Below are 72,089 nucleotides of genomic sequence, written 5' to 3' on the forward strand. Positions count from 1 at the left end.
CACTTTAGCTAACGAACTTTGGTCAGTGACAAATAATTTTTTTTTCAAATGGCTTAAGTTACTATATTACTCAGACTCTGCCCAAATAATTAACACATGTCACCAAAGTCGTTACATGTATAACGACTTTGGTCCAATATATTACGTATCCTGTTTATAGTTGCTATATTATTCAACAATTTTAATGTTGTGACAATTTGAAAAAATATTTAAAATTCGTGACGCTCAAATATATTTTATAAATAAAAATAACAACACGATAGGAGAATTGTGGACCAGATCTTCTGTAGCGCTACTGCATCGTGTGCGCAACACATGATGCTCTCCTTCTCGTTTGATTACTGTGAAATAACGTTGGGATTTGTGCTGTCTAATTTGTAATCTGAGTTTTTTTTGTGTTTTTCGTAATAAAAAATGGAGTTTGATTTTCTCATATTACAAGATAATTAAATTATCATGTTGTGACTCAACTAGTAATAGCCTCACACTTATTAAAAAAAGAAAAAATTTACACCTAACATAAAAATTCAATTATTATATAACATGAAAAAATATTTTTGCGTAAAAAATACAACTCTAAAGTCTGCTCTTAACAGCTCAAAGTACATCTACTTTTGAAGAACATATTTGTACATTAGATTTATCAAATTCGATATTTTTTAAAAAAAATTTGGAAATTTTTTTATTACTTTTGGATTTTTATTACCCGTCATATTGTAAAAAAATTTAAATTTAAAAAATATATATATACCAAATTTGATATATTGATATACCAAAGATATTCTCCTCTTTTTGTTACTTTTCTTTGCGATCGAAATATAAAAGAAACTGCTTAATTATCTGCACGTATGATTTTGATGTCAGTGTATGACAATTATGATTAGTTTTGCTGGAAATTTTGTTTTTTCAATAAAATTTTCATCTCAACCTTCTTTTGACAAAAAATAAGTTAATTTAAGTGTACACTAATTTTTTTAAAATTTACTTCTTAAATTGTTTATCACTACTTTTTTTTAAAAAAGAATTTAAACTCTTGAGTTCATTGATTAATCAACTAATTTAGTTGAATTGAGCATAATTACAAAAACGATAAAATTTTCTCGATGAAATTTTTAACACAATTATATATAATGAACTCAAATTTAAAAACACTAATTGAGCTAGAATAATTCATATCAAATGATTCATGTGGTGACTATTTATTATAAATTCTTTTCATAGTTTTTTTAACATAGAGACAAATCATTTTCAATGATGATTACTCAGATTGTACGAGTCACAGCCATGTGCAAGTTTATGTACGCTGATGCTGTGTGCCAAAGTTTTGTTTACTTTTTCTTTTTCAGGTTAAGACATTTTTTAAGGCGTTGATCAATGAGGCATTCACGTGTGTTTCTACCAGAACTAGAACCACCGTGCTTGTCCTCCTCCTATTTTAATTCTGTGGGCGACATTTGCCTATTTTCTTTCATGTTAACAATAATTTCGGTAAAAATCTAATTAAACATGTAACATTATGAAAATTATAATTATTTAAAACAGCTTGGTGACCATGAAAACTCAATTAAAATAAAAACACTATTTTTATTATATACATTTCTGTTTCCACAGTTAGAGATTTTTTTAATTTTTTATTCGTAGCCTACATTTTTTTTATTAATGATAATTCATGGCTTCAGTTGAAAGTTTGGAATTATAATGAAGTCATGTGTAATTAGGGATGTGTATGGGTCGAACTGAACCGAATTTTTTGAAAAACCGAACCGAATTGGTTTAAATGGTTCGGTTTGGTTCAAAACTGGTTCGGTTCGAAAGTGGTTCGGTTCCGTTCGGAAGTGGTTCGGAACCGGTTCGGGTCGATCCTTTTTTGAAAAAAAAATTTAAAAATTTAAAAAATAAAGTTATAAAAATTAATTTGGTTCGATTTGAAAATGGTTCGGTTCGGTTCGGAAACGGTTCAGTTATTAAACCGGTTCGGTTCATGAACCGATTCTTTAAAAACCGGTTTGGTTCATGAACTGGTTTTTAAAAACCGGTTATTTTATGGGGCGATTCGGTTCGGTTCATGGTTCAACCCAATTTTTTGGTTATTTTGCACACCCCTATGTGTAATTAAAGGAAATAGTATCAGAAATTGACTAAAAACAAACAAATATAACTTTACATACTGAAATTGCTGAGTTTAGAAATAAACTCAACAATCAAATGATAGTAGTTCAGTTGACACTATTGGACTTTTCCTCCTTAATGTTGTACAAGGCCCAATGTTGAGGAGTAGGGCTCAAGAAAGTTTAGAAACTTGGGCTCAAAAAACTATAATCCTCACTTTTGATATTCTAGAACTTTCTCTCCTCTCATATATAAGTATTAGTTGAGGGTTGAAGGAGAGGTTAGCTTGAGAGATACTTTGAGACAATTTTAAGACCACTTCTAGGGAGAAGCTTGAGTGTTAGACCTTCTTAAAGAAGTTTTGAGAGAATACCACCATTGTAGGTGAGGTTTGAGTGTACCATCATTATTGGTGAAATTTGATTTCTTGTATCCATTATTTTCATTGTGGAAGTTTGATTGTGGACTAGTGTAACGTGGGTTTTTACTTCTTCACATTAGAGAAGGTTTTCCCACATTTAAATCTATTGTGTTCATTTCTTTGTCTCTCTCCTCTGTGTTTTCATTTTTCGCTGCGTATAGGCTGACCTCTCTTATTGTGCCGATCTCCGAGCTTAATGTTTGACTTCCGCAAAGGCTTCATAGCCGAGATTAAGGGTCAAGTTCATCCCAAGTCCCAACAGTGATATCAGAGCCCAAGTTCAAAGGGTTATGAAGAAGACGAGATGGAGAACAATGGAATTTCACATGACAGAGACATATTTAAGATGACCGCGGACAACTTTACTTATTGGAGATTGATGATGGAAGACCATTTGTATTGCAAGGGCATGTATGAGCCCATCATCTATGAAGAGATGCTTGAAGGCAAGACCAAGAAGGAGTGGGAAATCCTGAATCATAAGGCGATGGCCATGATTAGGAAATACATCGACAAAAGCCTGTTTGAGCACGTGTTCGAGTTCACGAACGCATACGAGTTATGGACGAAGCTAAAGTCCATGATTCAGAATAAGACTCTCAAGAACAAAGCACACCTGATATGCTGACTTGTGAAACTCAAATATCACTACAACAAAATGGGCAGTTCCCGTCGGATAATCTTCGGCAGTTTCATTTAGACAGCCTGAAAATTCCATTCACAGGCGGTTTATGAGGCGTCTCAAATGACAGCCGAAATTCATTTATATTCAACGTCGATTCAACCGGCGTAAATACCAAACCACCTCATTATTTGTCATGTTAAGGCGGTCTCTGTGGCGTTTAAGTTGAAATTTAATTATTAAATTAATTTAATAACTGCAAAAGATGATTCATTTTCGGATTGGTGCACCATTTTCCCTCCCATTTATTTTTGTTGGATATGTCATATAAAAAAATGCACTCTAATCTCTCAAAATCTTTTTGTATCTCCCTTTTCCACAAAACACTCACAAACCCTAATGTCTCAAAGCCTATCGTCTCTTTTTGTGCGCCGTCCCTCATCTCTTTTCAATCGATGGATTGCATAAACTGAGTTCTAAATCGTCCCTCGTCTCTCTCAATCGATGGGTTAGTTTTCTTCTTCTCTTATTTGGGTTTTTGAATAGAATGCTATTACTATCTTGAAGTTTTGCGATTTGATGATTTGCATGTTGCTAATTACCTCTTTTTTCTTTCTCTTCTCTTCCGTATTTGTTTGTTCTTTTTTCTCTCATCCTTTTTCCAACACATCCTGGGTTCTTGATAGAATCTGGTACTTCCTTTTACTTAAAGAGGCTATAAAGCCCAACAGATTTTCTCTTTTTCTAACACCTTAAAACCGTTAAAGTTTTACTCTTTTTTATTTAATAAGATCTCATTCTCGTGTACGCATGTTGGTCTTTTTTTCTGTATTTCATTTGCTATTACTTTCAAAACTGGTTGTTCTGATAGTTTGGTTCTTTGATGCTCTCTGCTTGTGCTATTAAATGCTTTTAATTCATTTTATTTTATTTTTTTAATTTTCTGGGTTGGTCCTTGATCTTCTAGTTGATTTTTAGTAGGCTATGTCTTTGGTTGATTATTTGTCGGTGATGTTGCTTTTTTTTAGGCTACCGCCGGTTGGAAGTATGTTATTTTCGGATCAATCCTGCGCATTCACAGAGGAGCAATCCCCATAACGATTATTTCTCTGTCATTTCTCAGGTGAATGAATTGTTCAAGTTCATTTGATATTATTATTTAAAATAGAAAATCATCTTTATTCTCTAACACATCTTTATTCTTTAAAATAAAGACTTTAGTTGAAAGATATAAGTTTAGGCTTGACGAATTGAAATATTGTTTCAATTATGATGATTATGAGGAATGGAAAATAACTTCATTCGGATATTTGTTTTACAAAATTGCTTGGATATATAGATGAATCAACTGGAGTGTTACAAAAGGCTGAAAGTGAATATAACTCATTGTTGATGAGAACTTGAAATCTGCTCTCCACTATGCAACATCAACATGTCATGGACAGGTATGGAAAGAAAAAAATAAATGTATTTTATTCTCTGCACTCTTTATTTGGTCTTCCTAAATCCTAGTTGTTAACTCAAATTATATTCGAACAGGGTGATAGTTGGTCTTGTCTTTTTGTTGTTCTCCTTCGCTGTTCTGTATTTTTTTTTAAGCGGATTGGACTACTTGTGTTGTAGAGAAGGGTTACTAAAGCCGTAAAGGCTGGTGTGGTGGGGCAGGCAGAGCCAAGACGCTAAGCTACTGCAGATGACATAAATCTTCATCAAGTCAGAGGTGATCGTGCTCACAATACAGGGGCTTCTTTAGAACAAAGAATACATGATGAACTTTGATGCATTTTAAAATTTTAGTTTAAGATAGAGGCCTTACAACATAAGAAAAAGAGGTTCTATACTTATTGGCAGAGTGAAAATGTTTAAGAGAAATCTTCAGAAAGATTGAGTTCTCTTTGCTTGCAATTTCAGTGTATTCCGTATAACTGTAATTTTCTTTTATGAATGTATGACCAATATTTTGCCCTGAATGAATGAGTGCTTGGCTTTACATACACTTGGTATCATTTATATGTATGTGAGTAATATGTCCATTAGATGAATGGTGTACAATTTTCTGTGTATAAAGATATTTTTTAAGGAAAATTAATTAAAAAAAAAACAAAAAAAATCTTATTATGCAACTTAAAATAAATCAAAATTCTAGGTTCAGGCCAACATCAAAATTGTCGTTATATCTCAATATTAAGAACCACTTTTGTAAAAACATAAATGGTATAATTTAAAACCACAGGCGGTTCAACTAATCGCCTTTGAATTATTTTTAATGATTCTCGAAATGAATGCCGTCTGCATCACCCGCTAAAAGAACCGTCGGCTAATTCTATAAGCGGTTACTCCAGCGGTTCTGTAAAATCATCGAAGAATGATGTCTCCGCGGTAGTAACAGAGGCAGTTGTCCAACCGCTTACGCAAGTAATTGCAGGCGGTTATAACCGCCTTTGATGGTAAAAATGAACTGCCTTTGAATGACAGATTTCTTGTAGTGTATGAGTATAATTGAGCACTTCAACACTTACAAAGGTATTGTGAATCAATTGTCTAAGGCCGAGATGAAGATTGATGACGAGATGCAGGCTTTGCTGCTGCTGAGCTCACTGCCAGAAAGCTAGGATACTCTAGTGGTGACTTTGAGCAACTCAACTCCTAATGGTAAGTTGACGATAGAAACTGTGACAAACAGCCTCCTAAATGAAGAATCTAAGAGTAGAGAACAAGGTGTAACAAACACGTTCGATGCCAACATTGCTAAGAACAGAGGAAGGTCTGACGCTTGGGGTCAAAGCAAGAGCTGGGATCATGATGCACGTGATAAGTCCAGAGGTCGGTCAAGGCCGAAACATAAGTTGGAGTGCTTCTATTGTGGGAAGCCCGATCACAAGAAGCTGAAAGATGAGAAGAACGACACTAGTAAGCCGGGTCAGATCATTTTGAAGAAGAAAGAAGACAAAAGCACCACTGTGGTGGTTGCCAAAGCTGATGCTGAGGTAATTTTACTCGGTGAAGATAATTTTTTGAATGTTGCATATGATGACTGCACTTGGATTGCTGACTTCGGTGCCTCCTTCCATGTTACTCCAACAAGGGTTTTTCCTCCTCTTATAAAGGTGATGATTTTGGAGTCGTGAAGATGGAAAATCAGGTGACAAGATGGATTGTAAAGTCTATGATGTGACCCTGACCACGGATGTCGGATTCCGACTTGTGTTGAAATATATAAAGCATGTGCCTGACATACGTTTGAACTTAATCTCAGTTGGCAAGCTTGACGATGTAGGGTTAGTTAACTACTTCGAAAGTGATATATGAAAATTGGTCAAGGGAAATTTGGTGGTTGTCCGAGATAAGAAAGAAGGCTCATTGTACATGATGCAATGAAAAATTAATGATGGAGAAGCCAACTCTATTCGAGATGGACCTAGCATGGAGTTGTGGCACAAATGCCTTGGCCACATGAGCGAGTCCAAATTCTAAACAAAAAAGGATTACTAACCTGGTTGAAAGGGAAAGCGCTGGAGAGTTGCACGCATTGCCTAGTTGGAAAGCAACACTAAGTTTCTTTTGTGAGCGGATCAACCCAGACGAAATAGGTATGTTCTTGACCTCATCCATACCGAGATATGTAATATTGGAAAGATCCTTTGGCGGATATAAGTATTTTGTTTCATTTATTGATGATCATTCCCGCAAAGTGTAGGTATAATTGTTGAAATCTAAAGATCAGGTACTCCAAGCCTTTAGAGAATTTCATGCTATGGTGGAAAATGAGACTGACAAGAAGCTGAAAGTGTTCTGATTTGACAATGGTGGTCAGTACTGAGACCCGTTTCATGCGTACTGTAGAGTGACCAAGATTCGACTTGAGAAGACGCCCCTAAGACTCCACAGCTGAATGGATTTGCTGAAAGGATGAACCGAACTATTGAAGAAAAGGTCTGAAGTATGCTATCCAATGTTGGATTGCCGAAATCTTTCTAGGGTGAAGCCTTCAAAACTATTGTTGACTTGATAAACCTCTCACCATCGCGACCACTTAAAGGAGAAATTTCTGAAGAAGTTTGGACAAGTCGAAAAGCGGCCTATGATATTGAGATCTGTTATTGAATTGGTGGTGAAATGGTAGACACGCGAGACTCAAAATCTCGTGATACAGAGCATGGAGGTTCAAGTCCTCTTCAAGGCATAATATTGAATTGGAATAAGTTCGACAATGGATCACGAAATCTTAGTGATATTCTCTATTATGCTTCAACATGAATCACATAGGGGTAGATTGATATAATAGAAACCTTTGGTAAAATGCCCACCTACACATAATCTAGCTAATAAAGAACATTACATAGTTCGTTTTAGGGACTGACAACTTACCCATTCAATGACTTTGGCACCGGACGTTCCCAAAATCAAATGGGTACTGTACTCTTGGGTTAAGGGAATTCAATAATAGACGTTTGTTAGCATTGCAACTTTCCTTCTCCTTTCAGGGCCTATTCGAAAAGAAAGAAAATTCAGTACTTCGTGGTTGTGAATATCTGAATAGGACAAACTACCCTATGGATCTCTTTGCTACGGAACAAAACAATTCGAATTAGGCTCGGTCAACTGGAATGAGTATTATCGTTATAGGGGATCTTTTAAATGAGAAGATCGATCAACCTGAGATGAAGAGAAAAGAAAGGTCTATCTATTTTATATAGTTATTTAGTTAAACCAATGATTCGTTATTGGAGCAGATAGCAATAACCATCTCATTTGGGAAAAGCCATCTTTTTCTCAATAATGTCTTTGTCATTTGATCCAATAACATTCTGTTAGATAGGAACAAATTTGATAAATATTGATAACCATTGGATATAGTATTAGAACGCAAAAATCCATTAGATAATGAATTATTGGTTCTAAGCCATCTCTGGCGATGAATCAACAATTCGAAATGCTTTTCTTGCGTATTCTTGATAAACCAACATTTATATATAGATGTAGAAAGCTCTGTTTGGGAAGTCAGAAGCCCCCTTGACATCTCTTTATCTGCAAAGAATTCTTGATGTGAAAACACAGAGACAAAATCCTGATCTTTGAATAGGAAAAAGAGTAGATCCGCAGGTTCCCAAATGAATCGACTTATTCCAAAAAAGCCTTGTTCTTTGGAATATCTATCTCGTGTCTGGTAATGCATTGTTCCACCCTGCAAGAACTCTGAATCATTCTCTTAAAGCCCATCTTCTTCATCATAAATGATTTGCTTGCCCCAAAATGACCCGGCCCAATAAAGAAATCATAATTCATTGGACCTTTCGATACAATCAAATAGAAAGCCCCAAGGGCGTTATATTCTAGGAGCCCAAACTATGTGAGTGAATAATTCCTCCTCTATATGTTGGGGGTTGAGGACTCCTTCCCCTTTTTCAAACTTCGATTCATATTTTTCGCTTTGATAAAGAACTATTTCAACCCAAAAGCTTAAGTTATTAAGTGAATACCACATTAATGATTGTATATTGTATTTCTCTAACATGCCCCCTCACACAATGACTTATTGGGCTTGAAAGGTGGACAATATACAGACCCTGCTTACTTATGCTAAGAAAATCCATAATATTTAATTATTTATTAATAGAATGAGGGCGGTGAGGATCGAACTTTTGACCACTTGGTCAAGCAGACTCTGATACCATATAAATAACCAATTCAACCTAAAGCAACCAACTCATTTAAAAAATTGATTAGCCTGTAATGATTTTATATTATATCTCTCTAACATACCCGTCACGCAAGAGTTATTTGAGCTTGAAGCGTGAATATTGCACATGCCCTTTTTTTATTCTATCTTGTGCTGACTTAATTCCATTAGAAAGTGGAGGTCATAAAGAATCAAGCTCGTAATCCTGTGGTCACGACTTGATCTGATACCATGATAAACAATCATATCATCATCTAAAAATTTAAGTTAATAAGTGATGAATCTTTCATAATTTTATATTAATTTCTCTAATAACCATATGGTGTCCGACCTAAAACGAAACATGTTGAAATGTTATCAATTATATCGACCTGATCAAACCCTCTACCGGATTTTGATCCATACATATGTAATTTGATGTGATTTGTGTCTATGAAATTGTCTTGCTAACCTAACGTTCAAGCACATGCTTAAACTTCGTGCATGCATGACACTTGGTAGCCGCTACTTACAAGTCAAAAAACCTAGCTAATGAAGAGTGTTCGGGTGTGTCTTATTTTTCGTTCTTTTATTGGAAATAGACATGCAACTCGTTAATTTATGTTTAATATAGTAAATTTTTTCAAAAACAATTTATGTTTTTGATTTATTTTTATTGGAATATGACATATTATTACTAATTCAGTTTCTTAACTTGAATTAAAATTAATTTTTTTAAATTAATTAATTATGTCAACTTTTTAATATTTTTTAAAATTCTATTTAAGTTATTTATTAATATTTTATTCAGAATTTTGAATACTGTATCTTAAGTTTTTATATGTACATTTTTAAAAATTAACCTAAATATAAAATATAACCATACAATAGGCTGAATAATTACTAGTTACATAGATTACCAAAAAAAAATTACTAGTTACATAAATTTGTATGCCAATCTAATGCGAGAGTGTTGATAGGATCATACTACAAAAAAACGCAGCGTTTACTTGATTGCTAATGTGGGAGTTGGTCAAGTTATGCCATATATGCATAGGTCCAGAAAACATTTGCAAAATTGCTAACTATCCAAGCCTACACCAATATACATATATGAATGTACATGTGCTCCCGCAAAATTTTCTTCCGCAATGGGCTTCTTAATCCAATAATGGCATGTTTCTTGACTTGGTGCAAGAGTTTTGATATTCTTATACTTGTATCAATTGAAATTATTTTTATATGAAACATGATCATTTAACACCGGTATTAAACAAAAAGTTTGATACCTCATTTGAAAGTCGTGGATCTTGACTTGATCTAACGACTATGATTTGTAATCATGTAAGACCGTTGATTTTCATTGTTCTAACGACTCTTGAATGAGGTTTCAAATGATTACTAAAAAGTTGACACTAGATTCTAACTATTGATTTTCGCCAATCTGACAGTTATAATTTATTGAGTTACATTTATTAATTAATTAATAATTCTCAATAAATTATAACCTTGGATTAAAGAAAATCAATGGTTAAGATTTAGTGTAAAAAAATCTTATCGCATGTATATGTATCAGGAAATAATGATAACTATTTTTTTTTTTTTTTCATGTTGCTTCTTCTTACACGCTCATTTGAGATGTGTTTTCAAATGCATGGTTTAAGTTCTTCACCTTTGAAGCTCAATCTTTATAACCATTTTCTGCCCCACCCGAAGAAAGAAAAATGAAATATTGTAGGGACCGTAATTGCTTGACCGAATGACGCAGCAGAAGCAGTATTGCTGTAAAAGTTTTTATGTGTTTTTCTGATCGAAGCTATTCCTTAACGATTAATCAACTGCGCGAACAGTTAGACAAATCACTCGAATAAATTAACTAAACCTTAATCTCTTGATCAGTTCTGGTATAGTTAGACAAATCACTCGAATACACCATAATATTATATGTTAAATAGCGTGCAAGTATAGTTTCTAATGAAAATAATTACAACAATTTCTTCAATGTATATTTTTAATTTTTTGTTCTATAATGGAGTGATTTCCTTCTGGGATATGGCTAAATAAACATTGCATAAAAATGGACAGACTCTCCCTCAGACCAAAAAGGAATGACCGTGACAGATAGCCACACCGCCATCACCACAGAGCTTTGGAGTAGTCAAGGTCAAAGTCGTAACATTTCTTTGATTTTTAAACACTACTCTAACCTTTACAGGTTTCAGTACTAAAAAAAGGAAAAAAAAAACAATAAAATAAGGAGAGAAATAAAATGCAAACAGAACGAACAAAAAGGGACTTTGAAGTGTTCAAAAACAAAAAGTCCATAACCAAAAGTGTTTTCTCTCTGAAATGTTTCTTGCTTCCGGAAACGGTGTTGGTCCAGTGATTCCTCTCTCTCTCCCTCTCTCCCTTACATCTAATCACCACTCTCTCATTCCGCCACGTGTCATGTGTCATATTCTTCCGATTCTCCCGCGTTCTTTCTCTCTCTCTTGTCCATTCCTTTTTCTTCCTCTGTCCATAACCAAAAGTTGCAGCGTTACGCGGGAGACGCTCCAACTTCTTTTGAGATCTTATCTTTCTTTTTCTTTTTTTTTTTCATTTTTGGTTTTGAATTCTCAGGTCTACACAAGAGGTAGGTTCATTGAAGCGAAAATTAAACATAACATGCATTTCAATTCACGATTGTATTTTATGTTATTAATTTTGAAGATGCAGCATTATTTATATGGTTGCATTTGCGTTGTAATAACAGGGGAGTGGTTGAGAGTTGAAGGCGTAGGGAGCGTCGAGGTGGTCGACAGCAATGTCGAATCTCGAGCCGGCACCTCAGACGCTAACTCGGCGGCCGTCGAGAAGCGCCGCCATGACCACCTTCTCGACGGAGGTTTTCGACAACGAAGTCGTCCCCTCCTCACTCGCTTCCATCTCTCCTATTCTCCGTGTGGCCAATGAGATCGAAAGCGAACGCCCTAGGGTTGCCTATCTTTGTATGTTATGTTACTTACATCAATTTCATTTCATTTTCATTTTCATTTTCATTTTCATTTTCATTTGATCAGTTTTTGCTGAAATTGCTTGATTTGTTTTGTTTGTTATTTGGAAGGTCGGTTCTATGCGTTCGAGAAGGCGCATAGGTTGGATCAGAGCTCCAGTGGGCGTGGTGTGAGACAGTTTAAGACGCTGTTGCTGCAGCGATTGGAGAGGGTACGTAGGCAGGCTATAACTCTGTCTGTCTTCTCTCTAATAAATCAGTATTTTTGTTTTTGTTTCTGGGAAGAGTGTTTATCTTTTTAAATGACACGACTTATGTTAGGGGTGAGACTTACACAGTTATATTTTTTTGTCAGCTCTCTCTCCTCTTTTATTTATCTTTTTCTCTCACTTAAAATGACACAACTTTACATCCTTTAAAATGATACCCAGTTTTCTTTTTTCTTTTTTGTCTTTTTCTTAGCTTTTCATTGTTCCTTAATCTGTACCATTACTCCTGTAGTCCTGTATAATATAATAGAATATGCTTTGAATATTTAATTAATTAATCAATTAATTGCTAATAGAATAAGAACACCTGCACCAATTTTTTCTTTTAATTTCTTTTTTCCATCTCAGCCACTTGACTTGGCACGAAGCATTATTATAAGGGAAATTTTTTATTTTCATTCTGATTTTGTGATTTATTACTTGAATCTTTATGATTTTAAATTTATCATTTAAATTAACTGCGCTGAAATAATTTATTATTTAATTTTGTATGATTTTAAATTTTCACTTAAATTTGTTGTAGTTATAAATTTTTTCACTTAGATCCCTCGTGATTTAAAAAATAAATATTTAAAATAATTTTTCTCTTTTATTTTTAAAATATATTTGAAATCAAAAAAATATTATTTAAGATAAATTAAATATGTGTTATCAAAATAATATATTTATTTTTTTAGATAACATTAGAGTAAAAATAGATAAAATAAAATAAAATTCAAGAATAAATTATTTTAAATAAAAAAGAGGAAAAATTTATTTTAAATATTTATTTTTAAAAATTTTATTTTTGTAATCACCAAAAATCTAAGTGAAATATTTTTTAATCACAAAATATCTAAGAGAAAATTGAAAATCACACGAGTCAAAAGATAAATTATTTAAACATATTAGATTTAAGTGATATGTTTAAAATCACGTAAATCAAATGATAAATTACAAAATCAAAAATAAAGTTTTCTTTTATTATTATTATTATTATTAATTTATGGGAAAAATATTTATGTTTTTAAATGACATAACTTATATTCTTTCACTCTCACAGAGAGAGGTGAAACTCGTACCTTTATTTTTTTTGTCAATTCTCTTTCCTCTTCTATCTATGTCTTTTTCTCTCTTACAATGACACAACTTTACATCTTTTAAAATAAAATGAAGTATAGCTTAATTTATTATCTATTATTATGTTTAAACGACTTTCCCTAGCAAAGCATACAGTGTCGCGGTTCAGAGTATCTCGTTCCATTTCAGCACTATACACCTAATTTCTCTTGTAATGGACTCTGAAGACGTTATAGTTCATTTCCCTGCGGGCATGGGATTCAAGAACACGATTAGGTTCATTTGGGAAATATTTTTGGAAATGGGAGCAGTGGAGAACTGGGATTGGTTTGGTAGAGTTTTAATTGGTTATTGTGTTGTGGTGGTCTTTTAACGAGACGAGGAAATCATTTGGTTCGTTCCCAATAACAGATTATGGGTTTCCTGAAAAAACTGAACTAAGTAATTTTTTCCCCCTCTTATTTAAAGGGTGTCAGTGAGGAGTGTAGCCTTTTGATTCACATTTCAATTTACATTATTTCTGGAACTTTAGGACAATGCGTCCAGTCTTGCAGCTCGTCTTAAGAAGACAGATGCAAGGGAAATCCAGGCTTATTATCAGCAATATTATGAGCATTATGTCAGAGCTCTTGACCAAGGAGAGCAGGCTGATAGGTACATACCCTTCACGCGGTGTGTGTTATGTTAAATGTAGATACCTCTTTCCTCTCTGTGCTTAAATGGTTCTCTTCTTTTCCTTCTGCCCTTGAAATTCTCTTGCAGAGCACAGCTTGGTAAAGCTTACCAGACTGCTGGGGTTCTTTTTGAAGTGCTTTGTGCCGTTAATAAGACTGAGAAGGTCGAAGAAGTAGCTCCTGAGGTTAGTCTTGATTTATCTATACATTTTTTTTTTTCATTTTGTTGTGAAAATGGTTTTCTTTCAGCATTCATGTCTTGGAGACGTGACAGCAATGAGTTTTGTGTATTCAGATTATTGCGGCTGCAAGAGATGTCCAGGAAAAGACGGAGATTTATGCTCCTTTTAACATTCTTCCATTGGATTCTGCTGGGGCTTCTCAGCCTATTATGCAGCTTGAAGAGGTACCCTTATGCCATGATTGATGATGAGTCTTTGTTTCGTTTCGCCATTGCACTGAATTCCTTGGCTTTCTTTCCTTGTTATAGATTAAGGCAGCCGTTTCTGCGCTCTGGAATACTCGTGGATTGAACTGGCCTAGTTCATTCGAGCAGCATAGGCAGAGAACTGGAGATTTGGATCTGCTTGATTGGCTTAGAGCCATGTTTGGGTTCCAGGCATGTCTTTTTTTCTCCCAAATAGAACGGGAAAGGAGAAAGATTATTATTACACAAGTATTATTCCAGCTTCAGCTCAGCTTTTTGCTGTGCACGTTTTACATGTGGATAATTCTAATTAGCTAGTTCAGTTAGTTAGTTGTGCTCTGATACCATCTTAGTGAACTTCAAAGAAATCATCTTATTCATAATGAATCAATACAGGTAGCTACACTGATATATATATATATATATATATATATATATATATATATATATATATATATATACACACTAGCATAAAACGTGCTAGTAAAACGTGCGTGCGTAAAACGTGCACATCAAAAAGCTGAGCTGGAGCTGGAATAATATTACAGTTAGTTATACTCTGTAATTATTATGACTGACTAAAAGTTTTTTGGATAGCCCCTACAAATTCTTAATGTATTTGGTTTATTTTGGCTCAGAGGGACAACGTCAGGAACCAGAGAGAGCACTTGATTCTGCTTCTTGCTAACTCTCACATAAGGCTACAGCCCAAACCTGAGCCTCTCAATAAGGCATGTATCTGTCTCTTGCTTCTTCATAGAGTTAAATCAGAAATCATGAGAAATCTTGTCAAAACTTCATTTATTTAGTTATTAGGGTAACCTGCTTTGCTTTTGACCTGTGGTTAAATGACTTTGTAAATTTCTTTTTTCTTTTTGGCAAATGCAGCTCGATGATCGCGCTGTTGATGCAGTTTTGAATGATCTTTTTAAGAATTACAAAAATTGGTGTAATTTTTTGGGACGAAAACATAGTTTACGGTAACAATATCTCCATGAGCAAACAATTGTCCTACATTTCCCCATCAATTATTTGAGAACAAATATGAAATTTTTTATTCTAAAAGTGCTTATCTTGTTCTTTCGTACAGACTCCCTCAAGGTCAGCAAGAGATACAACAGAGGAAGTTACTTTATATGGGCTTGTATCTTCTTATATGGGGTGAAGCATCCAATGTTCGCTTCATGCCAGAATGCCTATGCTACATATTTCACAATGTGAGTACATATTTTTCATATGTTTCACAAGTATCTTGTGCCAGAATGTCTGTGCCAATGAAATATTTTTTTTTTTTTAATTTTTAATTTGTATTTATTAGTGATATACTGCATGTATTAATACTAGCCAACTATAACTTCAGATGGCATATGAACTTCACGGGTTATTGGCTGGAAATGTCAGCATTGTTACCGGTGAAAACATCAAGCCTTCTTATGGTGGTGATGATGAGGCATTCCTGCGCAAGGTTATAACTCCCATATACCGAGTAATTGAAAAGGTATGGTTCTTTCTGATATGGACAATGTCAGCATACTTCAGGTACCTCTCTTCTGGGTAATGAGTTATGATCACACTAATTAATACAGGAAGCTGAGAAGAGCGGAGATGGAAAGGCTCCTCACTCAGATTGGTGCAACTATGATGATCTAAATGAGTATTTCTGGTTCGTTTGGCTTTTAGGATTTTTATTTCTTATTGAAATTGACTTCGTTGGCTTGTTTCATCTTTTGTTTATTGACAATTTATTGTTTTGAATTTTGTTGCATTCTGTTGCAGGTCACCTGATTGCTTTTCTCTTGGGTGGCCCATGCGTGATGATGGTGAATTTTTCAAGTCAACATATAATTTGGCACAGGTATTTATTGTCTTAGAAGTTACTTGCCTGAATGTAAAATACTTATTGGTAAATGTTTTAAATCAACATATAATTTGGCATAGGTATTTATTCTCTTAGATCTAACTTGCCTGAATGTAAAATACTCATTGGTTCAATGCTTATATAAATTCCATATCAGGGAAGAAAGGGTGCTCCGAAAAAACCTGGAAGAACTGGTAAATCAAATTTTGTTGAGACACGGTCATTCTGGCACATCTTCCGCAGTTTTGATCGTCTTTGGACCTTTTATTTACTGGGTTTGCAGGTACTTGTTTTCAAAAGAAGGAAATGCTTATGCCAATACTTCCCTTGACTATTGTTCTGAGAAGGTCTGAATATTCTTATCGCAGGTGATTATCATTATTGCATGGAAAGGGATTTCATTGATGGATATCTTTGAGAAAAATGTCTTATATAATCTCTCTAGCATATTCATCACAGCAGCCATCCTCCGCTTTCTTCAAAGTATGATATATTCACTTAAGTGGCTTTGTATATGTATATTTAATATGCTACTATCATAAGCACTAGTTACTAGAATTTTTTTTACTGATGTTGGTTTAACCTAGTACTTGAAGAATTGACATTTCATTTGCTCATCTTTATTTTGATGTAGGTATCTTGGACCTGGTTCTGAACTTTCCAGGCTATCATCGCTGGAGATTCACCGATGTGCTACGAAATATTCTTAAAGTCATTGTTAGTCTTTTTTGGGCTATTGCTCTTCCACTCTTATATGTGCATTCCTTCAAGGGTGCCCCTGCGATTATTCAGAAGTTGCTTTCCTTTATTCATCAAACAAAGGGGCTTCCACCATTGTATATCTTGGCAGTTGCGGTGTATCTGCTTCCAAATTTACTAGCAGCTGTTCTCTTTCTTTTCCCAATGCTCAGGCGTTGGATTGAAAACTCAGACTGGCACATAGTTAGATTCCTCTTATGGTGGTCACAGGTACTTGTGCTATCTTATTTCACTTGCACATTTAGCTATTTCTCTTCATAATTATAAACTGAAATTATTGTGTTGGTACGATGCTTATTTCAATGTATTTATTGTTCATTGTGCAAGTAATGCATGTATCTACCTGACTACTATAGGAATCAGTAGGAAGAAATTGCTTTGTCAATTTTATTTGAATGGAAAACACTGATATCTGTCATGTTAAGTTCACACATCTTATATAACTGGCAAGGACTTTTTGTGGTGGGCATGATCCTTAAGGATCTAAGTGCCTGTAGTTATTAGTTAATGCACAAGTACATGTACAGACAAATATGTGTTCACATTCACATTCCATAACTGGTAGGATAGTAAAGCGCTTAGTACTGAATTATTTTGACTCTACATGTCCTCAGTTTGTTTTTGTAATATATTATCTTGAAAATAAACAATAACTTTAAACAATTAATCCTGCAGTTTGATGTAATTTAACTTGTCTGATCAAAGGTTTTCTTCCACTCTCCTTGGCATCATTACAGGAATGCTAACTATTTGTGGCGACAAATTTGTTAATGAGTTTCTGTAAATTTCAAAACTCCTAAAGTTTTTCTCGTCATTCTCCTTAAATTTCCAGCAACTTTAGTTGCCCTAAATCTTTCCATTTCTGTATATTTTTCTGCAATATTTTTGTGGCAATGTTTAAGTGAGAACTTTTATATTCTTTAAGAAAAAATATGGCCATAAAATTGATATTCTATTAATGATCAGAATTTTGTACATAATGGCAGCATCTATCATCTACCAAAGCATCCAAGTTTGTAGCCGTAGATTTTTTTTTTTTTGGTGTAATTGCAATTCAAAGTCTGAACTGACAACTCAATCAAGAGGCCAGATGATGATACTTTTTGTTTTTAATATACTCTTTTCTCTATATTCCAAATGCATGAATAATGAGTTAGTGGTTTTTAATCTTTCAAAAGCCTTCCTGTGTTCCTGAAAAATGCCTCTCTTTTAAATAATCTGGGATCTTTGAGCATCATTTATTCATTTCTGAATTTTTATTTCTCCTTGTGCAGCCAAGAATCTATATTGGAAGAGGAATGCATGAAAGTCAATTTACTCTCATAAAGTGAGTTTCACAGAACACTGTTATTTATTCAAGGTTTGTGCTCCTGTTATTCGTTTAAAATTTGTTTCATCATCTAATTTCTTTTTTGAATTCCAGGTACACTCTTTTCTGGGTGATTCTTTTGGCTGCGAAATTTTCTTTCAGCTATTTTGTCCAGGTAATTTTTACACGTGCAGTCATTGTTATATTCCTATTTGTGTCTTGTGAAGTTGTTGGGTTTCTTTTAACTGTTTTCTCTATCTTCAGATCAAACCTCTAGTTCAACCAACTAAGGACATAATGAGCATTCGACATATTGATTTTGCTTGGAATGAGTTTTTCCCCCATGGTAATTTCTTCATCTTTAATGATTCCATTGTAACACTGTTAATTCTATTAATCTAATATTTTTGGTCTATGCAGCTCAACATAACTATGGTGCAGTTGTTGCGCTCTGGGCTCCCGTAATTATGGTGCGTATTCTATATTTCCTGGTTATGTTCACATATATTGCTCTTTTCATTTGTTCGGGATGAATTTTTTTCAGTGTAACATCTGAGTTTACATTTCAAATGCAGGTTTATTTCATGGACACTCAAATTTGGTATGCCATCTTCTCAACTGTGTCTGGTGGTGTTACTGGAGCCTTTGACCGTCTAGGAGAGGTCATTGTCAATTTTATCTTATTTCTATCTTTCTATATCTGGAGATAATTTGAGAACTGACTATTTTATTGGTTTTCTTCTTTTATGTAAAGCATACAAAAAATTTGAACCTATTTAATCAAGAAATTTATAAGACCCTTTTGGACACAAAGTACTGGATCATCATTTATGTATATTATATAAGAAATTTTTTAGTCTCCAATCTGTAACTAGACTCAAATTTCCCTTTTCATTTTACGGGAGAACTTCAGATTGGATTACTCTTATGGGACCAAATAGAGTAAAGTACTTCAAGCCACAATCTCTCAGCAGCCACTTAACGTTGTTATCTATTTGCTTAACAGATACGCACTCTGAGCATGCTAAGGTCACGGTTTCAGTCATTGCCTGGTGCATTCAACACATACTTGGTTCCTACTGACAAGAAACAGAAAAACAAATTCTCTTTCTCAAAGCGATTTGCTGAGGTTTGTATAACATTTTCATTTCATTGCTAACTACAGTAAGCTAAATATAATTATTTATCTTCACTTATGTTTTCATGTTTGTATAGATTTCTACAAGTCGAAGGAGTGAAGCTGCTAAGTTTGCCCAATTATGGAATGAAATTATTTGTAGTTTTCGTGAGGAAGATATCTTAAGTGATAGGAAAGGCCTCAAAGTCAAACTCTTTAGTTTCTTTTCTCTGTCCTCTCTCCTAGCTTCTACTCTTTCTCCTTCATCTTTTGATTTGTTGTCCATCACCTATTAAGGACTAAACTATGTTTGCATCACTCCAGGGAGATGGATCTTTTGTTGGTTCCTTACTCATCAGATCCTAGCCTTAAAATAATTCAGTGGCCACCGTTTCTGCTTGCAAGCAAGGTCTGTGTAATTCAAATTTTTATATTCTTGTGTTTGTTACCAGTTCATATAATTGACTCCTGCTCTACCTTTGCAGATTCCAATAGCTCTGGATATGGCAGCCCAATTTCGAGGAAGGGACTCTGATCTTTGGAAGCGCATATGTTCCGATGAATACATGAAGTGTGCTGTGATTGAATGCTATGAATCTTTTAAAAATGTCCTGCATACTTTGCTGGTTGGAGAAGCTGAAAAAAGGTAGTTTTTAGTATCTTTTCTTGTTGATGTTTGTCCATTTTAGTTTACACTTCATACTAGAAGCATTATCAGTGTAACGTTATAAATAATCCTACCCATATTTTTTTAGGTAGCACAATTGAGATCCAGTTCTATTAGCACTCTATCTTGCTTTCCTTTACCAAGTTCTTTTCTGTACAAAGACTACAAATTTGGCTCTTATTGTTTCTATTGAATTCCATGAAGAGGTATGCTAGCAAACAATCTGACTCACTTTTTTCAACACTATTATTGGGTGAAATACTATGCTGGCTCCACTAATAGAGAGTGGTGCCAGGTTATCTTGTAGGGCCAGTGTGGGATTTTACCCAATAATAAAGAGAGTTTTGGGAACAGTGTCAAAGAGTACATTGCTAGCATTTCTCTATGAATAGAAATTAGCCTTTTATGATGTGCTTTTGCATTTGATTTATTAATCTTTATATATTTAAATCATTTTTCTGGATCCCTTGACAACTCAAAATAAATATAGGAAGAAATGGTTAACTTGCTTAATAAATTTTTAGTTTCAACCACATTAATTCGAAATTTCTTGCATTAGAAAGGCCATTCGAAATTTCATTTCAGCTGTTTTTGTTTTTTTTACTTAACTAGGGCTTAAAATTGAAGCTATAAAAGTTTCATTAAAACCATATCATTATCAGTTCTGAATCCACTGTGATGGAACAGGACAATCTCTGTCATCATTAGGGAAGTCGAAAGCGCCATATCTAAGAATACACTTCTTACAAATTTCCGAATGGGATTTTTGCCTTCCCTATGTAAGAAATTCGTGGAGCTTGTGGAGATCTTGGTGAGTCATTCAAAGGAAAACTAATCATATCTGCCCTTTGTAGTCCTGAATGGTTGCTTGTCTCTAACTATCTTATCTGGAAGCTTACATATTCCTTTCTGGTTATAGAAAAATGCAGATTCATCAAAGCGAGATACAGTGGTGGTCTTGTTGCAAGACATGTTAGAAGTGTTTACTCGTGATATGATGGTGAATGAGATCAGGTTGGCTACTTAATCACATTGAATTGGTAATATAATATTACTTGTGGCTCTTATTAAAAATAATAATGTTTGCTTTTCATAATGTGATGTTCATCAGTGAATTGGCAGAAATTAATCATAGTAGTAAGGATAGTGGAAGGCAACTTTTTGCTGGTACTGATGCAAAACCTGCTGTCCTATTCCCTCCTGTGGTTACAGCACAATGGGAGGAACAAGTACGTAGTAATATTATTAAAATTACAATAGTTACTCTTTTATGGTTTATATTATTATTAACTTTTCAGATGCTTCTCTTCTTCCTTAATAAAATTTCTTTTTCTATATATAAAAAAAAGAAATATCCACATTCTTCTATAACTTCTGAATAATTATGATATTTCAGATTAGACGTCTTTATTTACTCTTAACGGTGAGGGAATCTGCTATTGAGGTTCCCACAAACCTTGAAGCGCGCAGAAGAATTGCATTCTTTTCCAATTCGTTGTTCATGGACATGCCACGTGCTCCACGCGTTCGTAAAATGCTCTCATTCAGGTCTGATGCATGTTTCAAAAATGGCAATGAAGATATATGCCAATGTCACGCTTTGTATATTAAACTGCATGAACTTCATCCTTTTCTTCTGGACATTAAACTTATTCATATTGAATATTGACATCTTCATAGAGCTAATAGATGCTATAACCATTAGGGTTATGTGGTGTTTTCCTTAAATTGTGATGAAGAATACTATCTTTCTTTGCACATCTAAAGTCTTATATATTAGACACATTATCTTTTTCTGGGTTATTTATTTAATATTTAATTTGTAAAGCAATTTGTGATGCATAAGTGTTGAAATCTGATCTATTCTGAAGTTGACCTGTGCTTATATAATAGCATTTTGCTTATTGTTTGCAGTGTCCTAACTCCATACTACAGTGAAGAGACTGTCTATTCAAAGAATGACCTTGAGGTTGAAAACGAAGATGGTGTGTCAATCATATATTACTTGCAGAAGATCTTCCCTGGTTTGTAATAACTACCACTGTATACCTTTACTGTATTTTGCTAGTAGAGAAAGGAGTGGCTAAAATCTAGTTAATTTTACCAGATGAGTGGAATAACTTCATGGAGCGACTTGATTGTAAGAAAGATAGTGAAATATGGGAGAAAGATGAGCATATATTGCAGCTACGGCACTGGGCCTCGTTACGAGGACAAACTCTTTCCAGGACAGGTAACCATGACTTCTCCCTCTCCATCCCCACAGGCAGGGTCTGGTTGATTAATATTTTGCCTCTTGTACTTATTAATTGATGCAGTTAGAGGAATGATGTACTACCGACGGGCTCTTAAGCTCCAAGCTTTTCTTGATATGGCTAATGAAAAGGGTAAGATTTATTCTGAGCTATTTAGATAAATCTAATTTCTACTGTGGCCGTGGCAGGCATGTGACTTGTATCTTTTTCAAATCCTGGGGCTTAGCCTTTTCTTATATGTAAATGACTGTCACTTACATGCAATTCACTATGTATAATAAAAAGACTTTTCATATTCTTCATGGTGGTTGACAAAAGAATAGTTGTCTGCCAAGAATAATGATTGTATGGTTTTGCTGCTATCTTGTGGGCAGAGATACTTGATGGCTATAAAGCTATTGCCGTCCCATCTGAGGAAGATAAAAAGAGTCAGAGATCCCTATATGCCAGTTTAGAGGCTGTCGCTGACATGAAATTTACATATGTTGCTACCTGCCAGAACTATGGGAATCAAAAGCGTAGCGGAGACCGCCATGCAACAGACATCCTGAATTTGATGGTTAAGTATGTTCTCCAATTGATTAATTAAACTCAGTTCAAATACAATATAAATATTTGGCTTTTAATTTTCTGAAATCCACTTGATTTAAGAATATAATTTCTGGCTCTTCATTTGTAGCAATCCCGCACTTCGTGTGGCATATATTGACGAAGTTGAAGAAAGAGAAGGAGGAAAAGTACAGAAAGTTTATTATTCTGTATTGGTCAAAGCTGTGGACAACCTTGACCAAGTAAATGCTTATTGATATCAGAAAATAAGTTAATTTACTCATGGTTACCTTAGAACTTATGGTTTTATCATTTTCTCTAAAAGGAAATATTTCGAATTAAACTGCCGGGTCCAGCAAAGTTAGGAGAAGGGAAGCCTGAAAATCAAAATCATGCCATCATTTTTACTAGAGGGGAAGCTCTTCAGACTATCGACATGAACCAGGTAAAGCATTATAAACTTTTTTCTTTTAAATGAAAAATATTATAAACTTTGAAACTATAACAAGTTGAAACTGGGAGTCAGTGCCTATTAAGATGGTGTATTGCATATTTCTTCTAGGATAATTACTTGGAAGAAGCTTTAAAAATGCGTAACCTTTTGGAAGAATTTAGCGAGGATCACGGGGTGCGCCGACCCACTATATTAGGTGTTCGTGAGCATATCTTTACTGGCAGGTCTGATGAATTTTATTCCACATACAGTGAACACTTTGTTGTGTTAAGTTCCTATTATATTACTTAAATCTATCACTTGCTATACAGTGTCTCTTCTTTGGGTTGGTTTATGTCAAATCAAGAAACAAGCTTTGTCACAATCGGTCAAAGAGTTCTTGCGAGACCCCTGAAGTAAGTTTTTCTCTAGTGATTTCATGACATGGTTGACTTATAATGTGTACTTGTTTATCTTCTATAATAAATCAGGAACCTCCTGCTTAACAATTGGCTCATACAAGACCTCATCCAAAGTTGAAACACTGATTTTATTTAAGAGAAAAGCAAATGCAATATAAATAGAACTACCTTCAAAGGCTAACGTATTATTCAAACGATACTTATCCGTGTTTTGCTTACTGATGAATTTTCTGCTTTCTCCTTCCCTCTTATTTCCTTTTCTCGTTGGATGTCATTTCCTATGCTATTTGAATTTTTGGAGACAATGATTAGTGAACTACTGAATTTTTCTTTTCCATCACTTCTGCCACTGTTGCAACAAATAAACTATTACAATGGGTATAGTACATATACGTATTCTGGCTTATGATGGATTTGTTCAATTCTAGGGTACGATTCCACTACGGTCATCCGGATGTTTTTGATAGAATTTTCCATATTACCCGTGGAGGAATTAGCAAGGCATCTCGTGGCATCAATCTGAGCGAGGACATTTTTGCTGGTAACATTCTTGAAACATCTTTCTTTGCTGTAATATTTGATATTTCTTCCTCTGCATCATATGCCTTTCCTTATATAGGATTCAACTCAACGTTACGACGCGGGAATATTACTCATCATGAATATATCCAAGTTGGAAAGGGTAGAGATGTTGGGCTTAATCAAATCTCACTTTTTGAAGCAAAAGTGGCTTGTGGTAACGGAGAGCAGATATTAAGCAGAGATCTCTACCGGCTAGGGCATCGTTTTGACTTTTTCCGCATGCTATCTTTTTATTTTACGACGGTTGGATTTTTTATCAGCTCAATGGTAATGGTTAATGCATTTAGGATAAAGCAAAACAATACTTGCTGTTTTATATAGATGCTATTTATTTTTTACTTTTTTTTGTTCAAAACTGTGTTATTAAAATTAAACTAATGGTATATCTAATAAACAAGTTAATCCCAATGAGTAATGGACATGAAAATTAATCTCTAATCACTTGAACACTAAACCATATATATCCCCGCCCTACAAAATGAGAACCTGACTGAGTATTGTTATGCTGAGAGCTGACGATTTCTATTGGGAAGCTATATAATTTGTCTTGGTTAATATCTATTTAAATTTGCATTTTTTATTTTTATTTTTTTAATTCTGCACATAGCAATAAATCATTCTTTTGCTGATTCATAGATTGTGGTTCTCACGTCTTATGCTTTCCTATATGGCAAACTATACTTGTCATTGAGTGGATTTGAGACTGCAATAGTAAAGTTAGCTAGGAGAAAGGGAGATGATGCACTAAAGGCAGCAATGGCTTCGCAATCCCTTGTTCAAATAGGACTTCTAATGACTTTGCCCATGGTCATGGAAATTGGACTAGAGAGAGGATTCAGAACTGCTTTGGGTGATCTCATAATAATGCAGTTGCAGCTAGCACCTGTTTTCTTCACTTTCTCACTAGGGACAAAGATGCACTATTTTGGGCGCACTATCCTGCATGGAGGGGCAAAATACAGAGCAACTGGGCGTGGTTTTGTAGTGCGACATGAGAAGTTTGCGGAAAATTATAGGCTGTACTCTAGGAGTCACTTCGTTAAAGGGATTGAGCTCACAATATTGCTCATATGTTATAAGATTTATGGATCAGCAACACCTGAATCAGCAACATATGGCCTTCTCTCATGGTCAATGTGGTTTTTGGTTTGTTCTTGGTTGTTTTCTCCTTTCCTTTTTAATCCATCAGGATTTGAGTGGCAAAAGATAGTTGACGATTGGGATGATTGGAAAAAATGGATAAGTAGTCGTGGTGGTATTGGTGTTCCTTCAAACAAGAGTTGGGAGTCATGGTGGGATGAGGAACAGGAGCATCTGCGGCACACTGGGTTTTTTGGCCGTATTTGTGAGATTATTCTTTCCCTGCGTTTCTTTGTCTATCAGTATGGGATTGTGTATCATCTCAATGTAGCCAGAGGTGACAAGAGCATCATGGTAATTATGCTTGCTTGCTTATTTAATTTTTATTTAATGTTGTCATGTCAAACTCTGGAACCTACATGAAAGGGTTCCCCTTCTTATGTTCATACTCTAATATTCATGCTAACAGAAAATAGGCTTTTTTACTCCTGTAATTCGGAATGTTGTTAACAGGGATTAGACGAAGTAGTTTCTTGGATATAGCAGCATTTAGTCCTTTTCCAAATACCATGATCTCATTAGAGAATCTTCCCCCACCCCCATAACTCACCAGAAAAAAAAGAAATGAAAGAAATAACAGAAATGACTGTATAGGGAAGAATTTTCTGACATGCATTTTCTCTTCAGGTTTATGCTCTGTCCTGGCTAGTGATAGTGGCTGTCATGATTATCTTGAAGGTTGGTATTCAGTGATCAAAAAGTTCATTCTGAATGAAGAATTTTTTCTGCTTTTGCTTGATAATGATTTTATTAATTGGTGGCATCTGAAACTGCAGATTGTGTCCATGGGTAGAAAGAAGTTTAGCGCAGATTTCCAGTTGATGTTTCGTCTTCTCAAATTGTTTCTGTTTATTGGAGCCATTGTCGCTCTGGGCTTAATGTTTACTCTGCTTAGTCTCACAGTTGGAGACATCTTTGCGAGCCTCCTAGCCTTTTTGCCAACGGCATGGGCACTTATACAGGTACTTTTTTAGTAGTCATTACCTCTTGTTTTGGTGCATATTTGTCTAATACGATCATGCCGAATATACACTTGACTTTAATTTGTATCCCAGACCTTATGTCAGGCCTGTCTTGGCACTTGTTTACACCTTCAGGAATAATTATTATCCCTATGTTGTCTCATGTTACTGACTCGAGTAGTATGGTTCACTCACTCATCATGGCAATCGCTAATTTAATTAAATATTGTACTCTCAAAATATTAGATTACATGTGATAATCATTTCTCTTGATATAAGATCTTAAACTAAGTAACTTGGTTTTTCCTTCTTCATTCATGCAATTAGAAAAGCTTCCCTAATGATTCCTGTTGCTACAGTGAATGTAAAATAACTTCTTTCTGATTGGTGTGGCGTTATATATATGCAGATAGGACAAGCATGCAGGCCATTGGTGAAGGGCATTGGAATGTGGAGTTCTGTCAAAGCTTTAGCAAGGGGCTACGAATACCTGATGGGAGTGGTTATCTTTACACCGGTGGCCGTCTTGGCTTGGTTCCCATTTGTTTCAGAATTCCAAACTAGGCTGCTATTCAACCAAGCATTCAGCCGAGGTCTTCAAATCCAGCGCATTCTGGCTGGTGGCAAGAAGCATAAGCAGGGCTGAACCAAACCCATCTGAATCATTTTGTTACAGACAGAATATCATATAAGAGTTCTAGCATACTGAGAAATTTAAGCAAAATTATGTCACAGAGCGCATACCCCATATGAACTGTGTATGGCTTATCAAAATATCTGTTAGTTCTAACAATAGCTCTGGGTAAAAAAGGCCGGTTTGTTTATATTTGTTAGTGGGAGAAGAATACTTCGAGCCAGTGTTGATAAAATCTCGAATATTGATGAGTACTATCAAAATTCCAAAGTGTTATAAAATTGTATCTGATTGCCTCATCATTCTTATTCTCCTCTCTCCACGTAGAAGCTGAAGAATTGAATATAGAATTTTGTATAATTGTTTACCAGACTTTGATACTAAAAACTTCGTGCACTTCCCCTTCTCTCCCTGCTCTCCACATTTCCTATGAAAATAAGATTGGGATCCTTATATTACGACAATTTTGACCCTTACTTAACAATAAATGAAGGCTATTTCATATCATAGTAATAATAATTGTATCATTTTAAATAAAATTGCACTGTTTTGATATATATTTGTTAGCCTTTAATATTTTTTTTCCTTTACAAAATTTGGAGTAGAGAGAAAGACAAAATATTATGGAGGAGAGAGAATTTAAAAATTCAATAAATATATATCAAAATATGATCTTTTCACACAAAGTTGTGACAATTGTTTTTCTCTTATAATAATAATCTTTAAAGATTGATTTTGAAGATGATTATAGTGCAAAAGTAAATTGAGTAATAGTATAAATCTTTAATAATTGAAGATTTAGTTCAATACACGTTTTTTTTAAAGCATTCAATTAAATAATAGTTTTAAAAAAAATATTAACAAATATTCATATTTAAATATTTGAAAATAAAATTGTAGATATGTTATAAAATATAAAGATAATTGGAAGAGAGATAGAGGGAATATGTTCTTATTGTCTATTCGTATATCCATGATGCTTTGTATATGTCTTATTTATAGGCTCAAAAGACATGAAAGTTACAATAATATCATTAGCTACGATTACTTCTCCAACGGTCATAACTTCTTCAATGGTCATATAACGGATATGGATAACCAATAATTAAATTATTTATAATACTCCTCCTTGGATGTCAATAATCCTATTGAGAAGAAATAGGTACTAGAAGCTGCCTCATTAAAAATCTTACCAGGAAAACCCAATGAGACAAAATCACGGTGAAGGAAAAAAGAGTGCAACATGTATTTCACTCCCCCTGACGATAACATTATTTAATATCATTTTTGATTACGAAAAATAATTACACATTAGTTCTTTAATTATGACATGAATTCTATCTCTATGAATATGGATAAAAAAAAGAAAAAAGGGGGTGGGGGAGATTTTTTCTTTCCATTTTCTTCGTTCCTTTTCTTCTTCATTTTTTGCAAGTAAAGGGAGACTTAAAAGAGTTTATACGCATCTCAATCTTGTATTCTCAAAACTTGAAGTGGGTAATAGTAAATAAATCTGCCAAATTGAACGAATTTGCTGAACATCAATTTCACCATTTTGTTGAAGATCATGAGTGAAGAAGAATTTTGGTGACATATGCTTCGTTCTGTCTCCTTTGATGTATCCTCCATTTAATTGAGCTATGCAAGCAGCATTATCTTCATGCAATATTGTTGGAACCTCTTTTTCTAACTAAAAACCGCATGCTTTTCGGATGTGTTGCGTCATTGACCTTGATCCAACACATTCTTGACTTTCTTCATGAATTGCTATTATCCCATGGTCGTGCTTCCACTTGTAAATAAATATCATGTTTGGAATCCAACTTTGTGTGGATGCTGCATTATTCTAGTTTCTTCATATCGAAAATAATTAATTCCCGCTAACAAATTTATAAATAAAGATAAAATATAAGAATAAGGGGGAAGATATGAGGTTCAAAATCCAAACATCCACTTTAATAATTTTATAATCTCCACTTGGATGTTCACCTTTTAATAATAAGATTGTCTCGATTGAACTAAGATATGGCACTAAAAAAAAAATTCATGATTTTTCATGGGTTTAAATGAATATTTTATTTATGTCAATCAAGCTCATATAACCATTGGGGTACTCAATGGATTTGTTTTAACCATGTAAAATATATTTAAATTACAAATCAACTGGTAGATAAATATTTTATTAAGGTGATTATACCACACATGTCTTTATTGCTTTAATCCATTAACGATATTTGAAGCTTCATTCAACGAATTTCCCGGGAATTTTTATATGCTTCAAGCATTTTAGATCTTTCTAGGATTTTCATATATATTTCACTATCGATTGAATAAGCCACATAAATAAGCTATAATAACATCTATTAGACGCATGTCAACCTTTTCATGTACTGCCAGATTATTAAAATATCTGAAGGTGATCTCATCCACCACAAGAGAATATATTTTCATATAATAGATGCCAGGTTTTTGCAAAATTCTTGTGCTACAACAACTTCATTATAATTTGTGCACATTTGGCATTACACCTTCGTGTTTGGACTACAGGTTCAAAAAACTTTAAATTTGAATTGCGTCTTTATATTTTGGTCAATCATCATCAACAAATTTAGCTTCAAAATCCTCGTCTTGTTTCATCATTTCATTTTATGCAAATGTTGTTGACAACTATATCTTTATGGTTCCAACAGTTTCTTGTAATGACATAACTAATAGAGATCTCTTTGTTTTTATTATTTTCAGGTACCTGAACCTCCCTCGAGGTTTAACCAAAGTTATGTCTTAATGATTAAAAATTGTCTTCATATTACGACCATCTTAATCATTTGCTCCTTTCCTCCCCTTTTGAGGATTTTTATCTTTGGAACCGATCATTTTTCTATGTACAATATGAATTGGAGCATTTACAGTTGAAATATTAGACTTATTGGTCAGTTAAATCATCTAGTAGTCGATATATAATATCTTTTTCTCATATTTGCTTGGTGCGAGGATCTATATGAGATAATGATAATGCATTATGTATTTTCCAACTATTTATTCTCTCCCCTTTATGTTGGAAAAATTAATAACAATAATCCACTAAATCTCCAATCATTATTTCAATATTTATTTAAGGAGATTCATATCCAACATATATTCCCAACTATATTTGGGATTCATCTTTGTGCGTTGTGGTGGAGTAATTAGAATATAAATCGCACATTAAAAATATTATTTGGCTCTTGACCATAAGCCAATGCAATGGGGAGATGATAACTTATTGGCATGATGCGTACAAGCTCTATTACAGGGACACACAATTTTTTTGAGAAATGGCGTGTCGGACACGTGTCCAACACGGACACGCTCCGACACACAGTCAATATTTGGGGACACGCGGTCAACTCTCGAACACGTTCCGACACGTTTTTCCGACACGCGGTCAACGCTTGGACACGCTCGGACACGTTTTTTTTTTAAATCTTAATTTTATTTTGTTAACTAAATATAAAAGAATTAATTTATAAATTAATTTTTTTCTGTTATGAAATTTGAGATGAAAAATTAACAAAGTACGAAAAATTGTTATTTTTTATATCTATGTTATGAAATTTAAATATTTGATTGGTCATATGACTTATTATGGACTCTTATATGTATTAAATATAAATTATATTTTATATATTAAAAAATTTATTTAATATCAAAACGTGTCCCAACGTGTCTAAATATGACATTTTTTAGAATTAACATGTCGGCGTGTCGTGTCCCGTGTCCCGTGTCCGTGCATCATAGCGTACAAGTATTGCAGCATAAAATATAGCATATCCCATGCCAGAATAAGGAGCTTTGTTCTCATAGGGTAATGTTTAGCAATAAATTGGAGACATATAATATAAATTCACCAGCATTATAAAAATTAATTGTCTTTATTGTGCTCTTAATATTATTATTTGAGAAAACAATCTCATAAATGTCAAGATAGAGAAACATGTGGCTATTTTATAAATGCTTCTACTAAATTCAAAATATTTGAAAGGTTCACATGATGGGTGAATGGGCCCATATATTTCACCCTGTTTGCATTTCAAGATGTAAGAGATTGAATTTCAACTTTAGCTGGTATAATTTCCCTTGAGAACAAGCAATACAAGAAGATTCAATAAATTGAAGAATCTTCTGGTTCTTCATGCATGATAATATAAATTTTTAATAATTTGTTTGCATCATATTTGATTCGGGATGGTCCAACCGGTCATGCCAAATAATGTAGCTATCATAATCAATATCCCTTTGATTTACTAAGGCATGTTTTTCAATCATGCTAATATTAGTGCAGTTTTTATCGAAAGAAAAATAGGTAATTCTTTTTTTTATTCACATTTCTTAACCTGCAATATTGTAATAATAGTCAATTTTACCATCATTTGTGGCAGTGTGATATTATTTATAGCCAATTTGGTTTCCTTTGATAATCACATATTAGCTCTTCTAGAGCTTTCAATTAATTTTTATATTGCCAATTATTGTATTGAAATTGGCTTCCTTCAAATTAATATATGTGATTGCATGCATCACATATAGGGGAATTAAAATCATTTTGTATATAGGCAATTGATAAAATAATTCGAATTTTGCTACTTCATGAGCAATAACCAACAAAGATATTGTTAACCTCAATAGTGAGGTTAATTTCAATGGCATGAGATTCATAATACTTGTCCTTAATTTAATTTTCCATATTCATTTCATTAGCCACTTTCGTTTGGCTTTTTTCATGATTTGATCCAATGTTGGATTTTCTATCATCCCTTTAGGGTCTATATCATTACTTGTGCTCATAGCCCTCAAATAACTAGAGTCTTTCACAAATTTGACATTTACTTCAAACAATGCTTATGAACCAACAGATCTAAAGTTATATTTATTTTCACTCATTCGGATATGGAAAAACAATATAATAAATATGAATACTCAGAATGATTTAAAACAAAGATAATTCATATTATAAATTGAGCATTAAAGATATTCAATGTCATGCTATAAATAACCATACAAATTCAAATCAAATTATGACGTTCGTTTACAATAATCATGTCAATCCATAATTGAATAAATTGGATTTAATTATATAAATCACAAATATTGCAACGATAATAATCCTTATTGTCTCATTTAATACATACACGCATAATCATATCAACTCACAAATTCATGCATTAAATTATTGAATAACATTAAACCATGCATGAGACAACTGTAACGGTTATGAGATTTAATCATATATAAAATAATTGTAACGGTTATTTAATTAAAAGTTAAATTTCAAAAAAAAAAAGAATCAATTTATTTCCACATCATCATTACTCTTTTTATTTGCATTCAATTAAAATAATATTATTGAATATATGGAAATAAAATATGTTACAAGCAAAATAAAACGGTTTAACTCATAACCTGTCATTTGCATGCATTAATTGCTCTAACGGTTTCTCATTTATTCCAAAAATTAAATTTGATTGATGGAAATGGTTTGTAACTGCCTTTTAACACAAAATTAATACCAATATAAAAGGAAAAATAAATTGCACATATAATAATTGCAATAAAAAAAATCCACCTCAATCTTTTGGAAAATCTATGCAACTTAAAACACACAAATCACACTTGATATGCTACCACAAAATTAAATAAAGATAATAATAACAATCAAATGTTATCAAAATCGGCCCGGTCATTGACCCGGTTGAGGTACTGGGTCACTGGTTTCAATCGCATGATCCGGTAATTATATGCAATTTTATAATTTATATTAAAAAATTATAAACATACTCAAATATCTAAAAAAATGATAAATATTTCATATATTTTAACATAAAAAATAATAAATCACATATTATTATCCAACAAAATATCAAATAAAAATATAATGATCGTGATACGGGGCTTTAGGTTCAGAAAATGAAATCTCTAACTATAAATTAATTCAGAATTTTCTGCATAGTACATATTGAGATCATATTATGTGTTGTAGGTACATAACTTATATAAGTCAATAAATAAAAAAATATTCAAATATGTCTATCATGATTATTTTTGAAAAAAAAAAATTTGGAAATTTTTTTTTTTCGTATCGGGCTGGGTCACCGATTTTTATGAAAACAGGCCGGGTCAGACTGGGTCGCACCGGTTCCGATGCATGGCTATTGGTATGCATCACCACCTTTGCTCTTGAGTTTTCTTTGGAAAGAATGGACCTTGATGCATGTAATAAGCTAAAGTTAATAACTTAAGGGTGGGTAAGGTTAAACACACCTAGAAATGCATGTTTAAGCTTCTAGATTCGTTAAAAGAACAACCTTTGGATGATATCTTCGTGAAAATGCAGAACTGCATTCTGTCGCGAAATATCCGGATATGATATCTGGATATTGATATCCGGATATGAGGTTTTGGATATCCGAATATGGATATCCGGATATGATATCCGAATATGCCCCTGATAAATATCCAGATATTTTGGGAAAGTGCAAGTGGTGCACTGTTCTGTTCACACAGAACTGTAGTTTGGGGTTTATAGACCCTATATTGGTTAGTTGAACCTCTGTAATAAATAATCTAAGTCAGAATCAATTAGATTAAAGGCTTATGGCTTTGTGAGAAGCCTAATGGCATGAAACGATAAAGAGAACGTTGTCATTATGTCATGAACTCTTAGATTATATATATTGATATGATTGCTGGTTTAAACAGATTGTGATTATGCTGTTTGTGGACCTTGAGCTGGTGTGGACTCAGTCTTGGATTGATAGCTTGATAGGTAAGCTTTCGTGTCCTCGGACTGGTCTGTTGTTTGTTCCACCGACCTCCATGGTTTGTTGGTTTGCTTTTATAAAAATAATATATGCATTGATATATGCCTGAGACATGTTGATATAGGTGTTGATGTAATGTATGAACGTGATGTTAGTACTTATATGATCGGACAGCAACCCTGGTGTGCAAGGCATGAGGCAGCATCCCTCATGTTGGTAGGTAACAGACGTGTATAAACCCTATCCTGTTCCCTGGCCAGTCGAACCGCACTTGCATACATCACATGATTAATGAGTTGTAGTATTTAGCTAGTCGAGCAAGAGAGTATACTGTTATGATTTAAATGCCTTAGCATGAACATGCATTGAAATTACTGTTTTGAACTTATATTATACTTGTAAGTGAGCTTGGGGCGGAAGAGTCCTTGAGGACCCATTGTCTTACTGAGATTTATTTTTAGAGATCTCACCCCATGTTTGGGGCACATTTTCAGGTTCAGGTACCTCGGGGGTTGAGACCTTGGGCAGGAAGAGGCTGGAGCTTAGTTGACTGTTTATGCATGTTTATGCTGATCTCCTTGGATGTCGATTTATATTTTATTTTCTTTATATTGTTATATGATTTGAGACTCTGTTGGGCTTTGTTGCCTTATTTGGTGAGCATGGGGTTGTCCATGCCACATTGATGTTAGTATGCTTGTAGCTTTGAGTTGTATAAACTATCAGAATTTGTCTGGTCTACGTGTTGCAGTTCCGCGACTAGAGACACATTTATTTATATAATGAGATATTTCAGTTAGTTGTTTATTTGCAATTACATACAGACAACGTTTTGAAAAAAGATTAATTAATTAACTCGGTTAATATTAATGACGTCATAATTGAAAAGAAAAAGTTAATTCTGCATTTTAATTAAGCAGCGCTTAATACGATGATATGATAACAAACCGGGTATACACGGGGTGTTACACCACCCTTTCCCCTCTCTCTACTCTCACTTTCTCCCTCTCTCTCTCTCTCTCAAAGTCATATTCTCTATCTAAAAGGTTAGTTTGAATTTATTTAATTTTTATGTGTTAATAATTTTTTTAATTTATTATTTATGCATTATTAATTTTTGAATATTATTTAGGGTTGAGATTTGAAACCTTAGGTTAGAAAATTTGTTAATTTATTTAAGGCATAAATGGTTAGTTGTAATTTATTTAAGGCATAAATGGTTAGTTGTAATTTATTTAGGCAATAATACTTAGGATAGGATAATAATATTTGCGAACTTAAATAAATTAACAAATTTTCTAGCCTAAGGTTTGAAATCTCAACCCTAAATAATATTCAAAAATTAATAATGCATAAATAATAAATTAAAAAAATTATTAATACATAAAAATTAAATAAATTCAACCTAACCTTTTAGAGAGAGAATATGACTTTGAGAGAGAGGGAGTGAGGGAGAGAGTGAGACTAGAGAGTGGGGGAAGGGTGTGGTTTAAATAGGCTGAGAAGTGCATCAAGTTCGCTACCCTATGTAGCGAACTTGTGCATTCTTGACACGTGGCACACATGCACATTGTTGTAGGTGACTGTTGGACATAATTCGCTGCATAGTGGAGCAAATTATGCAGGTGGTGACACGTGTCCTGCCACTGACCGGACAGGGACTGACATTTTACCATGTAATTTGTTGGCCCCTGTGGCGAATTATGTGGCCAACAGAAACATGCCACATCAACACACGTAATTTGCTACAGTGTAGCGAATTAGTGTGCGTGGCATTCCAAAAATTTTCATTATTCGCGTGGTATTCTGGTAAATAATATTATGAACAGTGGCAAAATGGTCACTATTCCATGATCTTTACTTTGAATTTAACTTTGAAAAATTGTTTCTGGATAAACATTTCTTATAATAAACTAATTATAATGGGGATGGATTTTTTTGACTATGGTATAAAACTTAAAAGTCTTACTCCTCATCCTAACTGTTGATTTTCGTCTATTTAACGGTTATAGTTTATTGAGTTATACTAATTAATTAATTATTAATTTCAAATAAATGGCAACTGTTAAATGGACGACAATTAATGACTGAGATGAGGAGTAAGACTTTTAAGTCTTACACTTGAGTCAAAATATTTCTCTCCAATTATAATTCATAATCATTAAAACAGTTTGACAATGAAACAATATGAGAGGTTAAATTTCTTTAATAATGAGTACATAATTAGATAATAATAAAACAAAGTCTTATAAATAATGATACAAATTCATCCAAATGCTACAAAGAAATTCATAATACAAAGAAAAATTCTTTAGAGGATGTAAAGGTATTATTATCCAAGCCACTAGAATTGATCTAGTGATGAGCGGTTTGCATAATTTGTACGAGGCCATAAGTTCGAACCTCAGAGTTACCATTGTATCCAAAAAAAAAAATTATCCAAAGATTATAATTGTGAATCTTATTCACATGGAAAGCTTATTATTAAATCTTCTATGACAATGGTTAACATTGAATCCCTTTTGTTCTTACAAAGAATTCAAGGAGATATTTGAGGACCAATACACCCACCAAGTGGACCGTTTTGCTATTTTATGGTACTAGTGGATGCATCCTGCAAATGGTCTCATATTTGCCTATTACCAACGAGTAATGTGAGACCAAAGTGCATATTGCAGATGGTCTGATTTGCATAATTGGATTCTTTCATAAATTTCAAATTCATTCTTTCTCTACTCTTCCTCCGTTGTCCCTGGAGAGGCATAGGATTATTCGTCTGGTGCCTAGACATGAAGATACACCTTCAAGGGCAAGGTCTCGCAACTGGGATTACCGAAACCAATGAAAAAAATCAACCCATTTGTCTTATCTTTTTCATTCAATGTACTGATTTTGATAATCGTAATTGCGAGGAAAGTTTATCGTACTTATCATAATTGTGAATCTTGTTCACAAGGAAAGTTTATTATTAAATCTTCAATGACAATGGTTAACCTTGAATCCCTTTTGTTCTTACAAAGAATCCAAGGAGATATTTGTGGACCAATACATCCACGCACCAAGTGGACTGGTTCGATATTTTATGGTACTAGTGGATACATCATCAAAATTGTCCAATATTTGCCTATTACCAATGCCTAGTGTGGGACCAAATTGCATTTTGGAGATGGTATGATTGACATCATTGGATTCTTTAATAAATTTCAAATTCATTCTTCCTATATCCCTCTGTCCTAAGAGGCATAGGATTATCCGTCTGGTGCCTGGACATGAAGATACACCTTTAAGGGCAAGGTCTCGCAACTGCGATTACCGAAACCAATGAAAAAGATCAACATATTTGCCTTATCTTTTTCATTTGATGTACTAATTTTGGTAATCTAAATTGCGAGACCTTGCTCTTAAAGTGCATCTCCATATCCAAGCATCAGACACCATGATAAATAATTATTACCACTCAATGTGGTACTTAGATTCTTCGATGTTTGCCATAATGCTATTACTTCAAGAGAAAGATCCTATCGTTCCTTCAAGGTCAAAGGGTTATTTTATTTTTTGTAGAATGTATGGTTTTGAACACCATGTCGTTGCAGATTTTCGTAGCTAGAAAATGTGTTGATAATGTGTTACAAAGTAAGAGATATCAGGGAATTGGAAAGTAATCAAGTAGAAATATGAGAGCAAATTAAGGATAAAATCAAGGAGAAAACCAAGGAACAAGGGTAAGGAAAAAAATCTAATTTCATTAATATAACAACATCTATATGAGAATGAATCCTCTCATGTTAAAATTTCATATGACTTGCTCATGTAAATTTTTGTGTCTATCTCTTTTTTTATTCATGATAATTCGACTCCACTTATTTAATGCATGTGAAGAGACTCATACAACAATGAATGATTTGGCATTGAACAATCATAAATCATAAATGAGGGAATAAATGTCAATGGTTTTCAGAATTCAAATTCAAATTACCATTTCAAAATTCAAATTAATGTCATCAATTAATATTTTATAACAATTTGATTAAATTAAATCTTAATTTTGACCGCTAATTTGCTTAAACTTTCAACATACACCAAATAACAGAGGAATTTGGGTACAAATTGATTAAAAAGCTAATGGTTAGGTCAATTTTGTAATTATGGGCATTTACATTTTCAGTTTTTTAAGCTAAACTTCTATTTTTCAAATATACTACATATTTAATCCAGGCCTTCCGCGGGCAATTAGATATCAATATTTTGAAGCTGATAAGTCTCTGAATTGAGACTTAAAACATATGCTTTATATTGCAAATGAAGGAAAATGAATAGATTTTGTGAATCAAATACCCCTAATGTTTGTGATTTATCTTTTGTTGATTAAAATGCTAATGGGCTACAATATTTCATCTTCCAGGCCCAATTGTTACCCAAATCAGAAAAAAAATCCAAGACATGAAGAAAAGAGAAGAAAGTAAGGAAAGAAAGAATTAGGCTAGACCCAAAAGCTAAGGCCCACATGAAAGGAAAACAAGAAGAGAAGCTGATAGGGATTAGATGAAAGAAAAAAAAGAAAAAAAAACGTGCAAGAAAAGGACATCGAACCCTAGAGCCTTTTCTCTCTGACCGAACCCTAACCATCATCAACCCATCTCCATTTATTCATCCATCTTCAATCCTTGTAACAAATTGATACCTAAGGTCAGACCGTCCCTGGTTTACGGTTCACTCATTCTAAATCAACCTTCATCCACGGTCCATTAAGAAAAAAACAAAACAAGAAAACCCTAACCGATTCTTGGTTCGATCCAGAAAAATCCAAAAGAGTTGATGAGCTGGAGGTCGTTAGTGGAAAGGGCTGCTTTTTGGGGTGCGTTTGCTGAATCGTGCGAGGAGACACCCACGATCGAAAGGAGCAAGGAGCGTACGTTGGAGGGGATGATTTTGGAGCAGCTATAAGAAAGGGACAAAGGGAATTTTGTAGGACACTCTCTCTATACCTCTCTTCTATTCGCTGATTTTATTTTTCTGCTCTTTGAGAATATTTTTAGTTTTTCTGTCTTTATTTATAGTATTTTTATTTTGTAAATTTTATGAGCACTGTGGTCAGGACTATCGTCTGTTGATAGTTCCTGAGCTTTTTTATTTCCAGTACCTTTTAAAGTTTCTATTTTCATTATGAACACTTGTTGTATATTAGCTCATCAACCTGTGGTGATGAGCTAATTTTTCTGAGGGTTGGGTTGGATAAAGTACCTAGAACTCACTGTTAGTAGATGATGGTTTAATGTTTACAGGGTTGTTTTTCAGTTTGTTTACGATGCATGTTTATTTTTGAGTTTGTTATGTGATGATCACACATAGTCAGCTCTTAGTGGTGTGAGAGTATTGGGAAATAACTCACACTAGACCCCACTGTGAGCACATGGAAAGTTGAGAGAAAAATCTCTCTCAATGGGTATGGCTTCAGGGATGGAGTTACCCCCATGTAACTTGTGAAAATGGTGTCTCAAAGTCCTCAGACAACAGTGACATAGGGATATGCCAACTGTTGTCAGTGGAAGAAAATTGATGTTGGGAAACAACAATTAATCTATTATTTTCGTTAAGCTGAAAGCATTTTCTGTTTTATATTAAAGCATCCTAATGACGTTTGAGTGAAGGGGAAATTGAAAACCCAACTCATTTTCAAATACTGTTTTAAAACCAATTTATGTCACTTGCTATTTTTTTGTCAAACTCTGAATTTATTTTTTTGTTTCTAAACTTAAAAGAAAACCATTAATATATATATATATATATATATATATATATATATATATATATATATATATATATTTTACAAGTCTTTTAGTTAAGACATTTTTCTAAGCAGTAGTTAAAGAACTTGTCACCAACTAAATCATTGTTTTAAAAAGAGAAAATCACCACAAAAACATTTTCAGTTCTTTAGTTGAGAAAAATAGTAGCATTTAATTTTATTTGTTTTTTATTTTAGTTCTTTTAGCAATTACCATTTATTTCAAGTTAAAACACAAAGATCCTTGTGGGAACGATTACTGGGACTCACAAAAGCCCTATATTACTTGTTGTCGCGTATACTTGCGCGCATTACTTGCACAACTGTTAGCAAGGCAACAGAAGCTAATATCATTGGAGTTTTTTATTTTTATTTTTGAATAAGATATACATTAATATATTAAGCATCTAGTATACCAATCTATACACATATACAAAAAGTGCTGTATGATTAATGTTTTGGTTGGATTATCTAATCAATATTAATGATATATCACTTATGGTTGATAATTGTGTTTTTATTCTTCATTACATAAATTAGAAAAAATATAAAATGTTACTTTTTTTATAAGATATCATTTCAACACCTACGTGTATTGAAGGAGGGTTATTTCTTCTTATCAAGTCACATTGACATTAATCTAGATAAAATAAAAGTATATATTACAAGAGCCAACTTTAATTTTCATGAAAGAATTAGTTGTCACATTATAACTTTGAGTAGTTAATTGTAAAACTTGAAATCAAAGACTTTCTTTTAAGGATTCGTTTACAAATTTTTTTTATAAATTTTTGCAAATTACACTGTGTATTTCCAGGAGAATATAGTGTAACCTAGTGTTCTCCTGGAAGTATATAGTGTAGTTTGTAAACAAAAAGTTTGTAAATATAACTCTCTCCTTCTTTTAAAACATGAAATTATTTTGTATTTGTACGTACTACTTAAAAGTATTTTTAACTAAAAAAATTATTTAAATATTAAAATTTAAAAGTAATTTTTATATATATAATTATTAAAAAGAAGATGTGAAAGCAAATAACGGAAGCAAAATTTGAGATTAGGGCAATAACAATAAAAATAAAAGAAGAATAGGATACCAAAAAATAAAATAAAAGAAGAATTGATGGTGGCAGCTACGGTAGTTGTAATTGATGGTGGCAGCTACGGTAGTTGTAATGAATGTCCAGCGGAGGTCGGAATGAGGGATGTTATTTTGGAGTACCCAACTTGGTGTATCTTTTTTCTAAATAAGGAAACTTTTATTCCATTTGAATCCCTATTTTTTTTATTTCCGTTTAAGTCTTAATAATAGCTACGTTAGATTGACTACTATATTATGTTAATCCATATTCTCAACCCTAATTCATTATGTTAAATTATAATTTCATTAACTACTATAATAGCTCTCCAGAATAAATTTGAGATTGAGGCAAATTTAAGTTTTGAAAAAAATACAAAAAAACAGGGTAGTGATTATCGAATTCGTGACCTCATATGATCACCGTTTGCTTTGATATCATGTAAAGAATAATTTCAACATAAAAGTTTAAGTTGTTACGTGAAGGCCATGTTAATAAACTTATATTATATTTCTTTAACTAGCCCTTTTACACAATGATCCATTGGGCTTGAAGGGTGGATAATATATAAATCCCTCCTACCTATACTAAGAAATTTTATAATATTTAATTATTTATTAATAGAATATGGAGTGGTGAGGATCAAACTCTTAACTACTTAGTCGGGTAGGCTCTATTGCTCTAATACTATATAAATAACAAATTCAACCTAAAGCAACCAACTAATCTAAAAGATTGACGAGTCATTAATGATTTTATATTACATCTCTCTAACACATCCCCTTACATAAGAACTCTTTAAACTTAAAATGTGGATATTACACAAGCTTTTTTTATCTTATACTAATTAACTTAATTCCATTAGAAAGTGAGGGTGATGATGATAAAACTCGTGATTCCATGGTCACGGCTTGCTATAAACCATGATAAATAACCATTTCACCTAAAAATTTAAGCTGGTAAGTGATGAGATTTTAATCATTATATATATATATATATATATATATATATATATATATATATATACAGAAAAATATTTCAGCAGATACTGCAGATAAGTCATATGCAGTAAGCCCAATACGACATCGTTTTGGGATTAAAATATTAAAAAATTTAATTATAAAGACTATAATCATCCTGAAATAAATTAAAATTATTAAAACATCATAATTTTTGTCCCAAAATAACTTCGTATTGGGCTTACTACAGATAAGTTATCTGCAGAAAAAATGAACTCATATATATATATATATATATATATATATATATATATATATATATATATAAGGAACAGATCCACTTACCACCAAGAAAGTTTCTCACTCTTACAACTAATTTAATCACCGTTGATTTCCGTCAGTCAACGGTTATAATTTATTGAGAATTAAAAATTAATTAATAAGTATGACATAATAAATATTATTAATTTCTAATAAATTATAAACGTTAGATTGACGGAAATCAACGATGATTAAATTAGTTGTAAGAGTGATAAACTTTCTTGGTGGTAAGTGGATCCCGCCTCATATTTATATATAGGAAAAATATTTCTCCGGCAACTTGAGATAAGTTTATCTCTGGCTACCCTAAAGCTACGTCGTTTTATTTATTTATTTTTTTATATTAATTGATTCATCTTTGAATGGTTATGATTCCCTTTTTCTCTCTCTTCCTTTATCACCACTAATCCATCTCTGTACGGTTATGATTTAGTAGCCGGACATAAAATTATCTCAAGCAGCTTGAGAAATGATAAGCTATATATATGTGTGTGTCCAACCTAAATTGAAACATGTTATTGCAATGTTATCAATTATATCGACCTGATCAAACCCTCTTCCCGGTTTTGATCCATACATATATGCTATTGGAATAAATTATTTATGATATAATGTGATGTGATTCGTGTATGTGAATTTGTCTTGCAAACCTAACATTCAAGCACATGCTTAAACTTCGTGCATGCATGACACTTGCTAGCCCCTACTTACAAGTCAAAAAACCTAGCTAATGAAGAGTGTGTTTCTGTGTCTTATTCTTCGCTCTGTTTTTTTGGTGGACATTCTTCGTTCTTGCATTGCAAATAGTCATGCAACTCGTTAATTTACGTTTAATATAATAAATTTTTTCAAAAGCAATTTATGTTTTTGATTTATTTTTAGCGTTCATTTTTTCTGCAGTTACTGCAGATAAGTTATCTGAAGTAAGCCTAATACGACGTCATTTTGGGTGGAAATCATGATGTTTTTATAATTTTAATTTATTTCAGGGTTATTATAGTCTTTATAATTATAATTATTTAATTTTTCAATCTCACGACGACGTCGTTTTGAGAATAAATGCAGATAATTTATCTGCAGTAACTGCAGAAATAGTATTCTGTTATTTTTATAGAAATATGACATATTATTACTAATTTAGTTTCTTAACTTGACTTAAAATTAAAATTTTAAAATTAATTAATTATATCAACTTTTTAAATATTTTTAAAATTCTATTTAAGTTATTTATGAATATTTTATTTAGAATTTTAAATATTTTCGCTTAATTTTTTTATTTACATTTTTGAAAATTAACCTAATTAAATATAAAATATAACCATACAACAGGCTGAATAATTACTAGTTACATAAATTTGTATGCCAATCTAATGCGAGAGAATGTTGATAGGATTATACTACAAAAAACGCAGCGTTTAATTTATTGTTAATGCGGGAGTTGGTCAAATTATACCATATATACAGGGCCAAAAAACATTTGCAAAATTGCTAATTGTAAGAGCAAAAGTAGTACTCCGATTTGTTAATATTTCGTTCCGATATTAAGTGTAATTACAATTACAACAGTTGAATTAAAATACGGCTTAACTTTTTCCTTTATATAAATAAATGTTTTTCTAATTAAAATTCTTTTAATTTAAAAATTAATTATAACTCAAATTATACTCGCTTAAGCGAATTGGGTCAGCACGCATTTATTTCACAAGACACTAATAGGGGGTTGATCCCTGCTTCCTCGCGCCACTGCTCAGTTAAGCGAGCTTGCTCAGGGAGCAATCGTGATTCCTAGCTCCCCTGCTTATTAAAGCGAGCATAGAAGCGAGCTAATTTCAACTTTGGGTAGTAGCTTCTCCCATTGTTGTCAAAAACTAGTGTAAAAACTCAAGTAAGAACGGTCCTTGGAAAAAACTGGTAGAAACGGTAAAAATTTATGTTTTTACTTAAAACTAAAAATTTAATTAAAAAAATTACAAAAAAATTAAAAAAAACCTAATTTTCGTTTTCCCCAAATCATATTGACAATATCTTAATATCTTTTGGTGTGGATATATATTTTCTATAATTATGTTTTATAAAGCTGCAATTCTATTTTAAGTTATGCTATGAGAATCGTTTTGTGTTTTTGGATCATTGTGTGTATTGAAAGAAGTAAAATTATATCCTAATAAGCGATAATACAAAATATGCATAGTGTATGAAGCAGTTAGAGCAGATTGGTTATCCATTACTTGTTAATTATCACTAATAATTTTGATACTTGGTTATGAAAAATAATTTTTCTTATGGCTCAGCACACATGTTCACTATGTGATATTTTTTTTACATGCATATATATAATTTTGTATCTTAACCTTAAGCGGTAGAAAGTAGAAACTTTATGTTTCATGTGGTTTCTACGTTTTACGTTTCTACCACCCTTTTCGTTTCTACGTAGAAACTCGAGTTTGACAACAATGGCTTCTCCCATTTCTCCTCGCAAGCAATTGCTTGGCAGAGCCCTGTCCTAGAAATTGCTTGACAACATGAGCGAGCAAGCAACATCTCAAATTTTACATTAATCAACAAGGGTTTCTTGCTTGGCAAGCAATTGCTCACTACATTCCTAGCATAAATAACCATGTCTGCGAGCAGAGTCCTGTCCAGATAGTGGCTACTGTCTCCATTTTAATTTGCTCGCTGAACTCCTCGCTTGTGCGAGCAGGTCAGCGAGCAACTTTGTATGTTGCATAGTTCCCTATGTTTACATACCCATCCTTAGGAACACTTAGCATTATTTTGGTACTTGATGGAATGGCAGCCCAATGCCCAACAAACATAGCGGCTCTTACGTCCTCAATCATACATTAAATTATACATATTTCTTGTGCCTCCAACAAAGGCTTAAGACATTACTTGGAATACAAGCTACACACACTTGACATTCAAGCTATCTTACTATACTTCACTTTCGTCCATATTTGACATCTATTCTTCTTCTTATTCTTGCACATAATCTCTTATACATGCTTGACCTTTGTAGGTCTTTAACATATATATTATTTCTTCATATTCTTTGCATATATACTTTGATACATGCATTGACATTAAAGTCATCTATAATTTTACATTTTTTCTCATAATTGTCTTAACTTGTATAATACATTTTCATACAAGTAGATTGCCTAGTCTCTTCTTGACATAGGTCTTTCATGCATGTTCTCAATACATACATAATCTTACCAAATGAATATACATCCATCCTCATAAACATATAAATGTCCCTAAGTATTATAGTCTTTACATATCTTAGGACTTAGCATCTCAAATCATTATGATAAATGTTCTTACACCATTATACATCATGAAAGATACGACATGTCTATGTTCATAATCTACGTTCCTCTCTATCTCAAAATACATGTCTTTCTCAAGATATGATCAGAAGCATATAAACAGCAAAAGTAATCAACAACAACAGCATGTAATAAATACAGTCTAGGTGGGCCTCTTACCATCAGATGCTCCCTCTCCACTAGTGGAAGTACTTGAAATGATATCCCCAAAGGTGGGGTGAGATAACAACCTCAGTAAACTAAGGGTCCTCGGAGGATCACTCTACCTTGTAGTTCACTTTCAGTGCATCAAAAGTATTTAAAACAAGCATGCATGCATAATCTATTATGTGAGGGAACTTCCAAGAAATACCCCCTCTACTTGGGGCTCTTAGGTGTTTGTACCCCAAGAATGTCCCAAAGGCTTATCGAGGGAAGTTCCTTCTATTATTTCTATTCTCAAGAGAGTTCCACTCTGCTTGTGGCTCTTGTCTATTCTTTCTCTAGTTTGGCCAACCATTGCAATTCTGAAGAATATGCAAAATACCTTACCAAGGGTTGTCCCACAGGATAAATACCCAAGGGTGGTATACTACTACGGGTTGTCCCATAGGATAGCTATCCAAGAAAGTTCTGACTACTTTCTATTCTTTCTATCTTTCTATTATTTCTGTCTTTCTATTCTTTCTTATCATGCATCATACATAATAACATTATTCACTGATGGAACTTCCAAGAGATACTCACTCTACTTGTGGCTCTTAGGTGTCTGTACCCCAAGGATGTCCCGAAGGCTTACCAAGGGAAGTTCTTTCAATCTTTATATTCTTTCTCATCATGCATCATACAAGTTTAACACTCAATGCACAATATAAAACCATTACTTCCCAAGAGAGCATGGTGGAACACATAAGAGACTAATGCCCAAGGTCTGGAAGTTTACTTGTTATGGCATTTTCATTTTCTACTCTTTTTGTCTTCTTTTCTATCTCTTTATGCCAATAACTAACTCTTTCAACATAATGAAAACCTAGTGCAAATGTGTAAAGGTGATTATTTCAAATATCACACAAAATACTACGTAAAATGGCTAGAAAATCTCTATTTACACTTAAACACAATTTTACCTCTTTGATAATATTCAAGTTTAGGTTCTTTAACCTAAAGTCCCATCCAATGGATCTTCTCCTACCAAGATACTACTTGATATATCTCTGCATCAAAACAATACCAACCAATCCATCAAAACTATAAAAATCCATTCTAAAATTATGAATTTCGTATGGCATTACTCATCAAAATCCAAATTTCATGAAACTTGATAAAAACATAGATTAAGTGGATATTTCTTACCACTAATTCTACTAGAATGATGGAAGATGATCTTTTCAAGTCTCTAGGTTTGAAAACACCTGAAAACGCCAAGATTCCAAAACCATTCCAAACTTTAAATGGAGATATCTTACTCACCAAGGCTGCCCAAGTATAGATGGTCAGAGGGTTTTACTCTCCTTGCAATTCTATGCACTTTCCTTTCCAACCTCAAAGTGTTTAATGGTTGTTGGTCTTCTTGCAGTCAATCAAGGAAAACACATTCGTTCTCAAAATTATAACTTTATGGTCTTTTTTTGTTCAGTCAAGGAAAACACATTTGTTCCCAAGAATGAAGACCAATTGCACAAGTGCACGCATCAAGTAATAAATGAGAGTTTTAAGTCCCAGATTATCGTTCCACAGAGAAAGTATTGCTAATTGATATTTTAAACTATGTTAAAGAATCAAAAAGGGTAAAGTGTGTATCATTTTAAAGGATGTAAAGTTATGTCATTTTAAGTGAGAGAAAGAGATAGATAAAGTAGGAAAGAGAGTTGAAAAAAAAATAAAGGTGTGGGTCCCACCTCTTTGTGAGAGTGAAAGGATGTAAGTTGTGTCATTTAAAAGGACAAACACTTTTCCCATAAAAAATGGGTTAATAGTATTGAACTGTTCTGGCTAGTCGTTCCCCAGTATCACAGTGACGTCCCTCTGTGACAAAAGGTACATAGCAACTTAAAATAATTCCTCACATTGTTATATATTTCAGTTTTTCCTAATTCAAGGAAGAATGACAAGTCATAGAAAAAAAATATTGGTTGTGGTGTGATGTGGTTTTGAAATAAAATGTGCAGAAAATAAAATGAGCAGTGGCAAGCAGTAATAACAAGATTAACACAATGGACTAATAAATAAAATGATGATTTAAAGAAAAAGAATAGATACATTAAATCATTGTTAAACCAACTATAGCCTAGGCTCAAGACCATCCAAAGGACTTGTTCAAGTCTCCTTATTGCTAACTCTGATTCCTCAACTCATGGGATAAATGGTATACAAAGCCCCATATTCCTATGCCGACTTCATCCCCAACATTTACTCTAGGCAGAACCTTAGTGAACGAGGGGGTCTATTATTCCTAAGGCAACAAGTGAAAGTGTTTTCACACTCTTCACCTTTCTCTTATTGTTCAGTTGTCTGAAATTCCTTCCTTATGGATGTTCCTTTCTCAGTCATGTTCAAGTTTCGCTGATACAAGATATTAATTCACTTAAACAACAGAAACCCTATTGAAATAAATACGAGAGATTCAGCTATAGAGATTTAATAGGTTCACAACTTTTCCATTTCAAAAAGAAATTAGCTCTTGTTCAAAGACATGACTGAAAATACAAACATAATATTAACAACTTGAGATCTTATAGACTCGAGATTCAAGCTGATGAAGATGAAATGGTAGAAAAGCAGTTTACAGACTCAAAAACTTAACAACACGGTAACTAAATACAGTGATAAAATAGAAAATGGAGAAGATGGTATCTCAAGGTAAGAATAGAAAAAAGAAGAGCGTTGCTCCTAGGTTACACCAACATGCCAAAGTTTTTTGTGCCTTTGTCTGATTTTCTATTTATAGGTTGGGAAAGACAGTGACAATATTGTGACTATTGCAAGTCATTACCTGCACCATTAGATCGAGGATGCCTCTTCCTTTCTTCAATCAGACAATGGACTTTAAATTTAAGGGGATAAGATTGGAGATGAGCTGTCTTCTTTGCTTTTGATTTTGCTTTTGCTTTTTAAATGACGATTCTTTGACACTTGAATGTGTCCTACATCTTTGTTCGTGCTACTATATGTCGCGTTGTCCTTTCCTGCTTTTGTTGTGCGCGTCTGTCCTTTTTGGTGTGCGCCTTACAATCGTACTCTGCAGAAAAGTAAACAGTAGATGTGAGTGAAATCAAAAAGCAAAAGTAAGGACAACTCATCGCTCTTTTGTCTATTTCTTTTCTCACTTTTCGACGTTGGCAATCATTCCTCAACGCAGACTTACCTTTATTGCATTTATACTAATATTTATAGCTAAACCTATTAAAAAGCGAGTGGAACAACTTTCATTTGGAACAGTAAACGAAGCATATGAGAACAAAATTTTGCCCCATCAATGGTCTCTAGGCAAAGCTAGGTTTTGGAGTTCACAAATGCTTAAAAATGGCTTCTATCAATTTTGTGGAGAAGAGAGCCGAAAATGATATGTTGAAATGGCTTAAACACACATCTTAATTCACTAATCAATAATGTTTTATGCTTTATTCACCTTTGATTTTCTTCTCAATAATGTCTTCTAAGTCCTTTCTTCTTTGAATTTATTTCTATAGCCATGACTTAGCATTAACAAGTGTAATTAACTTCTAATTCTCATAAATTAGATTATCACTAATTTATATCAAAGTTCTCAGTAATTTTATATAATAATATTTTTACTGCAAAATTTACTGTAATTACATTTTTGGGAGAGGTTATAGTTACTACTTTTTTTTTTACTACTTGTTACTACCTAATCTTAACCGTTGATTTCTGTCAATCTAACGGCTATAATTTATTAGAATTAATAATTAATTAATAAATGTGACCCAATAAATTATAACCGTTAGATTGACGGAAATCAACTGTTAAGATTAGATAGTAACAAGTAGTAAGATAAAAAGGTAGTAACTATAACATTTCCCTACATTTTTTACTGAAAAGTAAATTATTCTTCTAATTTTTTTCTTTTCTCATTTCTTTCTATTAATTATGGTTAATTCCCATTTTCTCGTTACACATATATGGGTTATTATACTAACTATCAAAGCCTACACCAATAGCCCCTAATATGCTATGAATGTCGTCCTGGTCCCCCAAAATTTTCTTCCTCCCCAATGGGCTTCTTAATCTTATAATGGCATGTTTCTCTAAGATTTGGCTCTTCAAATGATGTTCTAGTTGAATGAAACAATTTTTCTTTTGAAAAAATTGTCACAGACTGAGTTATTTTTTGTATTTTGCGTAGGAAATAGGTTAGTATGCCTATATTTTTTCATGCTTAGTTAACCTACTCTTCTTCGACGGCAAAAAAATTTATTTATTGCATTTTAATTAAATAATTACGCATTTATGACAGTTTGGGGAATAAATACAAATGTACTGCACATTGTGCACCCTATATAATTCCTCACCCCTCTATTCACTCTTCACACCTCTTCTCTCACTCTTCATATCTTTTCTCTTTAATTTAATATTTGAATTTTATTTCTTATTCTATTTTAGAATGAGTTCCCGTCCTGATTCTGTTCGTGTTGTGTTATATTACAATGGTAGGAAGGTAGAAGGTCGACGAGGTGTCATGTTTGAAGGTGAAAAAAGGCCAACACATATCCAACGCCACGCAACCATTGGCGAACTACATCAGATAATTCGGCAGAAGTTAAGTCTTCAAGGCAACCAATGTATCACTCAGATCACGACAAGGTTATGGCAATGTGATAAATACATTAGTTTCCCACGCCTGGTCTTTATTTTCCTGACATGCTCCGTATTCCACACTCGCTGTGAAATATGAGCACGCTGCGTCCTCTTACGAAGGACGTCCCATCTGTACGGCCCAGGTATGATGTACATGCTGGGATCGGTAGGCTCTACATCCGATGAAGATGATGAATCAGCCATTACCCTCAACTATATCATATAAAACAACATTTAAATTAATCACATGTAATGCCCCATTTTATTTACAAATTAATTAAGCAATGTCATAATTTATTATCAAAAAATTTAAGCATATGCGTCATTTATTTTACTAGAATTGAAATTAATGAAATAATGTTAATATGTAGTACAATCATTTATTTGTAATTAAATAATAAAAAAACATTGGACAAAAACAATGTAATACTTACAGAATACTTAACCCTAGGTCACTAATAACTTCATAAATATATACTAATCATCACACCTAACTGACTACAAAATTATGAATAAACTCCCGCATTAATAACATCATACATACAAAATTTATGATCTCGCTATCACTATTTTCTAAATCACTAATTAATACGCTAAACCCTAATGCATAATTAAATATTAATAATAATAACTACGTAACAAAAAAAGGGGAGTATCATTACAACATTCACAGCATGGCACAAAATTTTTAAGTGACTATCCTAATGTTCTAAGTCTCTAATATACGATCAATCCTAACATGTATTACTAACTAGCACTGTAATTTAAACGTATACATAGGAGGTATTACGATCTTACCTAAGTCGGCAGAGCTTCGCTACGAACCGTGGTTAGAGAGAGGTGAATGAGTGAGAAGTGAAATGGGAAAAATGGGGTATTTATAGCATTGCACATGAGACACCCCTTTTGGGCGTCACATGTGACGCCCCATTGGGGCGTCTTCTCCTCCATGAGAGACGCCTCACTGGGGCGTCACAGTGTGCAATAGATCTGTAAATTCTCCCCAAACTATCATAGTAGCGTAATTATTTAATTAAATTGCAATAAATAAACTTTTTTGCCCTTCTTCAACTCTATTAGATCAAAATAATCTCAAGAGGAGAGATAAATGATGAATGATGAAGGCTAATTGAGATTCTAATCCAATGATGTTGAAGAAAATCAGTAAAATAAATATAGAAACATTCCTTTATGAATAGGTTTTAAATGAACATGACCCAAAAAATCAATTCAGTTTTATACTTTTTCTTGAACTCAACTCAAGGAAAATGAAAGTTCAGCTCACTAATTTTGTTTTTATATTAATTCATTTAACATAAAATTAAGTAATAATTTATCTACAATTAATAAATAATTTATGTACATTCTTATACCTAGTCAAATATATAAACAATTATTAATTAAATTAGACATTCAGTAATGAACAAAACACTTATTCACCAAGCAACACAAAGTTTGCATTTTCCTATTATTTAATGGGGTTTCAATTAAACGTGAAGCAACACCAGCATAAGAAAAGGAGGCATTTATCCACTAAGGTTAGCCTAGTGGTGTAGGTGTGTGAGTGTGTAGTTGTGTGCTTTATTCCTTGTAACTAAAAAAAAGAAAAGGAGACATTGAAAGTAGAAGCAAACACGACGCTTTAAGTTTAATGGAACGAATGATTGCATTGGAATTCCAAAAGTGGAGGCTATTCCTTCCCTGACCAACAAGCGAGGCTATACATTAAATAATAATAATAAGTTCCCATAATAATCATATATTATAACATTTTATAAAAGTTATGTTACAAGAAAAGTGATTATGTAATATTATATAGGTTCGTTTTGTGTGCTTTATTTTTTTTTTGTTACTTTAAAAAGTGCGGGTTCCACAAAATATTATGTGTGTAGAAAAATTTTTCTTGTCATATTAAAGGATAAACTAAAACCCCTATATTATATTGTATTTTCCATTAATTTTATTACTTAATTATAATCAATCATATTTTATTTTGGAATAGAGTATTATAACATCCAATTAGGGTTACTACCCATCAATTTCACCGTTAGATCAATTATATTGATTCAACTATTATATTTATTTTTATCTTTCTATGGTTATGATTCCTCATATTTAATTTGAAAGCATTAAATAAGGAAAATCATAATCATATAAAGATGAAAATAAATATAAATATTAAATATGAGAAAAAAATATATTCGTTAAATCAACATAATCAATCTAACAATAAGATCAATTAATAATAACATTAATTAATTATTAGAATATCTAAACTATTTTTTTTTTCAACACTTTTATACACGAGAGCGGGCAAATAAATACTCAGAGTGATAAACTAAGAAGCACTTACCTTTTCCTCGTTTTCTTCACCCAAAAACGAAACCAACCAAAACCTCACGATTCTCGAGAAAATAAGTTGCCTCCAATTCCAATAAAAAATAAAAAATAAAACAAAAGAGAGAAACATTAACAACACATGATGGGTGCTCCGTAGTCCTTACTCCACAGTTAAAAAAAACATCATTTTTTATGTCACCATTCGTTTCTTTTAATCTCTGAGACTCTCTCTCAGAGTTAAAATGGACCATTCGTTTCGCCGGCGACGGCGAACATGGTGTTGTTCATTCGCCGTTCCACCTTCCAGCCCCGACAACCCTTCTTCCAAACCGCGTCACCGCAAGTCTGAAGCACTTTCCAAGCCTAGCTTTTCAGTCCCAAGCTCGCCCCAGAGCTTCAAATCCGGGTCCCGGATAGTGGGTCGGATCGACCCTCGTCGGATCTTGTCCCCAGGTAGAGTATCCCCCATCGATTCCGATCCCGTCGATCCCTCTCCAGCCATAGATTCTGCACCCCAGTTGCGATCTCATAGCTTCAGGGCACCCTTTGCCGCCGACAGTGGCCCCACCCCGCCGCCGGAGAGCTCCGGCGGGTTTGACGTGAGGATGAATTTGAAGGGGAAGAATGGTGAGTGCATAGTTCTGGAGCTGAACTCGGTGGTTCTTTGCGCGAACTCGGAGGTTTTTGCAGGGTTGATAGCGGATTACAAAAAGGGTGTGTCTTCGTCGAGCGGTAGTACCAAAATGTGCAGAATAGAGGTGACTGATGTGGAAAACTTGGGAGTTTTCAGAGAAACCATTGAGCTTATGTTTGAGGATGATTTTACCAAAAAACTCCTCAACATTGGTGTTTATCGATCCATCGACGTTTTGGAGGTTCTTAGTTACTTCTTTTTTTTTTTTTGGTAAATAAGGTTCTTAGTTACTTTATTTGATTGTTTTATTTTCCCTTTTTTTTTTAAAAAAGATCTTAAATTGTGTTCTAATAAAATTCTAGGTGTGCGTCCTTTTGCCTCTAATTGACATCTTTTGATTGTTTCATTGGTTTTTCTTATTTTATTTTTTATGGTTTTTAAGCTTCTCTTTTAAGCTTTTTATAATGCACTTTAATAAGAATGATCTAGGGACAAGCTGTGTTGTGAAGATTATGGAACATATAAGCAATATATGTTCCATATGAGATGTAATGGTAGAAAAAACTGTTTCGTTTGGATTAGTTCAAAGAGTGGCATGAATTAAAAGAAAATATTCTATACATCTAGCGACATGGAGCAACTTTTATTGGGACATTTTGATATTTTTTTGTTGAAGCAATTTTTTTTTTGTGTTGAGCATGTACATTGGCGCCTCTTTAGTCTCTTACATTGTTATCTCTTTGTATTACTAGGTGTCCGCAGGCATCATGTTCACTAAGGGTGTTTTGGCCTGTTTACAATACCTTGAGGCTGTTCCTTGGACTGAAGAAGAAGAAGAAAAATTGAGGAGCCTATTCACAAAATTTAAGTTTGATGATGCAACAACAAGAGACATTTTAGGAAGGCTTTACCTACACGATTCAGAAGATTCTCAGCCAAATGTAGCGCGACAACTTGTTTGGTCTATCACCACTTGTGTTGATGCCAATGCAAGAAATGAACTGAAGTCACTAGTCAAGGGTCTTCTTTGCAAAAGCTCAGTCTATGAGAAGAACCATCTTGACCTCAACAAGGAGGATCTATATTCTGTTTGCCACTCATGTCTGGGTTCTCTGATTACCCTCTTTGAGGAGGCATCAAACACCATCCCTCCTGAAAGGTCGAGGAAGAATGATATGAATAAGTCGATGATTGAGCGCGTCTCAAGACAGGTTGATAACATCAACTGGTTGCTGGAAATCATGCTTGATGGGCAAATGGCTGACGAGTTTGTGGATATATGGGGTGATCAACACCAACTTGTTAAAATGCATGATAATGCATCCCCCATGATTAGATATGAACTCAGTAGAGTTTCTGCAGTTCTGTTTGTTGCCATGGCTACCAGAAAACTACAATGCCCTTTGGAAGCTAGATCAGGGATTGTGCAAACATGGTTCAGACCAATGTTGTTGGACTTTGGTTGGTTGCAGAGATGTAGAAAAGGGCTTGATATAAAGCTCTTGCAAGAGGCTATGGGTCAGACACTTCTTACTCTACCTCTAAAGCAACAACACATGCTATTCATGGAATGGTTTCAGTACTTCTCAAAGCATGGCACTGAATGTCCGAATCTAAGCAAGGCATTCCAAATTTGGTGGCGTAGATCATTTTTAAGAGGCTCTGAAACTCAAGCAATTGAATCAAGGTGAAGAGTGCCACTATTTGTCATTTTTACTGTTTGTGTACTCTGTAAAGAGTTGCAATTAGGTGAGAGGTTCTGAACTGTATACTGAATAACGTAGATAAACTTCATAGATGGTTGTATTAACAGCTTCATGCCTAAATGATATAATTTTTTTCTAGATTATTTTTCAGGAAAATATTTCTGCAATTATTGCAGTTATCTGCATTTACTTCCAAAACGAAATTGTTTTGGAATTGAAATATTAAAAAATTATAATTATAAAGATTATAATAGTCTTGAAATAAATTAAAATTACAAAAATACCATGATTTTCGCTTCAAAACGACATCGTATTGGACTTACTGTAAATAACTTACGTAACTGTAAAAAAGCGAACTCGTTATTTTTTCCTCTCTATTTATTTTCTTGTTTAATAAGTTGCATTAATAGCTCCAGACTCCTTTTATATTTTATAGGAATGTCATCCAATATTTTATTGCTCCAAATTCATTCATTTCAACGAAGCTACTCCTTTTCAGAGTATCACAACCTTTCTGATAATGATATTTCACCAAGAAATATACGAAATTTTTGTATTTAGCCCCGAAGATTGAGTTGGTTGAGTCCAGTATTTGTCACAGACATATAAAATAGATTAAGTACATGTTTGTTACTTTTTCTCTAAAAAAATTTAATGGGAACGTGGGAGAGCAAATCACTACACAGTTGAAATAACTGCTTTCTAAAATATGCTTATAATAATCCTACTTTACGATAAAATAATTGTAGTTATTTTCATATAAAACAAAAAATGTTTAATAAAATGATAATTTTGAAGGGAAAAAAAAAACACCTATCAATAAAAAATGCTTTTGAAATGGAAAAGTTTTTGTAATGTACAGTCCATCCTTCAATCTTTTTCTTACATTTTAAGAGAGGAGAGGCTTCAATCTTTGAATTAAAATTTTTGTAATGTCCTTACAACATTGCACATATTAATTGGCAAGATTAACTAGGTTTATTTTTTTAAAAAAAAGTACTTGTTACTTGAAAAATAAAATTCATGAAGCCTGTGCTACCTCTTAATTTATCTGTAGCCCCTCTCAAGTTATCTGGCTTTACCTATATAATGTACCATATATTTGTCAGTTTATTTAATCATTATGATAAATAGATAATTTTAAGTATAATTCTGAGTTCAAAACCATTCTCATTCACTTTTATGTAAAAAACGAAAAAATTATTATTTAACCACTTCATGAAAAAGATACAGGAGGGCATAAGTTCAAATTATCTTGTCACCGTTATATTAGAAAAATCACTAAGAATGTAACTTGGTCCATGAGGATTCTGCTTTTACAAAAACGTCCCTAATGAATAAGTATCTTTAAGAAAGATCTCTCGTAAATCTCTACATGTTCAAGCAAGGTATTTTTTTTTTTATGATTGTCGTATTTTATATTTTAAGCTATTCGAAAGACTGATATTAACAGATTTCGTCAAACAAACAATGTGTTCCGTCTTCTTCCATTTCTGTTTTCTCCGTCTTTGTTAATAGCACAAACTCTTATATGGACAAAGCTACTCTCTTTTCAGGATATCTCAAAACCTTTTGGACAATGACATTTGACCAAGAAATATAGCCCCGAAGATTTAGTCAGTTGAGTTCAGTATTTGTAGCTAAGATACAAGCTAGACTCAGTGCATGTTTGGAAATTTCTTTTTTGAAAAATAATCATTTAAAAAAAATTAATCTAAATAAATTAATCCTAACACAAAATGTTTGGAAATTTCTGATTGAAAAATAATCATTTTTAAAAAACAAATTAATCCAAACACAAAAAAAAAAAAAAAAAAAACTACTGACACTAGTCCCGACTAACAAGGCTGATATGATTTACGGACAAAAATAAAAACAAAGCAAATTATATGACATTACTACATACGAATATTAATCTTCAACGTGAAAAATGCAATGAACGTAGATGATAAAAGTTAGAAAACTTACGCCATAACCGGATTTTAATCAAACATGACAATACTTTGTAACACCCGAATTGATAGGATTGGGCTCAAAATATTCTTATCAGTTCTATCAAGTTAACTTATTTTAGAAAATAATGTTCAAATAGACAATTCATGCCACGGTGAAGTTTTTAAATTGAAAATGGAAGAGAATCTATAACTTGTAATCCGCATTAGGTACTTGCGTCCATATTTCTATCAATTTCGTGTCTATAATTCCTCAAATTTCTAAGCTTTCTTATCTTGGCTCCGACTTCCATTTTGTTGAGTCTTCCATAACAATGGCGCCACTAAGTCAGTCAATTCCAAGAAGTTTGGGGGGTCGAAAGGCCCCAAGTCATCTTCGTTTGTAGGACATTCATCTTTCTGGCCACAGAAAAAACCACCTTCTTCATCACATCCAAGCAAGCAGTCAAGGTCTCCTAAATCATCAAAAAAGCCACTTTGATCTAAATAAGGTGCGGCTTCAGCATTGTTTGCCTGACCAGAATTATTAATCACCTATTATTCCACAATCACTAAATTAGCATAAAAATAAGAGAGTACGAGATGGAGGATAAAGCTAGCAAAATAGCATATAATAGATTTTTTATTCTTACAATAATTATCAGGTTAAAATCTGAAGAAAAAGCCTCTAAAAATTTATAAATCGATCAAAGAGAAATACCATCTGCATTATATACTCCTACATCTTGATTAGTAGCTTCAATTGCCCAACAATTGAGCCTTCCAGTTTTTAAAGTTTAGTCAACATACTCTTATAGTCTTATGCCTCACAGAAAGCTACAAGAATTAGCAAAATAAAAAGGGCAAACTACTAGACCAAGATCAAATCAAAACTAAAGCTGCGCCCTCCCTGAACAAAAAACGGGGGGAGATTGCAAAATTATGTCTAATTCTCAGTTAGTTCTTTGAAAGACTAAGCATGCAGAATTTTTGAGATGGAAGGGGGTGTAATACAGCAGATCCTCAAATGACACTAAGTCAAAAGAGAAGGAAGCCAGAGCACGATGTTTTATACAACATATGCAGTAATTTCAAGACATCCACTAAGAACAATGTTAGCAAAAATGTTTAGTTTTCACAACCATAATGAAATTTAAGTTATGAAGAGTCAAATGCAAAATGAAAGAGATACAAAAAACTAACTACTGACAGAGAAAGTAAGAGGCTGCCAAAATTGGGGAACATCTAACACAAGTCATAAAAAGAAAAACAATCATGCCAAGATTTCCCAAAAAAGTGCAATAGTACAGATAAAAAGGAATAGATTGCAAACCTCAATTCCGTTGTTTTCATTCACAGGCAATGTGTAATCATCTTCTTTGAAATAATCAAGCATACGTAAAATGTCATCATCAACTTGATTACTTGGAGCTGAAGGATGTGTCAAGTAAGAGGAAAGTCCTGATGGACTTGATACAGAGGTCAATCCAATGCATCCAGTTGTAGAGGAATGCATGTGTTTTTCAACAGAAATATGACTTGTGCTAGGTTGAATGGGAACTTGTGCAGACATAGCAGGAACAGAGACAGATATTTCCTCTTTATCCCAGTCTTCCTCATTAAATGGTTTTCCATATTGTGCACCATTCCTGGGACCAGGACCTTCCTTTTGGAATACCTTACAAATCACATACGAGTCCTGCAATACAAATATACCAGCAGAACAATTAAAATAAGATTCACGAGACTAACAACCAGAAAAATACAAGGAGACAAAAAGTCAACAAACCAAATTAAGATTGTACAAAGGGTTGCTAAATAAGTCAAATACAAAGCAATAAGATAACAAATAAAGGTTTCCATTCTAAGTCATAAAGCTTAAGCATATGCAAAGTATCTACTGCTCTAAATCAGTTTATGGGGTAAGGTTTAACATGAAAAGACATAATTCTAATTTGATGCCATATACAACAAAAGCTGTAATCTTTGTGCGTTGAATCATGTTAATCAGCAAAGACTATCTTTTCCAGCGTAATAGATGGCAATAGTCATAGCAACAATACTGGACATCCTTACATGCACTCACAATGTAACACCCTAGTATTTTTATTTTCCTTAATTCCTTAATAATACTCTTAATAATTAAATATGGATTATGTGACTTCAAAATATATTTTGAAGATTAAATGTACATTGCATTGTGATATTTTCATCGGGCAAAGATCATCATTACAAGTTAACAATAGGTATTACCGTTCTAAGATCCAAGATCATTCTAGAATCGGTCAATAAGATTCCAGAATCAACAAATTCACTTCCCAAGTGGATTCCTTCATGAATACTAAGATTAAGATTTCAAATATATAGGACATAAAATAGATGATTTCTGATTACTTTTGCATCGATCAATCTCCTATGTAGTTAATTCAATCTTCTTTCTTACCATAGGTAACTAATAAGAATAATAAAATATTTTCTCAGTAATATATTGGTTTCAGATTCCACCATAAACATGATATGCAATCCGAAGACTATATAATGAATATTAATACATTTTGTGAAGAAAATGATATTTGTCTACATATAAACATAAGTAAAGATTCAGATTATAAGAAATCAAATGCTTTATATTCTACAAAGCATCATAGAAGACAATTAAAAATTAGGAAACTTATCCACAAAGAGACTATTATTTTATTTCTTCCATTGAAGGATTATATCCAAGACTGAGAAACATGCCCCAACAGCTTCAACAAATCCCAGGACTAATTTCTCGGGAAAGGTCATCTATTTACTAACTCACAGAGTAACACTACGGAATAAGAACTAAGGCTTGCAAATAACTGTTTTGATAACAGAAAACAGAGGCCAGACTATGAATTTTATCAACATTTCTTTGGGGTGATTTTCTAATGCCTTCTTGCAAACCTTTAAAATTAGTTACTAACTGGGCATCTGATCTATCAACTCTTCTATCAAAGTTTCAGATGAGATTCAATGGTCTGCCATGAAGGTTTAAATAAAGATGATAAAGTAACAATAATTGTGTGGTTGATTGATATACTCATGAGGTAGTAGCAAATAGCCTATTGAGAATCATAACACAGATTTCCTGATGAATTATTGAGCAGACAAGAGTGTGTGGTATAGCACGTACGTGCTATGGTAATGACAACTTGTATTAACCTATTGCTGTCCCTTATAAAATATTCTCATTTTGCAGCTGTTTATTTCTTTTGGCTTAACAATTCACGTTCATTACATTCTGCCAAGCAGTATTTATAATTTGACAGCAATCTTATTTCAAGCAAAGCATTTGGTCTAAGACAAGTAATCTTATTTTTATTTACCCAAAAACCACCCTAACTGCTCTTGCATAAACATGATATTATTATGGAATATGGTTAACTGGCAATATGTGAGCATAAAAAAATTGATATTAAATCTGATATATAATTCAGATTGATAACATGAGCTTCTCTAAATTGTATCTCTACAATTCCCAAGTGTCTCAGATAACAGGTTTCTCCATTGACATAGATTAAATAATAAATTTGTTATTTGGATTCTAATTTTTTTATATTAAAGTTTGTTTGAATTGAAAATGTGTAAGAGCTCATAACAAATTGAAGCATTAAAACCCAAACCACTATAAAGATTGTGAAAACAAGTTTCAATGAATGCCCCACACTGATACTGATTAAGTGAACAACTTGTTATAAAACAAATTGCACAACCAACCAACGGATGCATGCATTTCCTCGGTCAAAGTTATTTACCTGCTGTGGAATGCCTTTGTCAGTCAGGTCCTTGTCTTCAAGTCTGAATTCATGCATAACCCAATCAGTTCGGTCTCCCTTAGGTGGTCGGCCCCTATGAAACACCAGGGTTTTTATCATGGCCACAACTTGATTCTCGTGTTCGATTGATCTATCCTTCCCAGTAGTCTTCCAGTACCCATCTTCAGTTGCCCGATTCATCCTCCCTCCAGTGGAATATTTCCTTCCTCGAGGGCAAAAGAAGTACCATTCTAAATCACCATTCCTCAGCAAAGACTTATCTGAAAGAAAAAAAAAACAATAAATGAAACCCTCTTAAGGGTAAAATAAAAAAAGTTTGAGAAACACAGTATATTACACTATCAACAAACCTGGAAGATCCCACGGAGCATACTTGTATATGTCAAGTTCAGCAATAACATCGACAGGGAATTTTTTCCCCAATATCTTTCTCTTCAGAAAGTACATAACCAGCTCAACATCAGTGGGATGAAACCGAAACCCTGGAATGAAATTGATTTGGGCCATCTAAAATCAAAATCCCAAATAGTTTAACTCCACCCCACTACCCAAATCCAACGCCTCCTCCTCACTAGCAGTGAATAGAAGAAAACAAGCACGTCCGCAACAAGAAGAATTATCTTCCGAAATCCCGAAAAAACAAAAAAAAAAAAACAGAAAGAAACGATAACTATAGAGAGTAGTTAAGCAATTAGCCCTAATCCGAAGCGTCAAGTCCAGTGACGGAAGAAGATATTCCAAGAAAACCAAAGCCTGCCCCGGTTCATTAAAGGAAAATCGCATACAATGGATGATGATCCCTTTCTGAGAAGAAAAGTCATCGGCGCAGTGGAACCCTAACATTGCAAATTCAAATCATTTCAGACAAAAAAAAAAAACACACAAAACAAAAAAGTTGATTGCTTATACCATTGGATCTGCGATTGAGAGAGAGTATTGAGGAAGGTAGCTTAAGCTTACCAGGGAAGGGGAAGAGGAAACACAGGGCTCAACGCTTCGATCTGAGTCGTTGACTTTTGAAATATGGGAGTGTGGAAAACAGGGTTTAGGGTTTTATTTATACTGTGTTTTTTTTTTAAAATAAAATAAAATAATCTTGGGTGAGGGGTTTTGGGACGCAGCAAATCGGATTACCGCACAGTTGAAATCACTGCTTTCTGAAGGGACTTTTTTATCAGTGGTGCGTGAGTCTACGCGCGCGATATTCTTTCTTTGCTAGGGTTCTGAAATGATGTCATCGCTAATTGTTCACGGTGGTCCTCCACCGATTTCTGCTGGAAGTCAAGGGTTCTCTCCGAATTCTCCTTTCAACTTGTGTAAGAGTGTCAAACGTTCCAAGAATGGTGAGGAGTTCTCACCCGATGATACAAATAGAGGAGCTGGGTTGAGGTTTCTCTCCAACAATCCAGTAGCTGGTACTCATCGAACCTTTGCTGATGCGCTCAGGAAGGACGAATGTCCTGCAGGGGAGGAAGCTTGTGGGATGGAAGATTTCATAGAAGATATGGGTAATCCTCTTGATCCTCTGAAAGGGGAGATTTCCGATTGGGCGTTTTAAACCATCTTTGAAGAAGATGGATCTGTTCGTATCAGGTGCTCTGGGGAAGCGAAACAGAGGATGAGAAGCCCATGGCGTAATGCTCTAATTGTGAAACTCCTCGGCAAGAAGGTGGGAGTTATGTATATGAAGATCAAACTGGAGAGTTTGTGGGCAAAGTCAGGATCGATTGTAGTTGCGGATTTGGGTAATGATTTCTTTTCAGTCAAATTTGCTAATCTGGAAGACCTCAGTATAGCTCTCACGGGTGGCCCATGGGTGCTGATGGGACATTATCTTGCAATTCGGAAGTGGGAACCAGGATTCAACCCCCACAAGGCTAATATCCATAGAGTAGCAGCGTGGATCCGTCTCCCTGGCATTCCACAGGAGTTCTGTGAGTATCCCTTTCTGAATCATCTAGGTAATATCATAGGCAAAGTCATTAAAGTAGACAAAAATACTTCTACTGGTGAAAGAGGCAAGTTCGCCAGAGTGTGTGTTGATCTTGATCTTTCCAAACCGTTGAGAGGTGAATATTTTTTGGAGGATGATACCTTCAAAGTTGAATATGAAGGGCTTTATCTAATATGCTTGAAGTGTGGTAGATATGGCCACAATGTGGATAACTATCCAGAGTGTGTTAAGCCGGCTAATGTTAACATTGTACCAGACAACAGGAAGGAGGTGTCTGAGAATCCTTTGATGAATCAGGGAGTTGGTCCCTGGATGGTAGTTCAGAGGAGAAAACAGAAGAATCAGTTTGCCTCTTCCAAAGGAAGCTCGGGTCCTAGGAAAGGGAGAGGCAGTGAGCAGGTGAGAGAATTGAACCAGAAACCTGCATTGGTGGTGGGGAATCAAAAACCCAAGGAGAATAAAAGCTATTCCTCGCAGCAATCCTCTCTGGCAGGGCGGGTTTACAAGCCTGTTAATGTCCACACCAAGAAAAAAGGGAGTAGTGCTAAAGGAAATGAATCAAAGCAGAAGGAGGAGACCATTGCTGCTTTTGTTTTCAATTCGGAAGCCTCCTGTTCTGGTTCCAAAGGTACTGCAAAGGTGGAAACTCCCATGGCTAAGGGGAGGTTAAGGGTAGTTAAAGGCAAATCTCCCAAAGTTACTCCAGTCACGGCTTGTGGCTCTGAGTTTGAATCTTCTGCTATTGTTAAAGAGTGCATCTCTACTTCTACTTTGGGGCAGCCTAGTGAAGATTCCTCCAAGTCCCTCATCAAGTCTGACCAGGAGAATTCTTCGGTGCTTGTCTCTGGAGAGTTTTTAGATGAGGCTGTACCTCTGGATTTAATCATGAGGAGTGTATCCCCTAGTGTTGAGGCAATGGCAGGAATGGCATTGAGGGAAGGAGAAGATCCTCTTAGCTTTGACCTCATGATGGAGATTACCCAGGAACTCAGTAATCCTGGTGACAACATGGTTTCTCAATGAATTGCCTTGTTTGGAATTGTAGGGGGGCTGCGAAGAAACAATTTAAAATAACCCTCTGCAATTTTATTAGGAAGTATAAGGTTGGTTTGGTTGCCATTTTGGAATCAAGAATTAGTGGTGTTTTGGCTGAAAAAAAATAAAACAGATTGGCTTTAAGAATGCTGTGATAGAGGAAGCTGTTGGGTTTTCAGGTGGAATTTGGTTATTATGGAAGGAGGATTTCTGTACTATTTCTCTGATAGAGAAATCTAATCAATTTATTCATGTAAATTGCTGCCCTAGTTTTGGGCCTTCCTTTTTTATGACTGTTGTTTATGTTTGTCCCAAAGAGGAATCTAGAGAAGCTTTGTGGTTAGACCTGATTAGAATTGGAGGTTCGGTTTTGGGTCCCTGGATGTTGATGGGGGATTTTAATGAAATTGCAGCTTCTAAGGAGAAAAGAAGTGGAGCCCCTTTCAATCTGGCTAGAAGTTTGAAGTTCACAACTGTTTAAACGACTGCAATGTGTTTGATATTGGTTGTAGAGGGTCAAGATTTACTTGGAGAGGTCCTAAATGGCTTCATTTAAACAGAGATTTTAAGAGACTGGATAGGGTGTGTGCTAATGCAGTTTAGAGGACTAGTTTTGCTGATGCTTATGTCAGAACTCTGCCTAGACTCAATTCTGACCATAACCCTTTGTTATTGTCTCTTTTCCCTGTTATGGGCAATTGCAAAAGTAGGCCTTTTCACTTCCTTGCTGCTTGGCAGGATCATTCTTCTTTTCCTTACTTTCTTCAAGATGTTTGGTGTCCGAATTTGAACATTGAACACAACCTAGCTAACTTGGTGGACCAGCTGAAATCCTGGAATAGAAGGGTTTTTGGCTGCATCCAGATTAGGAAAGATTTCCTGCTGCAGAAGCTTCATGATACTCAGCTGAACAGTCTTCACATTGCAGATGATGCTACTACTGGATTGGAGGCATCCATTCAAAATGAGCTGAACCAGTTCCTTGAGCAAGAAGAATCCTTATGGTTCCAGAAGGCTAGATGCAAATGGATCAAGGATGGTGATCGTAATACTTCTTATTATCACACAACCACAATCATCAGGAGAGCTAAAAACAAAATTCTGGAGTTGAAAAATGATGAGGGGCACTCTGTGAGAGAAGAAGCTAGTCTTCTCAGAATCACTGTATCTTTTTTTGAGAAGCTGTACTTGGAAGAGCATTCTGTCAGACTTTGGTTTTCCACTAAGAACAGTTGGCCAGTTCTGGATAGCTGTGTTTTTGAAGGTATGAAGAGATGCATTTCGGATGAAAAGATCAGAAAAATTTTCTTTTCTATGGGAGCTCTAAAAGCACCTGGACCTGATGGCTTTCCAGCCCTGTTCTTCCAAAGTAACTGGCATGTTGTGGGTAAGCAAGTCTGTGAGTGTGTGAGAGCCTGCTGGGATGATCCTGGAAGCATTAAGAAGATCAATAAAACTTTTCTGGTGTCGATTCCAAAAATCAGCAAACCGGATAGAATTTCTCAATTTAGACCCATTGCTTTGTGCTCAGTTGTTTACAAAGGTATCAGTAAGTTAATTGTGAATTTCCTGAAACCTCTCCTCCTAAAGATTATTTCTCCCTTTCAAGTCAGTTTTGTCCCCAAAAGGCAAATACAAGACAATATAGTTATTGCTCAGGAGATGGTACATTCTATGAGCAGGATGAGAGGAAAAAAGGGCTTTTTTGCTATAAAAATTGATCTAGAAAAGGCTTACGACAGGATTTCTTGGAGCTTCATTCAAAAAGTCCTGGTTGAAATTAACCTGCCTGAATCTATCATCAATTTAATCATGAGCTGCATTACTTCTACTGAGTTGGAAATTCTATGGAATGGGGCCAAGGCAGGGTCTTTTTCCCCTAGTAGAGGAATAAGGCAAGGGGATCCTATATCCCCTTACATTTTTGTCCTGTGTATGGAGAAGTTGTCTCATATGATAGCTGATGCAGTGGAGAGGAAAGAGTGGAAGCCTATGACAGCAGGGAAAAAGGGCCCTATTATTTCACATCTTCTCTTTGCTGATGACCTGTTGTTGTTTGCAGAAGCATCTACTACCCAGATTGGTACGGTTATGGATTGCCTAAACTCATTTGGTGAGGAATCTGGTCAAAAGGTTAGCCTTTCAAAAACCAATATATTTTTTTCCAAGAATGTTCCTGTTGAGCTAGCTAATGCTATAGTGGAGGAAAGTGGCTTTGCTAGAACGAACAATATTGGTAGATATCTTGGCTACATGATGAGGCATGAAAGAGTTAGCAAGACTCACTATAGTGATATCATGGTTAGAGTCCAAAGTAGACTTAGTGGTTGGAAGAAACAATGTCTTTCTATGGCTGGAAGAGTTATATTGGCTAAATCTGTTCTATCTGCCATTCCTATGTTCAGCATGCAGAATAGCCTACTTCCGGTAACTCTTTGTAGTGACATTGAAAAAGTTCAAAGAAGCTTCATTTGGGGAGATACAGTCAATCATAGAAGACAACATCTGATTGCTTGGGAGCAGCTGCATCTGCCAAAGGAGCTAGGGGGTTTGGGGATCATCAATTTAAGGAAACAGAATGGAGCCTTCTTTCATAAAAGTATTTGGGCTATGATCAATGATCCCACGCAACTCTGGGCTCGTGTTATCCTAGCAAAATATGGCAGAAAATGTGATATTACTAAGGAGGTTTGTGCTAAGTCATATGATTCTCATTTTTGGAGAGGACTTTGCAAAGTCTGGCCTGATGCCCTGGAGAATTTGGTTTGGCAGATTGGTAATGGCCAGAAAATTTGTTTTTGGCTTGACAAGTGGACTGGGCTGGAACATAATCTCTTATTTGATGCCAATAGAGCTCCTGACCTGTCTGAGTTAGAGCTCAAAATTGATCATAGTACCTTTTCTTCTTCAGAAGGATGGAATTTGAAGTACTTGAGCAATTTTTTCAATCCAAATATTTGCAATACTGTTATTGCTATCCCTAATCCAAAGGCTGCAGAGGAGGATGACTTTTTATCTTGGGAAGACTGGAATCCATGTTCTTCTCTTGTGAAAATGGCTTATAATAGATTGATGGATTTCTCCAAACATAGGAAGAATGATACCTAGGGGAGAATCTGGAAATGGAGTGGGCAAGAAAGAATCAAACTTTTCATGTGGAAGCTGAATCATGGCCGCTTATTAACAAGAGATAGAATTGCAAAATGGGGGAACAATTCGGATAAATGCATCTTTTGCCCAGATAAAGTGGAGACATGTCTCCATGTGGTGAGAGATTACTCTAAAGCCAAGCTATTCTGGAATTTGCCCCTTGTTCAGCCCCTGCCAGCAGACTTTTTCAATGTTATGGAGCTGTCAGATTGGATGGTTTTAAATTTGAAACAGCACAAGTTTGGCTCATCTGACTGGAGAGATCCATTTTTTCTCATCTGTTACTATCTCTGGATCTGGAGAAATAAAGAGATATATGAGGAGATGTTTGCAAGACCGGTTGATCTTACTAAGTTCCTTATTAGCCTATTGGAGGAGAAAAACAACCTGTGTGCTTCAAATAATTCTAAAGTTCTGATTAATGGTTCACTGCCCAGGTTGCTGTACTGGTCTCGGCCTTTGGAAGGAGCCTCAAAACTCAATGTAGATGGAGCTGTAGTTGGTGAGAGATCAGCGTGTGGAGGTGTTTTGAGAGATTACAATGGATGCTGGGTTGGTGGCTATTCTTTCTTCCTGGGATCTTGCTCACCATTACATGCAAAACTTTGGCCAATCCTCCATGGTTTGGAGTTCTCTTGGGAGTTTGGTTGTAGGAATGTGATTGTTGATCTGACTCGTTACAAGCTATTAGCTTACTTACTAGTGATAGTAAGGATACTCGAAAGCTACCTTTGGTGGCTAAGATTCGAGTTTGTCTACAAAGAGAATGGAGAGTGGTTTTATCTCATATCTCTAGAACTATCAACAGGTGTGCTGACTGGATTGCAAAAAAGGCTGTTGATGATGAGTATGGGACTAAAGCTGTTATCCTCTCCTCATCCGGAACTGGTAGTTCTTCTGGAAGCTGACAAGTTGGATCCTGGCTAGTTTGCTTCTGTAGTCTACTGTCTGTTCTGTTTAGTTTCCTGTTGTTCCTTTAGTAGTTTTTCTTTTTCTTTTCTGGGGCCTTGCCCCTTTCATGTACCCAAAAAAAAAAAAAAATCACTGCTTTCTAGAATATGATTATAAATTTATATCCTTATTTTATAGCAAAATAGTTGTAATTATTTTTAGTTGTGATTACTTTTATAGAAATAAATAATGTTTGATAATATGATAATTTTGAGAACACTGAGATAGAATTTGATGCTTTATTTGATGGGAGAGGTTATATAATATATTTACTGTCTCTTTTTTTTACATCTTACTATCAAATTTTAACTGTTGATTTCCGTCAATCAAACGATTATAATTTATTAGGTCATACTTATTAATTAATTATTAATTTCTAATAAATTATAACCGTTAAATTGACGAAAATTCACAGTTAAAATTTGATAGTAAGAAAAAGATATAGTAACTATAATCTCCCCTTATTTTATACCTATTAATAATTGAAAAGTTTTAGTTAACATGTTGAGCACATTATTTTAATCAAAAACTAAATAGACATTTAAAAATATTTTTAATTTAAAATTAAACTACATATAATATCTAGATTCACGACAATTAACGAATAAAATTTAGTGTCAAAAGATCATATTCCTTGTAGAAACAGTGTCACAGTTATTTAATAAAATAGAGTTGTCAAAATTTATTTTTTTTAACCTATTAACTTAGTGCAATTTTGACGGGATTAATTCCCCTGATAAATGTTATAAGTTTGATAAAATTATATTATTTTTTTATGGGAAAACTTTATAAATTCCCCTGATATATTACTTTGGTATGTAGCATCGATACTAACACGTGACACGGTACGACACTCCGACACGTTAATTTTAAAAAATGTTAGATTTCGACACGTTAGGAAATATTTTGATATTAAATAATATTTTTAATTTATGTAGTATATATTATATTTAATATTCAATAACTTAACAAAAAAATGAATCTAAACTTATAATATTCATAACTTTTGCAAAGAAACATAAGATATCCCAAATATTTATATTAAACTTAATAAAATGGTAATTGTAATCCAACGAATCTAATAGTTAGAACTAAAAACTCAACGCAACGTAACCTTTGAAACTTTTTTTTGAATTTCTATAACGCGTGTTGGAGTATCGGGGTGTCCGAGAATGTCGGGAAGTGTCGGACACGACACGTCAGAGCTTTTGAAGTGTCGGTGCTTCATAGTTACTTTGAATAAAAAAGGCCCTGGCATTTTTTTTAATCAATAGTGCCCCTAATGTTTAAAATACTTATACCCCTCTTTTAACTATAATTAATATTGTTAATTTTTTTACCAAAAAAAGAAATATTGTTAAATTTTATTGCATTGTAACTATTTTGCCCTGTAATTGCTTGTTAGCTAGAGTTCAAAATCAATCATTAAAAGCTTGAGTGAGCATCCCTTAAACAAAAAAAAAAAAACATATACACATAACAAACATGTTCGAACACAAAGCATTCAGAACATTAGTAGTCATAACACAGTGGCTTATAACCCTTATTTCTATTAACAAAAATAAAAGCTTATTTCTTATGACATTGGATCTGCGATTGAGAGAGACTAGAGAGCAAGATAGCTTAAGCTTACCAAAGAAGGGACAGAGGAAACATCAGGCTCAATGCTCCGGATATGAATTTCTTAGACGGTAAAAAAGAGAAAATAGAAAATATTGATTTTATTTATTGGTTAATTCATTTGTACATGTGGGACTCTTTTATAGAGGAACATAACTAGAAAAGAGAAAGATTTAGAATATCTCAATTAAAAATAAAATATTTATATCTCTAATACTTCCCTTCGAGATGGAGGGTGAATAACATGAACACTTCATTTTGGAAAGAAATAAAACTAAAAGCTTCACGGAACATCAACCGGAGAAATCAGTAGCACAACAACTCAACAGTTGGAATAATCATTAGTCTAAACAGCTGGTAAAGAGATAGTGTTGGAATGGACATCAGCTATAATGTGCTGGAATGGACATCAACAAAGGAAGGGTTGAGATGGACATCAGCCTGAACATCAGTGCTGCAACTAAGATAAAAGCCAACGGAGCCACTGTAACTAGGATAATTCGCGGACCAGTCAACAACCGAGATAAATGCTCCCCTTGAATAGGAGGTCAAAATAAAGTCAAACAATGGCAAAACTAAATACAAACCAAATCAGACTTGAATAACACCACAAACATATATGGGAATAAAATCAAAGTGGCCAAATACAAGTCAGGAAAAAAAATCAAAATCAAAAGATAGAACAACTCATCCAAATAACTTCAATGGAGACTTTGGTCGAACACTTGGTATATGAAGGCACTGGTGAGAGGCAGAGGCAGAAGAATATGTAAAATAGATGAAAATGCTTTGGGGACTAAAGAACACAGATATGGAAAACGAAGATGACCTATGGGAAAAAAATATGGAAAGAAGCCAAGGAATTGGTGCAGGCCACTGTAGTATGACATAGGAACATAATGGAGCCAAACCGAATCGAGAAACAATCATTAAATAACCTAAAAATGGTGAAGATATGGCTAAACAATGATAGAGCACCAACAGTGAACAACACCCGGGGTCTAGTTAAGAGTAAGCACGAATGTAGCAATCATGCCAACAACAAGCCTAAAATTCCATTACCAACATTAGAAGAACCAAAATAAGAAATTAGAACTAATGTAAAGGTGGATAAAGAAGAAGAAATAGTGAGATAGGGTAAAAAAGAAGAAGAGAAGATCTAGAAACAAAAAATAAAATAAAATCCCAAAAAGGTGAAATCAGAGAGAAACTAAAAAATCGAGAAGGAGAAGGAGAACAAACACTGACCGAGAAGAAGGAAGGTGACTCACAGATTTGGAAATATTTTAGGTAGATCGAACAACCACCATCAAAGATGGAGAACAACTGCGAGAATCAGCGGCGATAAAGCACCAGAGAAGAATGGTCAAGAGTGTAGGACGAGAAGCTGGAGATGCACCGACGATTAGACATGAACTTATAGAAAAGAGCGAAGGAGAACACAAATCGGGATTCAATTTGGAAGAAAAAAAATCTGATAATACTCCAAAACGCAGATTTGGAAAAAAATGCCTAGAAAGGGAGAGGAAGATCGATGAAGAAAAACAAAGGGGAAAAAATGTTGGCAGCGGAGCTTCCATTCATGGAGGATAAAAAATTGCTCTTGATACCATGTTAGACGGTAAAAGAGAGAAAATGGAAAATATTAATTTTATTCATTGGTTAATTCATTTGTACATGTGAGGCTCTTATATAGAAGATCATAACTAGAAAAGAGAAAGATCTAGAATATCACAATTAAAAATAAAATAAAATATTTATATCTCTAATAGAATTGTTGAATTTTGGAGTGTGAAATAAAGGTTTATGATTTTATTTATACTATTTTTCTTTTTAAATAGATTGTGTCTTGCGTGAGATTTTTTTTTTTAGTACATAAAAGGGACAAAGCCCAAGAAAACAAACTAGATGCCAAGTTCTCCATGAAATTGCTAGTTAGGTTCGCCAGTTAGTGAGTATCTGTTACCCACCCTACACATATGGGAGAAATGAATATGCTAATCATTTGAATACCATTCCTTGATATTGTTCACCAATAAAGAGTTTGACATAGAAATATTCTGGTTGGATAAAGCCTATATGGCTGACGAGGAATCACTTTTCACAATCAAAAATCTAGCTCTTAAGTCCCAAGAAACTACCTTTTAGGATTGCCCAAAGCTCTACAACAAGAGGAGAGTATATCCCTATATTATAGGAGAACACTGCTAGCCAAACTCCTTCTCATCCCTGATCAGAATATGTCAACCCAGTCGAAAGCTTCATAGTGAATCCAACCTTTGACCAAGTTCTTTCGGATCCAAACTCAAAGACTTGAGGTAAAAAATTTGTCAGTGGGTTCAATCATGAACCAAACTCTCCAAATAGGTTCTACATACTTGTAGTCCCTCAAAACATGCACAATATCTTCTACCTCATTAGTGCAAACATGGCAGTACAGAGAACAGCCCCCCAATTCTAGGTCATGTCTCTTGTAAGGAAGCGACCATGGAGAATTAGCCAAACAAAGGATCGCAACCTAAAGAGACCAGGCCACTTCCACACTTTGCTCCAAATCGGATCCAAGACAAGGTTATCAAAACCCATGATATTGTTATAAGATTTACTAACAATCTTTCTTTCCCCTATAAAGTTTCTCCATATCAATTGATCAACATCTTTGGAGAGACAAGTAGGAAGGAAAGATCGGATATGTTGGACCACATCCTCTTGAACAAAGTTACGAAGGAGGTTGTAGTCCCACTCTCTTGTTGAAACGTCCACCAGATCAACACATTTCAACTGGAGCATATCATTATCAAGGGAAGAGGAGGCAACTTCACTAAGAGGACTTTCCAGATGAGTCCATAGGTCCTGCCAAAAATGAATATGCTGCCCATTGCCACTGTCCTACTTCAAGGTATTTAGGAACTCACCCAAATCATACACAACCCTTTCCATAAATTTGAGTCGTGACTTACCTTCTAATGTCAATGTTAT

The 72,089-nt window shown here is 34.0% G+C and overlaps 4 protein-coding genes and 1 non-coding gene across 7 annotated transcripts; 4 read left to right on the forward strand and 1 right to left on the reverse strand.

Annotated features, from left to right (window-relative positions):
- The first annotated feature begins 11,617 nt into the window (after positions 1-11,617).
- LOC133299626 (callose synthase 5-like) lies at positions 11,618-27,120 on the forward strand. The gene is made up of 42 exons (XM_061499107.1): positions 11,618-11,801; positions 11,918-12,018; positions 13,667-13,788; positions 13,897-13,993; positions 14,104-14,214; positions 14,299-14,427; positions 14,874-14,966; positions 15,124-15,215; positions 15,326-15,452; positions 15,596-15,733; positions 15,822-15,898; positions 16,012-16,090; positions 16,251-16,376; positions 16,462-16,576; positions 16,728-17,062; positions 18,127-18,179; positions 18,276-18,336; positions 18,426-18,507; positions 18,582-18,631; positions 18,737-18,823; positions 19,168-19,290; positions 19,377-19,484; positions 19,607-19,687; positions 19,764-19,924; positions 20,633-20,756; positions 20,865-20,959; positions 21,057-21,174; positions 21,342-21,493; positions 21,860-21,969; positions 22,053-22,178; positions 22,264-22,332; positions 22,575-22,764; positions 22,880-22,991; positions 23,075-23,194; positions 23,312-23,427; positions 23,515-23,598; positions 24,033-24,145; positions 24,224-24,453; positions 24,823-25,620; positions 25,954-26,004; positions 26,103-26,288; positions 26,698-27,120. Exons 1-42 carry the CDS (start codon positions 11,618-11,620, stop codon positions 26,932-26,934), a joined length of 5,763 nt encoding a protein of 1,920 aa, XP_061355091.1. The 3' UTR covers positions 26,935-27,120.
- On the forward strand, positions 22,261-22,347 carry LOC133299636 (small nucleolar RNA J33). The gene has a single exon (XR_009749958.1). It is a non-coding gene; the product is annotated as a small nucleolar RNA J33 (small nucleolar RNA).
- A 25,346-nt stretch (positions 27,121-52,466) lies between the features above and the next one.
- LOC133299630 (BTB/POZ domain-containing protein At2g13690) lies at positions 52,467-54,816 on the forward strand. The gene is made up of 2 exons (XM_061499110.1): positions 52,467-53,204; positions 53,716-54,816. The coding sequence occupies exons 1-2, from the start codon at positions 52,572-52,574 to the stop codon at positions 54,652-54,654; spliced, it is 1,572 nt and encodes a 523-aa protein (XP_061355094.1). The 5' UTR covers positions 52,467-52,571; the 3' UTR covers positions 54,655-54,816.
- A 1,878-nt stretch (positions 54,817-56,694) lies between these two features.
- Positions 56,695-61,496, reverse strand: LOC133299631 (NAC domain-containing protein 82-like). 3 transcript variants are annotated; one of them, XM_061499113.1, is made up of 5 exons: positions 61,361-61,496; positions 60,751-61,236; positions 60,380-60,660; positions 57,934-58,299; positions 56,695-57,076 (listed from the first exon to the last, which is right to left on the reverse strand). In XM_061499113.1, the coding sequence occupies exons 2-5, from the start codon at positions 60,905-60,907 to the stop codon at positions 56,954-56,956; spliced, it is 927 nt and encodes a 308-aa protein (XP_061355097.1). In that variant the 5' UTR covers positions 60,908-61,236; positions 61,361-61,496; the 3' UTR covers positions 56,695-56,953. The 3 variants fall into 3 exon arrangements, with proteins under 3 accessions (XP_061355097.1, XP_061355096.1, XP_061355095.1); XM_061499112.1 differs by having other exon boundaries at positions 56,695-57,134; XM_061499111.1 differs by having other exon boundaries at positions 56,695-57,155.
- Positions 61,497-62,018: 522 nt separating this feature from the next.
- LOC133299632 (uncharacterized) lies at positions 62,019-63,377 on the forward strand. The gene has a single exon (XM_061499115.1). It carries the CDS (start codon positions 62,019-62,021, stop codon positions 63,375-63,377), a length of 1,359 nt encoding a protein of 452 aa, XP_061355099.1.
- Positions 63,378-72,089: the final 8,712 nt, after the last annotated feature.

The sequence above is a fragment of the Gastrolobium bilobum genome, unplaced genomic scaffold (genome assembly GCF_033153095.1).
Source record: "Gastrolobium bilobum isolate Gb01-03AN ecotype WA unplaced genomic scaffold, APGP_CSIRO_Gbil_v1 utg20433, whole genome shotgun sequence".
NCBI lineage: Eukaryota > Viridiplantae > Streptophyta > Magnoliopsida > Fabales > Fabaceae > Gastrolobium > Gastrolobium bilobum.

Coding starts and splice junctions, on each gene's coding strand:
- LOC133299626 (XM_061499107.1), top strand. CDS start 11,618: ATGTCGAATCTCGAGCCGGCACCTCAGACGCTAACTCGGCGGCCGTCG. Junction 16,377..16,461: donor TTTATTTACTGGGTTTGCAG/GTACTTGTTTTC, acceptor TTCTTATCGCAG/GTGATTATCATTATTGCATG. Junction 18,824..19,167: donor CCTTTGACCGTCTAGGAGAG/GTCATTGTCAAT, acceptor TTTGCTTAACAG/ATACGCACTCTGAGCATGCT.
- LOC133299632 (XM_061499115.1), top strand. CDS start 62,019: ATGAGAAGCCCATGGCGTAATGCTCTAATTGTGAAACTCCTCGGCAAG.
- LOC133299630 (XM_061499110.1), top strand. CDS start 52,572: ATGGACCATTCGTTTCGCCGGCGACGGCGAACATGGTGTTGTTCATTC. Junction 53,205..53,715: donor GATCCATCGACGTTTTGGAG/GTTCTTAGTTAC, acceptor TTGTATTACTAG/GTGTCCGCAGGCATCATGTT.
- LOC133299631 (XM_061499111.1), bottom strand. CDS start 60,907: ATGGCCCAAATCAATTTCATTCCAGGGTTTCGGTTTCATCCCACTGAT. Junction 58,300..60,379: donor ACAAAGGCATTCCACAGCAG/GTAAATAACTTT, acceptor TTTGTATTGCAG/GACTCGTATGTGATTTGTAA. Junction 57,156..57,933: donor ATGAAAACAACGGAATTGAG/GTTTGCAATCTA, acceptor GTGGAATAATAG/GTGATTAATAATTCTGGTCA.